This window comes from Euleptes europaea, chromosome 6 (assembly GCF_029931775.1).
Source record: "Euleptes europaea isolate rEulEur1 chromosome 6, rEulEur1.hap1, whole genome shotgun sequence".
Classification (NCBI taxonomy): Eukaryota; Metazoa; Chordata; class Lepidosauria; order Squamata; family Sphaerodactylidae; genus Euleptes; species Euleptes europaea.
This window is the reverse complement of record NC_079317.1, coordinates 78,802,663-78,874,751: the sequence shown is the minus strand read 5'-3', so window position 1 is coordinate 78,874,751 and position 72,089 is coordinate 78,802,663. Positions and strand designations below refer to the sequence as shown.

General features: G+C 42.0%; 1 non-coding gene across 1 annotated transcript; it reads right to left on the bottom strand.

Annotated features, from left to right (window-relative positions):
- Positions 1–24,752: 24,752 nt before the first annotated feature.
- Positions 24,753–24,824, bottom strand: TRNAA-AGC (transfer RNA alanine (anticodon AGC)). The gene has a single exon. It is a non-coding gene; the product is annotated as a tRNA-Ala (tRNA).
- Positions 24,825–72,089: the final 47,265 nt, after the last annotated feature.

The window sequence follows — 72,089 nt, the reverse complement described above, 5'->3', positions numbered from 1 at the left end:
AAGCTCTGCTCACGACCTGAGTTCGATCCCAACGGAAGTCGGTTTCAGGTAGCCGGCTCAAAGTTGACTCAGCCTTCCATCCTTCCGAGGTTGGCAAAATGAGCTTGCTGGGGGTAAAGGGAAGATGACTGGGGAAGGCACTGGCAAACCACCCCGTAAACAAAGTCTGCCTAGGAAATGTCGGGATGTGATGTCACCCTATGGGTCAGGAATGACCCGGTGCTTGCACAAGGGACTAACTTTACCTTTTTTTTTTTTTAACCAAAGTGATTTACAACATTCTTCCCTTCTGCATTTTATCCTCACACACACACTGTTGGGTAGTTTAGCTTCAAAGTGAGTTATTGTGCCAAAGTCACCCAGAAAGCTTCCATGGCAGAGTGGAGATTTGAATCTGGGTCTCCCAGAACCTTGTCTAACACTCAAACTACTACATCACACCTGTCAAGGGAGCAACAGGATGGTTTGATGCAGGACAGCAGCTACCTGTGGCAAGCTCTGTGTAACTGTTTGATGAAACCCCAGGCTAATGAAGAAGTCAGTTGGCTATGTTTTGCCACGGTTTATTTACTTAAAATGTAAGCATTTCTTTATAATTCCATCTCTGAGGAAAAAAGTACTACATGAGCAAGAGGGGTCAATGGCTTGGAAATGCTGCCAGGGTGGTTGTTCTATTTTAAATGCTGGTGGTGCTTCTTCCAGCGTGGTGTAGTGGTTAAGAATGGTGGTTTGGAGTGGTGGAGTCTGATCTGGAGAACTGGGTTTTATTCCCCACTCCTCCACATGAGCGGCGGAGGCTAATCTGATGAACTGGATTTGTTTCCCCACTCCTCCACAGGAAGCAAGCTCGGTGACCTTGGGCAAGTCACATTCTCTCAGCCCACCTACCTCACAGGGTGTCTGTTGTGGGGAGGGGAAGGGAAGGTGATTGTAAGTGGGTTTGATTCTCCTTTAAGTGGCAGAGAAAGTCGGCATATAAAAACCAACTCTTCTTCTTCTTCCTCCTCCTCTTCCTCCTCCTCCTCCTTAATGGGAACATGTCATTTTAGGCCTGGCTTTTGCTACTTGCCTGGTAACAGTTCAGGTACTCAATGCTCAAGCGATTCTCATTCAGGCTAAGACTTTGTATTGGAGATTCCTAAGAACGTTCACTCGAACTGTGTCCATCTGGCAGGAGAACACTCTGACCTTCTCAGTTTGGAGAGATCGTCTACATTTGTTAGACTTTTCAAGGGTTGGGACTTCTTCATGAAAAATGTTTTGTTTATATTGGACGCCAAACACAAAATAATTCAAAATTGGGGGGGAAAATTGGCACCCACTCAAGCAGAAATGTACGATTTATCAGAGCTGGATGAAATGAGCTTGCCTGCCTGCTTGTGAGTGAAAAGTGCAGCTCTCCACAAGCTGGAGCTGCTCAAACCTTTGCTCAGAACTTTGAACAGCATTTGGTGTCGAAAGTCTTACATCTTTTGTCTTCTCCAGGACAGACATGCTGAAAACTGTTTAAAAGAGGGAGGAAGAATGAAAAACAATTCCACATGGAGAAGGGAAAAAACAAGGCTCATAATCACTAGGGTAGTCAACCTCCAGGTATTAGCTGGAGATCTCCAGCCAATAGAGATCAGTTCCCCTGGAGAAAATGGCCGCTTTGGCAATTGGACTCTATGGCATTGAAGTCTCTCCCCTCTCCAAACCCACCCCTCCTCAGGCTCCACCGCTAAAATCTCCAGGTATTTCCCAACCTGGTGCTGGCAACCCTAGTTCTCTGAGAACTCTCTCAGCCCCACCTACCTCACAAGGTGTCCATTGTGGGAAGGGGAAGGGAAGGTGATTATAAGCAGCTTTGAGACTCTTTAAAGGTAGAGAAAAGCAGGGTATAAAAACCAACTCTTCTTCTACTCTTCTTCTTTCTCCACAATGACGATCCAAAGGAGCTCCTCCCCAAAAACCTCCCACCGGTGGTGAAGAGGGACCTGGCAACCCTAATAACCACCCACTGCTATAGAAACTGCAATTTAATCCATGGATTTGCACTGGTGGAACAGCGAAAGAATATAATTCTTTTGAAGGGCTTATTGTGCTTTGAGATGTCAGTCTGTTCTTCAGCTTTGATTATGCAGGCATAATCATGAGACTATACTCTCCTGACACACAAGTTCCTTTGGCCAGGCACCAGGGCAAGAGACCATATTCCTCTCATGAAAAATTCCAGAGAGATACCAATACGGTGTGGTCATAAACAGAGCTACACCCTTGTAAGCCAATTACAGCAAAACGGAGTCTTGTGGCACCTTAAAGACTGATATATTGTAGCCTAAGTTTTTTTATAGACAAGAACCTACTTCCTTGGATGCATGACATTTGCTCTCAGTGACAGAAATATGTACCCATAGAAGCATGGAGGAAGAAAAATAAAAACAGTAGGGTCAAAAGGCCATGAAATGCAAGAAGCACAATCTGTGAATTTTCTTTGCATAGCTGAAGTTTGTATGCGCATGCACACACACACAAGTTGGGAGTTAACCCCATCAAATAATAGAATCAGAACCTGTAGCTTTAAGAAAGAAATGTCTTCAGTGGCTGTTTCCAGGCAACCTCAACAGTATTGCCAGCATTTGTTCCTGTCAGTAAGGGAGAGGGGGCAGGACCGTTTTCAGGATTGTTTTGGCTTTTGAGAGAAGAGTCATTGGGACAAGGCCCAGCAGCAACCACTGGGTAACTTGATACCATGTGACTTCTTGACTCACCTAGGAGTGGCTGCTTGCTACTGTTCAACAGTCCCCCCCCAAGCAAGTGGTGTAGTAGTTAGAATTTCACACTAGGATCTGGAAGACCCAGGTTCAAATCTCCACTCTGCCATGGAAGCCTGCTGGGTGACCTTGGGCCAGTTAACACATTCTGAAACTTACCTTACAAGGTTGTTGTGAGGATAAAATGGAGGGCAAGAAAATGATGTAAGCTGCTTTGTATCCTCATTGTGGAGAAAGAAGAAGAGTTGAAAAAGAGTTGGTTTTTATACCCCGCTTTGAAGCCGGTTCTTTTTAGTTGGAGGGTATATCCCTCTGGACGGGACTTGGTGAGTCCCAACTTTAAAAAAAAACAACCCTTATGCTTGATCCAGAGCAATCCACTGAAATGTTGGTCAGACCAAGCTGGCTTCGATTCCTCACAAAACCAGTCAAAAAAAGATAGAAAAATGGGAGAAAGCACAGAGTCGTACATCTGAGCAAAGGTGAATAAAGTGAATAATTATTCAGCTTTTTCAGGAATTGCCTCTTTGGCTTTGGGGAGATTCCCAGGTTTTGGTGTTCGGTAAAACCAAAACCTGAATATTGCCAAAATGACTAATTTCGTGATATTTTTCCGGTTCGGGTATATTAATGTGTACAACCCTAATGGGTTTGGTAATTGGACTATATGGCATTGAAGTCCCTCCCCTCTCCAAACCCCGCTCTCCTCAGGCTCTGCTCTCAAAATCTCCAGGTATTTCCCAGCCGGGAGCTGACAACCCTAGCCACCCTCCAAAGCAATCTGGAGATGAGCTATAATTCCAGGGGATCCCCAGGTTCCACCTGGAGGCTGGCATCCCTACCACTGGCCCACACCATGAAACTGGGCCATAGTTTTCCCGTGTAGAGGCTGCCAAGGGAGAGAAGGAGGGAAGTTGAAGGGGGTACAAATAAAAGTAGGTTGGCTGGTGAGTGGGAAGATGAGAAGAAAGTAGGGAATGGGAGAGGCTAATGGGGGCTTTCCAGGAAGGGAAAGAAGAAATAGTGGATGAGGGGAAACTGAAACACCCCCGGCAAATCTTTGCAGGTCCCTTGCTTGTAATTAATATATTCTCTCTGTTTGTGTGTGTATATACATATACACTATGAATAGAACTTAATCTTTTTTAATTGATTTTTTTTTTTCATTTTCAGAGAATTGACATCTATCTGTACAGACTCTGGGAAACCTCTGTTCATTGTCAACATACATTATTACCATTAATCAGATCAATATGTGCTATATTTAAAGCAATACATTAAGGGACGTTTCAGTGACATGAGTTTGGTGGCTTAATAAAAATGAAGGATAACACCCCCCCCCCCCAAAGCAGTTTTGGCTCATTCACCTTTAGCAACTTTCAACATTTTTCTTCCTACAGACATATTTTGGTAGGAGTTCTGTGCTGTTTCCTTTTCCTCCAGTTCTATTGAAAATTGAATTATTCAGTTCAGTTAGTAAGTTTTCAGACATCTGTGCATTTAATGGCAACCAATAAAATTTAAAGCCGGGTTTGATGTAGTGATTTTAATTGAAAAGGAGAAAAAAAAATCCGAATGTTTCTAAAGCAAGGTGTACTTAGAGAATGCCTTTGAAATGACCAACGGACAATAAAGATCAGGAATGATGTAGAGGTAAAAGACTGAAATAATGGAGAGACTATATTTTTCAAAAAGAAATATAATGTCAAAAATTCACACAAGTATCTTTAAATAATAATAATAATAATAATAATAATAATAATAATAATAATAATAATAATAATAATAATATGACTAATCATAGCCCAAAGTAGTGTAAAGAAGTTCAGCGAATATGTTTTTTTAGAAAAATGTACACTAGGCTGCACCCTTAAATACACATCTTCACTTGTAAATCTTAATGAAATCTACATTATTGCTATTGCTACTACAACTACAGTGACACATTCAGTGTATACTGTGCTTTATAAAATATAAGTAAAAGACAGGTCTCCGACCATCATGACGAGTTTACTGACTCCAATTAGCAGAGAAAGAATAATTGGTTGAATCCTAAGTACCTGCAGAGATGGGTCATTCAAGCCTTTATCTTCTACCAGCAAATCCCTGAAACTCACTCAAAGGAGATGTCAGTGATCAGGGGAGCCTCGTGGACAAAATGCATTTATTAGAGATGAGAGGAACTAAGGGAAATCAGGTGACATTGCCCCTTCTTAGGGCTGTTGAAAATTTTTTTTGGTAAAATTCGGATTCGGCAAAATTCGGCCCGTTTTTATTCGGGAAAGTCTGAACTCCCCCACTTCAGGTCCATGCAATTCAGCATGAGATCCGGAGTTCAGGGAAAAATTTGGCCGAATAAAGCCATTAAAACACAATCACGCCTTTCCGTTGCTCCAGGGGGGCATTTTTGGGGGTAGAGGTCCGAAACAAAAGGAGTCCCCCCTCCTTAATGTGCATCTCTGACAATGGGGGTTTGCAAGTAGCAGAGCTTGCCGCTCACTCCCAAAGTTCCCAGCCCCGACAAACAGCTGAGCTGCGGGGAGCAAGGGCGGGGCAGGTGCGAAGAAGTTTGCAAACCATGCAAAGCAACAGATTTGCAACCATGCAAACCATGCAAACCATGCAAAGCAACACATTTGCAACCATGCAAAGCAACATGTGACGCCTGGGAGTTTGCAAACCATGGAAAGGGACAGAGGCACGCTAAAGGAGCAGGAGGGGGTGGAATTTCCCCTTTTGCATCGAACTCGGGACCAGGCAAATGCATTCTTTAAGTCACAATTTGAAAACCAGTTTTGAGCAAGCATCAAAATAGACCTAACCGATCTTATGAATGAGGGAAAACCTGAGGACACACAACTGAAGCCCCCCCCCTCAAACCAGGGAGAGAGAGACTCGAGGGGGCACCCCCCCAGGCAGAATGGGTGAAAGCCCCCTTTGGATCCCCCCCCACAGAAACTGCTCCCTACCCACACACACACAGACTCCGCTTCCCCCCCCCACACACACACAGGAGAAAAATTATAGAGAAAAGCCCCAAAACGGGTCTTACTGTGGATGTCTTCTGTTCCATCTTCTTCACGCCTGCCCCGCCCTTGCTCCCCGCAGCTCAGCTGTTAGTCGGGGCTGGGAGCTTTGGGCGTGGGCGGCAAGCTCTGCTAATTGCAAACCCCCATTGTCAGAGATGCACATTAAGGAGGGGGGACCCCTTTTGGGTCCCATATCTCAGCCCCCCTGACCCATTCACAAAACCTGGGGGTTCTTTCAAGAAGGGTCCTCTGAAGCTATGCTGAAAGTTTGGGGGCTCTACCCCCAAAAATGCTTCCCCTGCAGCCACGGAATGGCTCGAATGTGCACACGCACCCCCCCAAGGGGGAACTCTCTCACACAAACAGATACTCTCTCTTTCTCTCCCCGGGCCACACAGCAGCTGGGCTCATGCACTCAATCACCACTGATTGGCCAGAAGAAGACCCAGCTTGGCCACCGATTGGCCGCGGGAGAATGCTGCTTACTAACTGACGGTTATGCTGCTGTGCCGAACCCCAAATTTGATGAATTTATTCGCAGAACACCCTGAACTCGCTGAATTCGGCTCCCCATTTTCCCGCCTTTTTTGAGTTCGGTTCCATCCAAACTAAAAACCGCCGAATCAGGGGAAATTCGGCGGTTTTTCGGTTTGGGACGAACCAAATCGACAGCCGTAACCCTTCTCCTTTCCTCACCTTTCCACCAGTGCAAAAAGTCAGTACAGAAACCTCTCCATTGACAGAAGAGACAACAGAGATCTTTTCTGCCCACTGGAGATACTCCTGATTTTCTTGGGAGTTGATCCACAAGCATTGGAATCAGTTTGGGCAGGGTTCCTCTGCATGTCTGCCTTCCCTGTGCATTTTTACAGTTGTGGAGTCCGTTTCTTTTCTTTTCACATGGCTTAAATAATGAGGATTTTTTAATGCCCCTAAAATATCAATATAATGATTTACTGTTGTAATGATAGTTTAAGACGCAGGTTCTCTGAATTCCCATCTTTCATTTTTTTAAAGTAAGTTTCTAGCCCCTTATTCCTGTACCTCAAGTGTTACCCTCAGCTTCCCCCCAATATATATATATATATATATATATATATATATATATATATATATATATATATATATATATATATATATATATAACACAAATGGCAGTATTATTATTATTATTTAGCATGATGGGTCTCTGGAAAAACTAATTGAGATTGATTAACAAAAAGCAGTAGGGCTCTAGCTTTAAAAATTCTGTCTTGGGATATAGCTGGATAGAAGAAAAAAGCTGGTGATTGAGATTTCCTGAACTTTCTGTGTAGTTTTGACATCCTTTTACTTCAATGAACTGGGTAGAAAGATATACAATTAGAGGGTTACTCCTCCTTTCTTATTCTGGCCTCTGCAGTTGGATATAGTGGCCACCATAGAGCAGGTTTGTGTTGTTTAGTATCACTTACCCTCTTGTACCCCCTTTCTCAAGCAATTCTACTTAAATTATCTAATTATTGTCTTTTAATTGTAAGTGTGTATTTATCCTCCTGTCGCCCTTATCCACATATTTTTAACCTGCTTATAGAACTTCAAGAATTTGGCAAAGCTGGACTTCTGTTGCAAAAAACCATGTTAATTTTCTCTCAGCAGACTTAGTATCTTGATGTACTTATTAATGCTCTATTTAATAACAGTTTCTGCCAATTTACCTGGAACAGATGTTAGGCTAACTAGCCTGTAGTTTCCTGGATCTCCTCTTTTTAAAAACTGGGGTGACATTTGCTATTTTTCCATCATCTGGAGGTTGGTTTTAGCCACAAGTTATAAATATTTGATCAACAATTTCATATTTGAGTTCTTAAAAACACTCAGATGTATGCATTCTGGACCTGGAGACTGATTAGTTCCCAGTGCCAACATCCTTGTTGTTAGAAGTCATTTACTAATCCACATTGTGAATACCTTGGATGGGAGCATACATTATAATCATTGTACCCTGCAAGGAATAACTAAGAGCACTCCCAGTTACCTGCCCTGCAGGTATATTCCTGGGAGCCTTGCTGAAATTAGAGAATTCTCCAAATGGTAGCCTTTCCATCTGCTAGCCTTTAGGGTTGCCAACAGGCTTGGACAAAATGTCCAGCCCCTTTAATGTGAGGAAATGGGCAGCTGAAGCTTTCATGGCATAGACTTAAATAACATCACTCGGCATATTAAGATGCTATTCAAGGGACAAGACTTATTTTTCTCCAGGCAGTTTGCAACCCTACTTACTTGCAAGTATCTTTGAACCAACCCACAACCTTCAATTGAAGGAGATATCTGTAGCAGCTTCTTTGGCTGTTTGCCAGTCAATGGTGATACTTTTCGTGCTTTTACCATTAGATGTAGCTAAGACCAGTAGATGAAAGACAAATGGATTGAATATAAAGAATTCCTTTTAAAAGACAGCACAAACTAATGACATCTGTTTAGTGCCTTTACTAGAGTTGAAACTCTTTTGTATTACTTTAGTAAAAGATCCTAGTCTGGAAGTCAAACACTATTAACTTTAATGAAGTAGCTTTGATGCCTCGGAAGAGACAGCCTGTGCTACACTTCCCGAATAATAAACCACACTGACAGATAAAAACAAACATGGGGAAAATAACGTATACCATTTCAGAGGACCAGGCCAATGACTAGTGTAAGCTGATGTGATCTTTGTTTCTCATGGAAGCCCACCCTTTCTCATGTTGTGGTAACTGGAGGCGGGAAAATGCAGCCCCCCCTCTTATGGCAAGGTTGAAGCAGGTTATTACCAAAAAGCAGGATGATTTTGATAGTTATAGAACCAAACATTTGGAATGCAAATGACACATCAAGTCTATCCTTAACAAACCCACTAGGCATGCTAGGATCACTACTCGAGCCCCGTGTTCCTATCAAACAAGGTGAACCTATGCCATCTGTTCCAGGTGCCCTTTGATTGACTTCGAGGCTATGTCATCTCAGATGTATGCCTAGCTCATCCCAACCCTTTCTCAAGCTCAAACCAGGACTCCTGGACCAAGGCCCTGGAAACAGGGCACTTGTGTTGGTGGCAACCAGCCATACAATATGAGGATAAAATCCCCCCTCCACTATTTCCTCCAATTATAACAGTAATGACAACTGGATACAAACAGAACAGAAAAACACCCCTTCCCCTGGACATACCATTCTTGCTACACATTACAAAGTCCTTGCGTTAATTGAGGAAGAACACAAGGACTTTGCCTCAGATATGCAGTGAGCGTTTTCTGCCTTCCCCACACAACACTGGCTTGTGACAAATGTATGAAGGAAGAAACCATCTTTAGCCTCCCCACCCCCCGCTTCTTTTGCATGGAGCTGCTGTTTTCTCCACAGTGAAAATTACATGCAGCCCTGTAAGTAACATGATTTTAGTGATGGAACCAACAGTGGCTCCAGGGGGAGGCTTGCAAATGTGAAAACAGCAGTGGGGAGATACGGAAAGCTATTTTCTTCCTGCCTGCTTTGGTCACAAGCAGAAAAGAGCTGGAGGAAGGAAAGAAAATGCCCATTGCATGTCTGATGCCAAAGCTTCATGTACTTCCCCGACAAACATGAGGACTTAGTAGATAAGCCCGAAAAACAGCCAACTTCTACTGACACCTGTAATCAGGTGGAGATAGGGTTGCCAGGTCCCTCTTCGCCACCGGCGGGAGGTTTTTGGGTGGAGCCTGAGGAGGGCGGGGTTTGGGGAAGGGAGGGACTTCAATGCCATAGAGTCCAATTGCCACAGCGGCCATTTTCTCCAGGTGAACTGATCTCTATCGGCTGGAGATAAGCTGTAATAGCAGGAGATCTCCAGCTAATACTTGGAGGTTGGCAACCCTAGGTGGAGAGGTAGCAAAGTCTCCTCTTGTTCTCCCCCACCCTTTGGGCCTTGGCTAGGGTTGCCAGGTCCCTCTATACCACCGGCGGGAGGTTTTGGGGGCAGAGCCTAAGGAGGGCAGGGTTTGGGGAGGGGAGGGACTTCAATGCCATAGAGTCCAATTGCCAAAGTGGCCATTTTCTCCAGGTGATCTGATTTCTATCAGTTGGAGATCAGTTGTAATAGCGGGAGATCTCCAGCTATTACCTGGAGGTTGGCGGCCCTAGCCTTTGCAGTCACTTAGAAATGTGAAGGCCTGTGTAATCTTCAACCAACTTCTGACTGCAAGAAGAGTTTCAGGGGAAGTTTTCCCTAGCAAAGTCAGGACAACGAAAAATATCCATAAGCTCAAACTGCTGGGTATACTTTTGAAATGTTAATATGTAAGCTGTCAATTATTTCTAACCTAGAGCCAATGTGGTGTAGTGGTTAAGGTGTAAGACTTTGTGTGTGTGTGTGTGTGTGTGTGTGTAAAGTGCCATCAAGTCGCAGCCGACTTATGGCAACCCCTTTTGGGGTTTTCATGGCAAGAGACTAACAGAGGTGGTTTGCCAGTGCCTTCCTCTGTACAGCAACCCTGGACTTCCTTGGTGGTCTCCCATCCAAATACTAACCAGGGCTGACCCTGCTTAGCTTCTGAGATCTGACGAGATCAGGCTAGCCTGGGCCATCCAGGTCACGGTAGGTGTAAGACTAGGATCTGGGAAACCTAGTTTCAAATCACCACTTTGCCATGGAAACTTGCTGGGTGACCTTGGGCCAGTCACACAATTTCAGCCTTGACCCTGGCAAGTATTTGGATGGGATACCTCCAAGGAATACCAGGGGCATGACCAGAGGCAGGCAATGGCAAATACCTCTGAACGTCTCTTGCCTTGAAAACCCTACGGGGTCACCAAAATGAGCTGGCCAAGGAAAAATTTGAGTTCAGCATTCGCCTTTTGAATGCACAGGGAATGAATTTAAGATAGGAGAATGTTAAAACATGCAGTATTCCTCATGCAATCTAAAAGGGGCAGTGCAGTAAAACTTTACTAGATAGCTCTTCTAGTTGTATAGTTTGGCCTCTTGGCAATTTAATTTCAAGAATTTTAATGTTACAAAATTTCAGAAGAAGTAGAAACTTACAAACGTAGCTAAATTATCTTTTGCCATGAAACCCTTCATTGATTTAGCACATTATGGAAACCACTTCATGAGCTTGGTGATGGAAACTCACCAAAGAGTTTTTTGTTGAGCTGGAGACAAAATTCCCTCATCACTGCCCAACCTTGGAGAAGTCATTCTCAGTTCTGTACACAGTCCAGTGTGCTGACAGACCACGTGGGGAGTATCTGCCTGAGGAATAATTGAAAATGAACCTCTCAGTGAAACAAGCACAGCCATTCTAAAACTTTGTACAGAGTTTCTTTGTAATGACTGAGATGTAAATCTATGCATAACATGCTAGTGGGGAATAAGTAATCCTGTGATCAGGAAGCCGTATCAGAGAAAGCTTCACAGGGCACCCACATTCAAAATAAGTCATGTGCTACTAAATTATACCTCTGACACTTGCCATTTGCAGGACTGAAAACATGTTCTCGCGGAATATCTCTAGGAACGGATTTCCTCTTGTTTGACCCTTATCAGCACTTGAATGTCTTAAAGGAATATTTGTGTCCTCCTTAGATGTAAGATGGGTGTTTTTTTTGTTTTTTTTGCTCTTTGTGTTTTCTTTTCCTTATTTCCAAAGAGATTTATATATGAAGCCAGGATGCCTGCAAGTTCACTTGCCCTGACACAGATTTCACAGGGACTGCTAGCTTTGTATTACGGCGCCATAAAACATACACGCTGGTCACTTGGGAGTCAACAAATGCAAGATCGTTTGAAGTTGGAAATACGCACGACAAACACGCAAGATGAAGCTTTTCCGTTCAGATGAGAAGAAAAAAAAGAAGATGAGAAGAGGAATGGAAATAATCATATACCGAGATTCACAACACTATCTTATGCAAGTGTCTTTTAACCATTTTGTAAGGTTATATCTCAAATATTTATATTTTTACATGCCACCTTATTTGGTACCCTAAGATCTCTGCCCCCCCAAATCTCCCGGTATTTCCCAACCCGGACCTGGCAACCCTATTCGTGGGGGACCCTCTATTTTAACTCAATTGTATGACTGCTGCACTTTGGGTATTTTCAGTTTGTGTCCGTTATGTTGGCCGTAGTCATGGAGCTTTCTAAATTATCCCTCCACCTTATTCCTCCACCTTATTCCTCCATATGTCTTGCTCATCTTGCCTTTATTCGCACTGTGCTTGTGGGCAATCTACTAAACCAAATTGCAGAGAAGTTTGCCCTCTTGTGTTCATTTGTGAAAGCAATTCAGGACTCTGTAGTCTGATTTTTCTTTCCAGTCATAAGCACTATTTCTAGCAAAATTTAAATGCTATCAATGCTGTTAGTGCCTGGGAGCTGCTTCAACAGTTCATGAACCATATACAGAATGCCATTCCTGCTCTGTTTAGCTAGAATCAAGAAAAACTTCAGAGTCTGTTCACGTATTACTTTCCTCATTGCTTTCTGCACTTATAACAATGTTCTGTTTCAGTCAGCACTATAATGTGTGACCAGGAAAACCCAGCTGGTAAAACTCAAAAGCAGCAAAATGTATCTTTCAGATGTAAAAGGTGTCACCTGCTGAGAGCCATAAGCTCCCAACATATTACAGACCAATAATGTTGTGGATGAGGGCAGCCCAAAGTAACATGGGAGAGTCTGGACATGTACAAAATTCCAGGGCGGAGCCCTCTAAAATACAAAAGTGTAGCCCATTTAGAGAGAGGGTGGGCAACATTACCCTCACTTTTGTTTGACTTCCTTATGTTACCATTTAGTCATAATCGAGGAGCCTTTGCCAACCTCACTACGGGACAACTACATCAGGGGGTTTTCTGTATGTTTTTGTTGGTTTGTTTGTCTGTTCTGGTTTATCCCCTGATTTCCATATACATTTTTGTGCCCTTAACTTTCACTTTGGGTTTTTTTTGTCCCCCCCCCCAGTTTTTTTCTGTTTCTTTTGAGAGCACTTTTATCCCTATCTTATTCTGGAAGTTGATTTTTGGTCTCCTTCCCCTCATGCATAATGTTTCTGTTGGTTTTCTTTGTCCTGCCCATTTCCATGCACCTCCAGCCCACATTCGAATGATTAAGCTGTCATCATCATCATCATTATCATCCCACTCCCTTCCACCCCCGCTTTCCTGAAGATATGTGGTTTAATTTTTTTATTTTAAAGGCACTAAAATATTGATATACCAATACACTGCTGTAATGATGGGTCAAACAGGTTCTCTGAATTTCCAGCTTTTGTTTTTTTTTTAAAAAAAGTAAGTCTCTTAATCCCTTCCTTCTCAGAGATATAAAGAAAAAGGCACATCTGCAAGGAAATGCGATACAGACTTGCTTAAAAAAAAAACATTACATTTGGGAATTCAGAGAACTTGCTTGACCAATCAGTACAGCAGTATATCAATATATTAATATTTTAATGCCTTTTAAAAAATCCATGATATTGATATATCGATATAAGTATGCATACAAAATAAAAGAAACTGATTTCACAACTGTAGAAATGCACAGGGAGGGCAGACATGTGGAAGAACCCTGCCTAAGCTGATTCCAATACTTGTGGATTGACTGCCAAGAAAATCAGTAGCAAGTCAAGCTTGTGGAAAAGCCCCAGATGTTTTTTATGAGTTCCTGCAGCCGCACAGCATTTTAACACCTGCAGGGGCTTGGGACTGCAGTGTCTCTGTCCCATATCCCAGCATGAAACCAGACTGAAAAGGGACCATGGCACATGAGTTATCCACAAAAAACTGGAGTTGGTCCGCTACAGTTCTCTCAATCACTTTGCCTAGAAAGTGCAGATTAGAGACTGGGTGATAACTGGCCACATCAGTTTTGTCTATGGATGTTTTTAAAGTAGTGGATGGATAACTTTCACTTTGAGTGACCAAGGGAAGGTGCCATGAGTTGAAGGAAAGAGCCATGAAGTCATAGCTGACTTATGGAAACCCCATAGGGTTTTCAAGCAAGAGATGATCAGAGTTGGCCTGCCATTCCCTGCCTCTGCGTAACAACCCTGGAGTTCCTTGGAGGTCTTCCTTCCAAGAACTAACCAGGACCAACACTGCTTAGCTGCTGAGACCTGATGAGATCAGGCTATCCTGACCCATGCAGGTCAGGGCAATAATTAAATGCCATGAAGTCACAGCCTACTTATTGTGACCCCTCAAGGAGTTTTTAAGGCAACAGATGAGCAGAAATGGTTTACCAATCCCTGCCTCTATGCAGCATCCCCAGACTTCCTTGGTGGTCTCCCATCCACATGCTAACCATGGACAGCCCTCCTTAGCTTCCAAGCTTTGACAAGCTCAGGCTAGTCTGGGCTATTCAGGCTGCACCATGAGTTGGTGAATGATTTATGATGGGCATCAAGGGCTCATTAAAGTAGGTTCTTACATAATTTTAGCAGCCAGTACACAAGAGGTGGCCTTTATTGATCCCAGGATCTTGTCAACATCCATAAAGGCAACTGAGTCAAAATGGTCCATAAGCAGACCAAGATACCTTAAACAACTGGGATGGCCATGAACTAGCTGATGCAATGGTCACAGATAAATAACATTTCTTTTCCACTATGATTGCTGCTTCATAAGTTTTGCAATGGGTGCTGTAGCTCACTCTGCCAGAATCTGTACGAGTTTCCCACCAGCTTCTTTCTGGACAACTTCCACCCCTCTTCAGGTCATAGAGCTCTGCAGTTAAACACGGGGCTATCTTCCACTCCAGGGACAGGAGAGGTTACACTGAGAATGTGTGAGTGGTGCAAGGTCACCCAGCGAGCTTTCATGACAATGGCCAAAAATGCATGGTCCCTTAACCCACTTTATTCCCAGTTTCAGCCAGGATCAAATTGACTCGGGCTGGGGGGAAACTGTACGCATTACCTTGAAAAGCAGGAACAAAACTGTTTGCAAATCCATCCATGTAAACAGAAAGTGCGGGAGACATGCACAGTTCCTGTTTAGCTTGCAACACCCCCGCCCCGGGTGAGTGGTCATTTCCCAGGGCAGGGAAGACCCTCATTGGTCAATTTGAAACAACCAATCACTGGGGGCATGGGGTGTGTGCCAAACTAAACAGGAACTTCATGTCTCCCGTACTTTCTGTTTACATGGATCGATTGGCACAGTTTCGTCCCTGCTTTTCAAGGTAATCCGTATAGTTTCCCCCCCAGCCCAGGTAAATTTGATCCTGGCTGAAACGGGGAATAAAGTGGGTTAAGAGACCATGTGTTTTTGGCCAATGTGAGGGTTTGAACCCAGGATCTCCCAGATCCTGTTCCAACACTTGAACCATTACATGACACTGTATTGTATTGTATTGTACATGACACTGGTTGCTCTTGTACATGACACTGGTCTTTCATTTGAGTTACTGGGGAGTCTCTCAGCCTCCTTATCAGAAATATCTGATATAAGCATTTCACAATAATTACAAAGTTGAAAAGGAATTTTACCATTTTTTCTATATTTTATTGATGGGAATCTATGTAATTAATACAAAAGCATAATTTTAACTGTGCTCATTTAACATGCCACTGTAATGGGAGATGACTTTGCAATTAATAATTTCCCACTGTATTTCAAAGACAGAAAACAATTTATTTGCCTGTTTGTAAAGCTGTGAGAAATCAAAGCCCCCATGTAGTGTCCTTTGTGTGGTCTCTCACACACCCTTAGTTACAATCTCTGGGCAGGCAACATCTGAATTCAGTTATGAATAAGAATGAACTTTAAAAAGCAGATATGAGGTGCATGCCCATGTGTATGTGTGAAAATTCAGTATTTGATTTATGGCCATTTAGATTTTTTTTAACAAAATGATATGTAAATTCCTTTTAGGAATACCTATGGTATCCTTGGATCCTATCACCAGTCTAAGGCTAAACTTGAAGTAATTGTTTCCTTTCTCTTGAACTTCCATGATGTTTAACCTAATAACCAACCTATGGTATACTAGTTATCTAGGTTTTACACATAGAGCTTGGGGAGAGTTGACCAAGAATAGATTCTAACACTTTGGAATGTGGAAACCATTAAGAAATACGTATTTTATAGGTACTGTAGCCAGTATTGCCATGTTTACCAAATGAAGGCTTTGCTCTGTATGTGTACATGCTCTGATATTATTTACCCTAAAATCTTGGCTTGAAAATGTATTCCTGAAACTACCCATGGTTGTTTTTGCCCAACACAAATTGATTTGTTTCACTTAATTTATGTTGGATATATTTATGCCCAATGAGATTGCAAGTGGCTCCAGATGCTGCTGCGGTTTGCACATAATGGGCACATTTGCAAAGCTCATTTTTATTACCTAGCACTTAACCTTGATTTTGGTTTTGTTTTATTTTAGTTTCCATTCCCATTGAGAATGATGCTCCCCCCTCTCTGCTACTGAGAATCTGGTGCATAGCTAGTTAAGTGGCTACTGTCCTCTTTCTCAGCCCTTCTGGTCACCAATCACTACTCTTCAGGAATGCACTTGGAGGCAACTTTGGGGAAAGTTCCCTTCAGGTCTCAGATTGATGATGTAAAGCAACAGACCTTTGCATTTCCTTAGTCCATCACCACCATGCCTGCAACACCTCAGTTCACCAGCGGATTGGCAGATGCATAAAACAGGCCACAAAGCTTGCATTAATTTATTGGCAACACATTTGGATAGCGGACTGTGCAGAAAGACAGTTTCTACAGCCTCTGTTCAGTTCTTTTACGGCATAGAAATAAGCATATAAGATGAAGAAAATGTACATCTTGCACTGAAAATTAAATTACAGCACTGCAAAAGAATAAAGTTGTTATAAAAAATGGCAGCATTTAAGCAAATTTTGAAATAGTGTAGTTTTATTCTGAATCATCATAAATCCTTTATATTTATTTGTTTTTGGCTATTTGGCGGAGTTTGCAGTATCTTCCAAGGCTCAAATGCTTTCCTTTGAAAAACAACAGAGTGCTATGTAAAAAATGGCCCAAATGCTGTAGAAGAGGTATTAAACAGAAAAGGGGGATGGCTTTGCAAACATCACAGTAAAATATTCACATGTTCAAGTGTTACAAGTGCCTATTCCAAGTGTCAATTCCATTTATTCTAGAGGAGTCCCGTTAAGTCTTTCTTCCAGGTTTAGGCAATGGCAGATGACAGCTTTTTCATGTGAAAGTGGCTGCCCCTGAAAGAAACAGAGGAGTATCTTGTTTCAGATTGGCATCAATTATACAGGGCAAAACATTCTGGCATTGACAGATTGTTTTATGGTGGATACATCAGGGTTGTATTTTTTTTTTTTTTAGGTGAAAGGGTAATGGTTGTGCTGTTAATTCTTTATTAATAGCATGGAATGTGAAGGTCAAAAATTAATCCAAAGAAAGTGACATCAACCTCCAGGAAAAAGTAACAGTTAAGATCCAGCTCAGAAAAAATTAACAGAACAAGGATACATTTCATTCTGGTTTTGGAATAGCTCTGATTAGGATTTGAAATATTCTGATTATGTGCATCTGCTAATTATGCCATCAGATAATTACGAGTGCAATTATACTATTTTGGATTTAGGAGAACATTCTATTGTAGCTCCTTGGGCTGCTTCCACACCAAGGATTTCCCACATTTCAGCCACTTGACAAGTCTGTTTTTTGCCCCAGCACCCAATAAAGACACAAGACCACAGCATGGGATTAACTAGTTTATTTAAAACAGCTGATCTATGTCATCAATTAACTATGATAATATTTAATTGAGAGCGGGCTGTGCTAGACAGCATTGGCATGGCTGCTTTTGGTTTTGGCAAACCACCCCGGCTCCAAACTCGGCCAGTGGCTGCAACCAGCCTTGTTTGTCATTGCCTGTACATACTGTGTGAAGTCGTGCCCAGCCCCAGCCCCCTTCCCTGATGCGCCATGAAGCCACTACCAGGTTTGGAAAGATGTTGCAGAGCACCAAAGGAGCTCCTTCACATGCCCCATTGCATTGTAAAGCAAGCGATGGTCTTTTCAGAACACACCTTCCATCACACCTGATGGCTCAGGGTGCTCGCCACTGCTCCCTACCTATCCATAAACAAAAACTGCCTCATGGGGGAGAAAGAACAATAAAGCTTCTCCTTCCAGCTTTCTCTGTGGCAAATCAATCCCTGGTTTACCAGCCAGGAGTGCCTCTTTTCATGTTTTCACATGAAATTGTCCTGTATTTGTGCACAGACCATTAACAGCCCACTCTTTACACACACATTAAAAAATCTGCTTTATTTTAAGCCTGTAAAAAGGATATTTCCTGGGTTGGATACCATCTGCAAGAGTGTCTGAAGTGGAAACATTATAGTCGCAGGACCTCCGGGAAGAGCTGGTCAATTACTAATCAGTTACTCTTTTCATTTGTTGATGAAGTGTAACAATTAGTATAACAGACGAGAATTGCCTGCCTTTTAGACAGAGGGGATGGGATCATCTGAAGGAATGCAAATATGAAGAGGTTGGGTTTTTTTTTTTTAAAGGATTTTAAAGGTATTCTGTTATTCCTATCCAGCCTTACTCCGGCTTACAAAAAAAGAGAAGAGAATCACCCACAACTTAGCCTGCCTTTTAGATAAGGTGGAGGGGATTGTTGGAGGTGTCTGCAAATATGTGTAAAGGTAAAGGTCCCCTGTGCAAGCACCAGGTCATTCCTGACCCATGGGGTGACATTACATCCCGACGTTTACTAGGGTGGTTTGCCAGTGCCTTCCCCAGTCATCTTCCCTTTACCCCCAGCAAGCTGGGTCCTCATTTTACCGACCTAGGAAGGATGGAAGGCTGAGTCAACCTTGAGCCGGCTACCTGAAACAGACTCCCATCGGGATAGAACTCAGGTCACGAGCAGAGCTTGGACTGCAGTACTGCAGCTTACCACTCTGTGCCATGGGGCTCCTATGTGTAGGTTAATAAAAATGTTTTTTAAAGGTAATGCATTATTTCTGTGAAGTTTTGTGTTATCCACACTGTGCAAAAGTTAAAAAAAGTAAAACAGGGTGGGGGGAGAATCCTGAGGGTCACATGAGAACACAACGTGGTGGGGGAGAGCTTCAATGCACATCAGGTATGAAAGGAAAACCATCACTAATAATAGAAAAAATGGATTCCCTTAGACTGTCTGGCATCTCCTTTGCAAGGCCAATTTCACACAGAATCACATCAGCAACCATGCAGGGATTCTAAAAGCTACTAAATTATGCACATGGACTCATAGAAGAAGAAGAAGATACAGTAGCCTTTAAAGACCAAAAATCTAGGGGTATTATATCTAACCAACACACTTTCTAACACACTTGTTTGTTCTGTGCATTTTCCTTGGTTTTCTACAATATTTGTTGTTCAGCTTTGTCTCTATATCCCTCATTCATTTATTTAATTTATTATGATCTAAGATCAGCCAAAATAAGGACACAAGCTAACCACAAATAAAACATATAAGAGCAATAAAAAATCTTAGTTAAATGCTACTTTTAGGGAGTTAATAAAAGGATTGTACCATCTGCTTCCTTACCTCCAGACTACCATCCCTCTGTGGTTGATGAACTCTGACGAAGAATGAGATACTGGATGTTAACCCCCCCCCACACACACACACAACCATATCTGGATGGGAATTTCCCTGAGACCATGGGGGTATGAACAGGATCCTCAAAGAGACCTCATGTAGAAATTCATAGGAGACCACAGCTTGCTTTGTGGTATATCCCTCAGATATTAGTGTATGGGCATAAAACAATGCTTCCTGTTCCCCCCTTTTCCTCAATTGCTATGAAATCTCAGGGTCAGCTTTTTTTTGGTGATGAGAGACTACAGGAGATTTATTGCATTTTTGTAATACTTGTAATATTTGCAAATTTACAAACCAAACAAGGGAAAGTAGGCAAGTACTGAAATCTCTAAAGCACCAATGGTTCTCACAAAAGCAAACATTATTTCCTTGTAGCTTTTCTCCTAACTTTCTTGCCCTAATATTTCCTGTTTGCTGACTATGAATGCTCCCACACCCTGGCTCCTTAGTGCTATGCAGTGAAGTTCTTCCACACTTATCTGGAAACAGTATTATAGTACTCATTATCATTCAGAATTACAGTTCTTATTCCACACAATAAACTATTCCTGCTGTGAACAAGAACAGGCAACCTTCCAATCCCATATAAAGAAAGTGGGTAATGGCTGCGGGTGGGGGGCGGGGAGAGAGATATCCGTAAACAAAAACGGAGAGTAGGGGCAAACGGAGCGAAACTTAGCCCTCCCCCGAACCTTATCTTGCTGCCCTCCAGTGTGGGAAACATTTTTCTCCCAGTTCACTTCTGATATTGGGAGCCTGACTGGGAGAAAAATGCACCAAGTATTGTAGCACAGCCAGGGGAGGTATGGGTAGCTCTATGATTGTGTTCTCCTTGTGTACTTTGCTTTTGTTTAACAATGTAGCTTTCTGCACTTCTTGCTTGAGGATCTTGGGCATGGAGGAAAAGCAGACACCAATCCATGACTCTGTGTGCCACTGGGTAAGTGATCGTTTAGTTGCATTGATGCAGGGAAGATCCCTTGAATGAAGGATTCAGTCTTTGAGAATCCATGAGAGTTTCTTCATATGCAGGAGGGTGCTGAGTTGTTTTCTGTTGCCCCAGAAGGTCGGACCAGAAACAATGGGTTGAAATTAAATCAAAAGAGTTTCCATCTAGACAGTTAGAGCTGTTCCTTGGTGGAACAGGCTTCCTCAGGAGGTGGTAAGCGCTCCTTCTCTGAAGGTTTTTAAGAAGAGGTTAGATGGCCATCTGTCAGCAATGCTGTTTCTATGACCTTAGGCAGATCATGAGAGGGAGGGCATCTTGGCCACCTTCTGGGCATGGAGTAGGGGTCACTGGGTGTGTGTGGGGGAGGTAGTTGTGAAATTCCTGCATTGTGCAGGGGGTTGGACTAGATTACCCTGGTGGTCCCTTCCAACTCTATGATTCTATGATCTATGATCTTCCAATTGGCTGGGAGAAAACAACAACCATAAAGGCAGAAATGTCTTTGCCACTGAAGCCGATACAGAACGGGGAGGGGGGGAGAGGAAGAATCCAAAACCGATAATAAGTACAATAAACTAAACAACTACTAAAGAACTGAAAATGACCTGAATAGATTGGTTTGTGCACATCCCTAGCCACAGCGGGAATCTGGTACATCTCTTGACCCCTGAGTACAGTAGGAATGGGAAACGCTCACAGCTGCACACTGATCATACCCAGAGTTACTCTGTTTCCCACAGTGTCTTGGGTCACGGCTACTGTTGCAATTACTTGACCATTGGGCCGCGCAATGGAAAAACTTACCTTTCCCCCATTTGGTTTTTATATACTTTCCAACTGACTAGATCACTTCTATCCGACAGAGTTGGCACTAGCTCGTTTAAATCACAATAAACGACGTAAACGATGAAGCTCTTTATTGTTTTCAGTGCAGCGGGTTAATATAGCTACACATCTGGAATTTAGGGTTTTGTTTTATTTAAACGGAAGAGCTGAAGTCATTAGACATGTTTGCTGTCTAGTTGGGTGGCCACAATGCTATCCTATGAATACGTAAGTGATATGTATGCTGCTTGTCATTGAACGGGGAGCAATGGTTCTCAGCAGGTGGCTTCAGTAAGCAAAATTGCTCCAGGCAAATGTGACAAATGGTAGAAATATACGTCCACCACACAGAACCACAATTATGATTTAGATCGTTCAGCCTGACACTTTTGCTCTTTGCAAATTATTTTTGAGTGCATCAATGGAAATAAAATTCCCTTTGTCTGGCATTCTAAAGATCAATCTACTAAAATATAGTGCATAATGCTTTATGCTGCAGCTAAGTTTTCCAGCCTAAAATCCAGACTGGCTGATCAGATTGTTAAAATCGTTTTTGAAGCTGTCAGAGAAGCAAGGCCTTTTATTTGTTTTCCCCATAGGAAAGAAAGCATGATTTACTTTTCCAACAGGAGGCCCCAGCAACACAAATTCTGATCAATGAGAATCTACTTAAGCTAACTGTTATTATCTGTAAAAGAGCCTGATGTAGTAATGTAAGAAAAAGTTGTATCATGAAATGAATTCTTCAGATGGGGTGTGCTGATCAAACTATGATGTAGCTCTAGAACTACATGTAGAAGCTTGCACACAAATGCTCAGAAATGGTTCCTTGCAAGTCAGGCACATTCTTTTCATGGGGTGTGACTTTTACCTATGGTGCATTCCTGAGAGGAATGCCTGCGCCAGTCTTTGGAGGCAATACGGCTGCCTCCCGGCATTAAAAATCTGTGCAACCTTCATAGGGTTGCACAAGAGATATACCACCTAAAAGGTGATGTATCTCAGCAAAAATTAAAAGGGGCATTCCCGGCCCGAATGGGCTTTGGAGGCCGCCTAAAGGTGACTCCTCACCCAACCCGGAGCCATAACGCCCCAGGAACACCTCCCAGGACGCCGGCGTTGCCTTTGACAGTGTTCGGATGCTGCCAAAAGGCCCCGTCAGCATCCTGGGGTGGCACTGCCTCTGGGCCTTCCCCCCGTTAGTTGCCCGGATGCCGTCGCAGCGCCTTCCTGGTCTCTTAAGGGCTTTCGCTGTTAGATCTCAGGAATGTGCTGTTAGTTACTTTTATTTCTATACTTCATCATCATAATTAAATTGTGGAGCTCCCTGCCTCAGGATGTGGTGATGGCTGCCAACTTGGAAGGCTTTAAGAGGGGAGTGGACATGTTCATGGAGGAGAGAAGTATTCATGGCTACTAGTTAAAATGGATACTAGTCATGATGCATACCTATTCCCTCCAGGATGAGAGGAGCATACTGAATATATTAGGTGCTGTGGAACACAGGCAGGATGGTGCTGCTGCAGTTATCTTGTTTGTAGGCTTCCTAGAGGCACCTGGTTGGCCACTGTGTGAACAGACTGCTGGACTTGATGGGCCTTAGTCTGATCCAGCAGGGCTTTTCTTATGTTCTTATCATCATCAAAATTTATTTCAATACAAAAATCAGCTCCAGAAGACTAACAAATGATTAAATAAAAATAAAAGTAAACATGTATAATGTGGTGAATATATGACAGTAAACATAAATTGAGAGGGAAACAGAATGATAAAGCCTCCCCTAACAACCAGGCAGAGCTGCTAAGACGTAATCAACCACTGTTGTATCTAGGGTTGCCAGGTCCCTCTTCGCCACTGGTGGGAGATTTTTGGGGCGAAGCCTGAGGAGGGTGAGGTTTAGGGAGGGGAGGGACTTCAGTGCCATAGAGTCCAATTGCCAAAGCGGCCGTTTTCTCCAGGGGAACAGCTCTCTATTGGCTGGAGATCAGTTGTAATAGCAGGAGATCTCCAGCTATGATCTGGAGGTTGGCAACCCTAGTTGTATCCCACAAGTCCTCAGGCAAAATTTAGCAACTGACTATCTCCTGGGAAGAGTTGAAAGGAGGCATAAAATTGTTCAGATCTTCCCATCATGGTTGACAAAGCTGGAGCTATATACTGTTTATATACTTCAATGCAGTGTGCTTTGGACTGATGTGTAAACCATGAAAGAAGTATTCAGACAGCATGAGTAGGCCAGGGGAGCTTGTATTTTACCTTGGAAATACTTCTCTCTGAATTGTGCACTGAGTGGGCCCCAAACAGAGATGCTCTCATGTGTCAGTGGGAGGGATGTACAGTGGTTTCATTTCTTTATGACGGGAAGAAAGTGAGTGTCTGCATCCACCAACAGCACTGGCCATGTATTTGGCAGTGCGCATACAGTGCAGAATGCCACATTTATCATGTTTTGATGCTGGGGATGGGTATTTTTCTTCTCAGAGAAAACATTAGGAATTGGTGCAAAGGAAGATCAGTGCATGAACTTGAGCATTAAGGCTGTTTTTGTGGTCCCTTGCTGGATCATCTATGCTGTTATGTGTACTCAGCACTTCTCTGAAGGGGTAGTGCTACAGGATTTAGTTTCCTTTGGAGTCTTTATAATATTTGTTTTAATTGCAAATATTCAAGTAGAAGCTGTTGGAAGGAAGCGGACTTCAAGAATCAGGGAACCAAACTTCTAATCTTGCAGCAGTTTCCTTAAAGCCACTTTTTCAGTCCATTTAAAGAATTCATCCAGGTTCAAAATAGCTTAAACTTAGGCCTGAAAATAGAAAAACATAACCTGAGTCAGTTAGCACTTGCCCTGTGTATCATTTAAATTAGGCCCTCAACCACTTCATGGATAACACTTAGCAGACCAGAAATCCATAGCCCAGGTGAACATTACATTGTCACTTTGCATGTACGGTAGTCTCCTTTAACTGAGATGCTGGGTGAACCAAATGCTATATAACCAGTGTCACATTTAAATCAGGACTGAAATTCTTTGCTGCCTGCCTCTTTTTATATTTAGACTTCAAAATTAGCTCCAAGTTGTTGCTCTGTCCTTTCCCACTAGCTGGAGATGCCCAAACTCTGATGGGCATTGCATTCCAAAGTCTGAAAAGAGATTTCGATTAAGAAACATTACCAGTCTTTCATTAAAGCTCCTCATTGGTTTTCAAGTCACATTAATGAAGACTGACCAAATTCACAGCAATCCATGATTTGGGACTGAACACAAGTTATTGCAAGGGAAAGCATTTCTCTGTAGACTGTGAAGCAGAATTACAAATCTGTGAATTTTAAATGTAGTACAGTGTTTACTCAAATGCAAGACTAGTCGTCCCTCCCAAGTATTTTGTCAAAAAAGGGGTGGTGGTGTCTTACATGTGCATAAAAATTACAGTTATGACCACTAATTTGTGTGTGAACACATGAACACATGAAGCTGCCTTATATTGAATCAGACCCTTGGTCCTTCAAGGTCAGTATTGTCTACTCAGACTGGCAGGGGCTCTCCAGGGTCTCAGGCTGAGGTCTTTCACTCCACCTACTTGCCTAGTCTCTTTAACTGGAGATGCCAGGGATTAAACCTGGGACCTTCTGCATGCTAAGCAGATGCTCTACCACTGAGCCACGACCCCTCCCCCGAGTGTGTGTGTGTGTGTGTGTGCGCACGTGCGCACTGGAGAGCAAGGAACCCTTTCTCTTGACATTGCTATTGCATGATACATTTTGCAGTAAAAAGTCTTCAACTAATACGAGGACTTGTTAGGCTTCAGGAACTATGTAACAATATTTGACATCAGTCAATGGTAAGCGTGGCTACTACTAGTCAAGTGATTGGATTAATAACCACATTTATGAAATTAGATCATTTGACTACTCTTAGCCGTCTGAACCCTGCTCTGTGGCTCTTCCATACCCATCGTATGTACATGTGGCAACATATTTGTACTGTGAGGAAGAATCCCTGTTAAAATGGATACAACCCCCTCTCCCCCTGCCAACTTGTACAAGCCCCACACCTTCATTTGACGGGCGAGGTAAAGCATTAATGCTGCATACACCATATGTTTTATTTATGATTGCTATGGTTTCATTAAAAATGGCATTACCTGCTGAGGGAGCCCAGTTATGCTTTTAACGGTTTTGATCAGGTTGCTAAACTACACAAGCTATGAATATTTTAAGAGGGAGAAAGAGCAAACCATTTAGCAGACTACATTTGTTCTAGAATCTGGGACCACCTAGAAAAGTAATGCCTGTTAATTCTCTGTGTATAACCAAACTTGCCTGTTAGGAAATGAAATTAAATGCGTGTGGCAATTTCTATAAAGCCAGAAGGATAATTTCATTCAAGCAGTAAATTAGGGTTTCCACATACTTTTCCATTAATGTCAAGAAGAGCAAAAGGATCCTTTAAAAACAGCCCAGCTTTTATTTTAGGGGGTTGGGAAGAGACTCTTTTAGGGGTGTGCATTTTGATCTTTATGTATACATATAAAGATATAAACACCTTTATGCTTTCTGTAAACACCTTTATATATTCCAGATTAGTGATCTTATTTCCACCATGTCTCAAAGTGAAGTTTGCTAGAAAGGTTGGAAGGAAGGTTGTTGTCTGTTATTATCATAGCTAAGAACTGACTTGTTTCTGCCTCTTATTTAAATTCACTGGGACATCAGCACCACTTTCAGAGTGCAATTTTAGCAATTTCCACTTGGTGGAGCTTTATGATTGAATTTTTAATGCTTTATCAAATTTTAAATATTTGCAATTCAAATGAAAGGAGATGCAGAATGAAAATATGTTTGTGAAAATGTAATGAAGATGGGTTTGGATTTATTTAGGACTCCCCCCCCCCTTCGTCCAGTAAATCAAATAATTTGGTCTTTCTAATGGAAAACTATTTTCCTTCAATCGTGATGCAGTTCCTTCGGTACAAGTGAAAAGAAAATCATATTTTTAATTTTTAAGGAGCCCTTTAACAGTGCAATCCTAAGAACCCTTTCCTGGGAATAAGCCCTATTGCATAAGCCTGAGGAAGGATTAAGATGGCATTGTAAACTCAAAGTCTTGGATCCATTTTTTTTGGCACAGAAAGGGGAGGTGCCTTCTAAATTCAACCCAATCCTCCCTGCTGCATCTCCTCGCCAAGTGGATAGTGTTCTGAAGAGCCCCTGAGATTTAGGGGCATCTTTGGGGGAGGGAATCAAAGCCTTCGGTGGGGTGGAACGAAAGCCCACTTCTGTGAAAGGAACTCTTTTTCATGGTTCTTAAGATCCAAGTTATGTACTTTAAAAACAGTACTCTGTCAGTGGTTTTGTGGTGAAAATTATATTTTGCTGATATAATTAATTGGGGGGGCTGGAAAAAAGAGCAGGTTAAGAACCTTTTATTTCTTGCAACCTGCATCTTTCTACTAACAATACACACAGCACTTTTAATGAAAAGTGCTTAACCATGAACTGGAAATGCATTGGTACATCGGTAAATAGTAGGGTTGCCAACCTCCAGGTAATACCAGAAGATCTCCTGCTATTACAACTGATCTCCAGCCGATAGAGATCAGTTCACCTGGAGAAAATGGCCACTTTGGCAATTGGACTCTATGGCATTTAAGTCCCTCCCTTCCCAACCCTTTCCTGGCTCAGGCTCTGCCCCCAAAATCTCCCGCCAATGGGGAAAAGGGACCTCGCAACCCTAGTATACAGCAGTGTTACACCTGCAATCCCAGCATTCCTGTTGGGCCTCGTTATGATCATTTTGCTGCAATCATGCTGTACTGGGGTGTTGTGTATCTTTCAGGCTTATGAAGCGCTTCCTCCATATGAGCAGAAGCCAAGGAACAGTAAGAGTATAGGCCCAGTAACAAAATTCAGGGTTGATACTGTATATATGAACCAGCTGGCTGAGTAATGAAAATGTACACAACAGGGAAAGCAACAGACAACATGAAAAGATAACAGTCCACTAGGTAAAGGTAAAGGTCCCCTGTGCAGGCACCGAGTCATTCCTGACCCATGGGGTGACGTCACATCCCGACGTTAACTAGGCAGACTTTGTTTACAGGGTAGTTTGCCAATGCCTTCCCCAGTCATCTTCCCTCATTTTACTGACCTCATTTTACTCATTTTACTGACCTCATTTTACTCATTTTACTGACCTCGGAAGGATGGAAGGCTGAGTCAACCTTGAGCCGGCTACCTGAAACCTACCCCTGTCGGGATCGAACTCAGGTTGTGATCAGAGCTTGGACTGCAGTACTGCAGCTTACCACTGTGCATAAATGCGTGGGTTTAGAAATATAAAGTCCAGCAATTGATTAGGGAACAAGAGAAAGAAATAAATGTAAAAGTTATCAGGGTAGGAACTCCTTTTGGCAACAGGTAACTTTCGTTCCAGCTGCACACACAGTGTCTTTACGTTTATTTTCAACAATATTTTTCCTTGTGCAAATTTAGCAACATTTGCACCAGGATTGCTTTATCAGGGAGGAGAAGGCAAGGGATAGAAGAGGGAAATGTTAACTCCTTCCTCCCCTGCTACTTTTTAGATAGAAAAAGCAATCCCAAACTGCTTTTAGCCCTACTGGAAAAAACAATACTGACAGCTAAATTTGCAACTGAAAAAAAAACGTTTCAAATAAGCATGGAAGGATATGTAACATATAACTGAGCCATTCATATGCATGTTACTCTTTAACTTCTCCACTGATGAAGAGCTAACAACTTGTAATGTGTTTGGATTTATATTTATGAACAAATATATTATTTTCCTCTACCTGCTGGATTTTTGTTCTTCCACTGAGTAGTAGAAGAGGGGCTCTGAATATTTTTTCTCCAAGTGAAGAAGAAGAAGAGAAGAAGAAGAGTTGGTTTTTATATGCTGACTTTCTATACCACTTAAGGGAGACTCAAACCGGCTTACAATCACCTTCCCATCTCTTATTTCATATTAAAGAAACCATAGCCATGGTATCCTGAGAAGGAACCTGTTGGAAAACTGTTAAGAAATAAAATTGTTGGTATCCTTGGAAAGAACCTTAGGAAGGATTCTTGGATATGGATTCTTTAATATGAAATAAGAGATGGGATATATAAGGTTGGTGAAGTGGAACTGATGAAGAACTGAAACGGCCGTCTTCCTCTTCACTTTTGATCCCCTGCTTTGGGACTGAGTAATACTTACCTGGAATCCACACCTGAAAGAAGAAAAAAACCTAGAATTGGTACCTGTTATACTTTTTTCCTGTCTTTAGGATAGTGAATTTTGGAAACAATGGAATATTGTGACTTTGTGTCTTTATACTTAAAGAAATAGGACTTTTTGTATGTGCTTGTCAATGTTATTGTATAATACAGTCTGTTGTTTAGCTACACTTTGTAAGGTTGATCTGTGTTAGATTTGGAATAACTACCTGGAGGTTGGCAACCCTAGCTCCCTACAGGATCCTACAGGGGATTCTAAAGGGCCCAGTGTAAAGCAAGGTCTCAGAGGATTCAGATTTGGCAAAATACGGCCCGTTTTTATTCAGGAAATGCCGAAGTCCAAACTCCCCCGATTCGGATCCGTGGAATTCGGCACCAAGTTCGGAGTTTGCAAATAAATTCGGCCATTTAAAACCATTAAAAACACATTCACGCCTTTCCTTGGCTCTGGGGGGGCATGTTTGGAGGTAGAGGGGACCCTTCTTGCAAGAACCCCCATGTTTTGTGAAGATTGGGTCAGGGACCCCCGAGAAATGGGGCCTGGAAGGGGTCCCCCCAATCTGCCCACTGCAATAAAGCCATCACAAACACATTCGCGGCTTTCCAGTACGGCTCGGCTCAACCCCAAATAAAGGCGAGCGGGCACCAAATCCCCCCCTCAAGCCAGTACGGCTCAGCTCAAAGCACCTACAAACGACCCGAGGAGGAGGCGGGGCGGTTGGCGAGCAGAGGGAGAGACTCACACTCGCGCACCGCCACACGGGCCAGCTCAACTCCAGACAAGGACTGGCCACTGGCCACGGGGAGAAAAAAGCACAACGCTAACTCCCGCAGAGGAGAGCGGGCACAAACACAAAGCCCCGGCAGAACTGGCAACCCCCCCTTTGGCTTCCCCCCACCCACAGAAACTGCTCCCCCCCACAGAGAATCTGCTCCCCCCCCCACACACACACACACAGGAGAAAAGGTATAGAGGAAAACCCCCAAAATCAAACTGTGTGGATGTCTTCCAGCAGGAGCAGGGATGAGAAGTAAATCCAATCCAGTCCTATTCCAGTAAGCAGGAATCGGGATTCGGGATCTCTCAGAGTCAGGAGCAGCACCACCAAAATGGAAGGAATTCCAGACTAGAGTCGGGGCGGGAGGACGGGAGTTTTTATACTCTTCTAGCAAATTCAAAAGGGAGAATCCCTGTTCTGATTGGCCAGAAGAAGACCCGGCTTGGCCACCATTGGTCGCGGGAGAATGCTGCTAGTTGCTTACTGACTGACGGTTATGCTGCTGATCGGGAGCGCCCGAATTTGCCGAATTTATTCGTTGATCACCCAAACTCACCGAATTTGGCTCATCGTTTCCCCACCTTTTTTTGAATTCGTTTCCATCCAAACTGAAAACCGCCGAATTGGGGAAAATTCGGCTGTTTTTTCGTTTGGATGGAAAAGAATCGACAGCCCTACTCAGAGGTTGCTCGACAGCTTCCTTTGCAGGTTGATGGTGGAATATAGTGTTAGCAGGTTGCAGTGTCTATCTTCCAAGCCATTCCTCCATGGGCTTCTCAGCAGGAGGGTGACATTTCAGCTGTCTGAGCTCATAGAATCCATAATCCCAAATGTTGTGGCCTCTTTTTAACAGAGTATGGATCCCATCCTTTCTTTCCCTCCCTGTCACTGGTCTGTAGTGCACACAGACTAATATTCAGCCTTAGGACAAATAATGAGGAAAGCTGGGTTTTTTGGAAGTGTAAAAGATGGGGCGAGAGAAGTATTGTTGCTCTGTGGAAGAGATTTTTTACGTGTTTGTAGTGCTGAAAAGCTTGCAAAATAATGTGCGTGTATCGAGGGCAACTATGCCTCTATTATTTCACTTCAAACTCTTAAAAATATCGCTCATATCCATTATTAAGGCCAAACTCAACCTTTCATGAAAGATTCATGATCAGGTATCATGTCAGTCCAAGGCAGAGTTACACCCTTCTAAATCCACTGACTTCAATGAATTTAGAAGGGTGTAACTCTGTTTTGGATTGCACTGTTTGTTAAGGTCCCTAATGATCAGTCATGGGAAACTCTTTGTTCCATGCCTACATATTCCTTCTTTCAGTCAAGGTGTTTCATCATTTCAATTGTGCAAAATTAACACAGAATGTGATATCTGATGCAGGATTCAGACTTCTTCAAATAAAACTTCTAGTCCTCATGGTTTAAAATGACCAAACTTCAAAATGTGTACGCCATGTCAATGAAAAATATTGTTAGTGTGTAAGACTGTTTTTGCCTAGGGCTCGTCCTCATGGTCTCCCATTATAACAGAACACCTCTTTCACACTCCTTATTGCCATTCCTCTCTTGCCTTGCATAAAAATAAAGGAAGCACCCCCCCCCCCGCATATACAGACAACTTTATTTATTTCTTTATTTATTTTTTAGACTTATAACCTGCCCCCCCCCCCCCCAGCAAGCTGGCTCAGGGCAGGTAACATCATTTTAAAACACAACAACCAATATAAATATCCATGATAAAACCAACAATAAAATTCTAAAACCTAACATGATGGCGCATCAAATCTAAAACTGTAGGGAACGTACAGGTGGCAACCCTTGGCTTGTGTTGTTCCCACTCAAGGGGGAGAAGTGGGGGGAGGCCAGTAAGATGGTATAGATGATATAAGCTGATATTGGCGGCTGTCCTCAATTGTAGGCCTGGTGGAAAAGCTCTGTTCAAATGTTAATTGAATAAGCTTACATAAAACAAAACATTTTAAAAAAATGTGTTATCAGTGTGGAACAGTATTTGGAAGAGTATTTTGATTATTTTGACCTGGAGTGTGAACATGCCTGGGTATACTGTAATGCACTAATGTGGATTAATTAGACAGGGTCAGAGAATTGGGAATATAATTTGTAAACAAGATTCTTACTGAAGCTGAACTAGCTGGCGCTCAGCTGAGGGAGCTAGAGGCTTAAAGACACTGCAATGTCTTTATGAAACAGGGAAGAAAAAAATCTGTTTTGAGGTAATTCCACTTCCAAGTCATACATTTCTCTATTTCCCTGACCCTTTCCTCATTCTTTATCACCAGGGCAATTTGCATAAAAATAGGATCTATGCCACTTATGAGTTTGTGTGTTCCTGCTGCTTATTCATCCCTTGAAATCTTAATCCTTTGTGGCATTTATATAGTACCTTTCACCCCAAAGCACTTTACGGTAATTACTAATTGATATAAAAGGATCACTTCATCCACCCCTGACATGAAGGCACCTCTGTGATGAAACCAGATGTTTAATCATGTAGAGCGAAAAAAAATACATAGCCGTGTAATACAGAAAATAGCCTGCACAGTTTTTTTAAAAACTGAGTGGGAATCTGCATAGACATCTAAACTTCAATATGGACATCAGCATGGGGAGGGGGCAATTACCAGAATGATAATCACTTAAGAAATAAGTGTGTGAACTATAATAGTGAAAAGTGCACTGTTAAATTTCCTATCTTTAAGACTGGTGCAGCTGTAGAGAGCACTTTCGACCATTCCTTGCATCTCTACAGTCAGCCAAAGTTGTTCACAACTATTAAAGTTCCTTGGTGCATAACATGCCCGATGACTGGGGCATTCTTGAAACCTACTCTCAGATTCTGGAATTCCCAGCTAGGTCCCGAGTAGATGTGTGAGACAGAATGGATTCACTTGACCAGTACCTAGCAGTCCAGGAAGGGACTGGTTCAAGCTGCCCACTGCAGACGCGTAACAATGATTGTCTGTCTATGCCATTATATTTATTTATTTATTTATTTATTTAAAGAAAGAGACTTCAGGCTGTCTTTCTCCCATGAAGGCCTTATGGTTGCTAACTAGGGTTGCCAACCTCCAGGTAATAGCAGAAGATCTCCTGCTATTACAACTGATCTCCAGCCAATAGAGATCTGTTCATCTGGAGAAAATGGCAGCTTTGGCAATTGGACTCTATGGCACTGAAGTCCCTCCCCTCCCCTCCCCAAACCCACCCTCCTCAGGCTCCGCCCCAAAAATCTCCCTCCGTTGGCGAAGAGGGATCTGGCAACCCTACTGCTAACTGCTAACAATGATACCTGAAAACAAAACAAATATCCTCTTAAGATATTTGATTTAAAAAAAATAAAATAGAAAGTTTTATTTCATAATGCATAAGACTGTATATATGGGATGGAATTGTGGTCAAGGAAGGGGTGTCTGTGACGGGTTTATACTGGATCCAAAAAAGAGAACCTGGGCCCTGTTCTCAGCCTAACCCTTAATTGTTTTTGCAAGGTCTTTCTACCAACAGCCTTGATGTTAAACAGATATCGCTTCTATTATTTATTTAAAATAAACACATTTTGTTCATATTTTTACACTGGAGGTGACAGGTTTAAGAAGTACTTTTAGGTTAATTCGGTCTAAGAAAGGTGCTTGAAAGAGAGATCTTTCAATCTGATAAGATCAGATAAGTGAAGCAGAGACTCCACTGAAGAGGTGGAGGGCCAAGGAAGGCAGCATGGAGGTCCTCTCCAATAAATGTGATGATTAACTTAAGAATTCTTTTTGGGACCCAAAGCCCTCAAAAATTTACTTGCAATAATAACCTTTACTTGCAACAATGCTCTTCTGCTTTAAAATGTTACTGTTTTGATAATTTTTTCATATTTTAAAATCTATTACTTTGTCCATGTATTGTTCCAGGGACTTCTTAGTTTATAATGGATATGGTATCCTTGAGTTTGGGGTTGAGCCTTTAGTTACAAAGGCATACTGATCCATCTCTGTAACACAGTTTCTGTGGGCAACAACTGTTGTTTGTTGTTGTTGTTACCTGTCCAGGGTCAGGGCAGCTAACATCATGTAAGTACAAAAAATACAGTATACAGTTAAAACCAATCTAAAACACAACTAGTCATCTTAAAAGGCACCAAACGACTCCATCTTATGGAGGATGTTGTTTCAAGGTGGCTGTGCGGCAATGCCCACTTTTGGTGTTACTCAGTCTGGGATGGGGAGCAGGGCGAGAGGATGGAGAAGGATGAAGAGGGGGAAAGAGGAAGGGAGGGAAAGGGAAGACAGTAACATACCACCACCATATTTGCATACTTAAGTTAGTCCAGTGTTGTGCCATTGGCTAGGTCTGTGGCTAGGTCACATGGGGAATGTGTTCAGCTTCTCAAATATTGCTCATATGGCTGCATGACCCTGGAGTACTTCTTTGGAACACTGGCTTCTATAAATTTCTGATGGTATATAAGGCATTTTATTTTCTATTTTTTAAATATAATATCAGGGACCACAGGGTTTTCCCCCTAGGATTCCTCCATTAAGTTTGATTGTACATGTTAGCTATGAGAATTCTAAGTGGAGTGCATGTATGGCCAATTACTCAGAACCTTTAAAAAAAAAGTAATAGGTAATTTATTTAATGGGAAGTCCTGGACCTTAACCATGCTGAGATGCCACATTACCTGATCTGGAAATTCTGCCTCTTAATCTCAGAGGTTCAGTGTTGTATTTTTCTGGGTCCCACCCCCTCACACAGTGTACTTTACAGCACGTTTAAAGGACTATGTGCATTAGAAAGATGCATACTGCTTTCAAGAACAGTCAATTACATGCTCAGAAGTTAGGGCTGCCAACCTCCAGATAGTAGCTGGAGATCTCCTGCTATTACAACTGATCTCCAGCTGATAGAGATCAATTAACCGGGAGAAAATGGCTGCTTTGGCAATTGGATTCTATGGCATTGAAGTCCCTCCCCTCCCCAAACCCCACCCTCCTCAGGTTCCACCCCGAAAACCTCCCACTGGTGGCGAAGAGGGACCTGGCAACTCTACCAGAAGTACTTTTTCTCACTACTACTTATGGTTGATGAGTAAGTCCTGACATATAAGCAGAGTTTGGGATCAAAATACAGAGGCATTTGGATTTTAAACATTCCCTTAGTACAGTAGCCCATGTTCACAAGTTCCAGTGAATGTATGGGCAATTTATGTACAGTGTACACTTGATTTTTCTTTACACATGCGTTGAGTAATCTCATGTGACATTCAATGCACATACAGCTGAATGTGTGAATGAAAATACACATTTATCCAGGTACTGGTCTCTGGCTTCATTTGTGAAGTGAACACACATTGGCACTTCCTTACAAACATATGTATGTGCATCCACTGTATCATGTCAGAGGGCTAATTAAGCTCATAGGTAGAAAAATCAATCGTACATGAGGCATATTTATAAAATGATCACCACTATATTCTGATGCACAGTTCAGACAAGCTGTTATTTCCAGATTTTGGAATTCCTGTTTGTTTCTTCCAGTGGGACCCTTAGCATATTATTACACATCGTGCCATGTCCCTAGGGAGAGAATGTAATCTTGGTTAACCATTACCAGTTAGGCTTCTTCTTCTTTCCAGCTGCCTGCTAACAAATTAGAAGATAACAACACCTTGGAGTATTCTCTGTAAATTCTCAATATCCTCAAAAGGCAAAAATTCCCCATTCACTCTCTAACAATACAGCTGCTGCTCCTATGAAAGTGGAGTTAATGTATTTTGGGCAATGAGTTCACAACAATATCTAACTATTTTCTGGATCTGTGTGTTGGCATGAGTCTACAAACACAAAAACTGTAATTTTAAGAGGAAATGAAAAGATACACAGAAGAAATTGCTTGCATGCAATTTCATATTTTCACATTTTCTTACTTTCTCTTGTAGAAAGTTATGCACAATAGAAACATCACATCCTGCTCGCTTGATCCTAAATATCTGTGGTGATGTTATATGCCTCAAAGTGTTGCTACAAAGTTCTTTTGGGACAATGTAGCATCATGATGGGGCGGTAGTTGAGAAATCCCAGGATTTCTCTCCTGGTGCATTGGAGTCAGAGCCAGACTCGCATTCAGTAGGGTTGCCCTCAGGTGGGGGCTGGAGATCTCTTGGAATTACAACTGATCTACCTCCTACCTCGTAGCTCTCTTTCTCTCTCTTTCTGCCTCCCCACCCCAGAACTCTCTCTTTCTCTCTGTTTGCCACTCTGTCCCTCCCCCACCCCCACAGCTGCCCTCAGCGGCTCTCTTGGTACAGCTCTGGGCGGACCCACTGAGATTGCCCTCTCCCACAATTGCGTTTCACAACAGCAGTTGCCATGGCTGGACTTCCAGGCTCTATCGCTGGAGCAGCTGCTGCCACAAGGGGACCCCTCAACTGTAAGTGTGTTGTCTGCTCATGCACAGACAATCCAATTTCAAGGGAATTTAAACCTGATTTACTTTTAAAGAACATTTTGGATTTTTCTGCAGACATACGGGGTACCCCAAGTCTGCAGAAACATCTATTTGAGGCAGTTGTGGCCCTCATATGTGGATTTGGGTATCCACAGATGAGGCCACACCTGGGAATTAGATATATGTGATTTTTTTGCTAGAGACAAAACTCCACACAAGATATGGATTGCTGCTTCTGGTGGGTGGCTGTTTTTTTTCTTTCTAGAGACTGGACTTGGTATGGGCAGGGCAGGCAGGCTCTCTTTGTCACCCACTTTTTGTTGCACTGTGTCAGAATTCCAAATGTGCCTACAAGCTCAAAAAGGTTGGGGACACCTTGATTACTGTAGACCCGGTGGCTACTGTGTGGGTAGGAAAATATTGATTGTCCTGCCTACATGGCAGCCATTTTACCCAACCCTTTCCCCACAGCAGTCATGTCCTCCCTCTGCTTCCACAGAGGGCTTTTATTTTATTTTTTAATCGACACTACAATATCAGAATATCTTTGACAGCAAGGCTGTCAAAGATAGGACATTTTGGAGGACTTTCATTCATAGGGTCGCCATGAGTTGGAAGCGACTTGACGGCACTTAACAGTACACACACAGAATATCATTACACTGCTGTAACATTACAATGATATGCATACCAAGTTCTCTGAATTCCCAGCTTTCATTTTAAAAAGTACCGTATATACTCGGGTATAAGCCGACCTGAGTATAAGCTGAGGTGCCTAATTTCACCCCCAAAATGGGAAAAAATTAGGCACCCGCGTATAAGCCGAGGATGGGAAAGGAGGCCCTCCCTCCCCCCGCAGGCTTACCTTACCGGGCCCCGCGGGCCACTCCCAGGCCGCAGAGAAGGTGCGCGGGCAGGAGGCGGCAGTGGTAAGTTCCCCCCCCTCCACCTACTGACCCGCATATAAGCCGAGTTGGGTTTTCTCAGCCCTTTTTTTGGGCTGAAAAACTCGGCTTATAAGTGAGTATATATGGTAAGTGTCTAGCCCCCTTTCTGCTACAAATGAAAAGGAACACTCCATAATGGAAAGGACTAGAGACTTACTTTCTGGAAGAAAAAAGAAGAAGGGGGGATTCAGAGAACCTGGTAAACATATTAGTATAATGTTATAACAGTGGTGTTTTGATGTTATATCTAGTGGTGGTTTTTTAAAAATGCACCTCCCCATTGTCCAGAGGAGGGGAGGTGGCTACTGCTAGGGGACTGGGGCAGGGAAACGATGGGAAATATGCCATATGGAAGCCCTGTTGCTGCTGCCCTTTATCAGCAAGCATGCCCCTGTGTGGAAACCACCTGTGTGTGAAGAAACACTAGTTTAAATTCGAACAGAGACAAAGAGGCAGCAGGCAGACACTGCTGCATCTCTCTAGGCCAAACTACACAAGACTTTTTAGGGTCTGTGAGGTGGGGGAGTAATTTGCACCACTTCGGAGCTGCTTGTGAAGTATTCCATGGATGTGCAGCTCCAAAATGGGGCAAATAATTCCCCTTGGGGCTGTTCTAGCTTGTGAAAATGGTGCTGGAGAGAAGGCAGGAGCCCCTCCTCTGTCTGCACCATGGTCCTGAGCCAAATTGGGCCTCACAAACTCTTAAAACAACAGTCCCCATAGCTGCTGGGTGAATGTAACCTCATACATTAACATTAAGATCAGAAACCAAATCGACCCTTTTCTGATTTTACTTTCTATGCACATCTGGGCTATGGAGATTCATCAGCTTCTTCACACCTTCTGGTAATTAAATAAATTAAATATGTTGCCAGGAAAAAGACTGAGAGATCCAGTAGGTTAACAATTGCATCTCAAGCCATCTGTTGATGACTATATTAGGCACTGCTATTGAACTTGATACTATGAAGTCTTGGTTCCATCAACTGGCAGACTCCACCAAGAACCATTCCAGAAGGATAATAATGTTGAGAGATATATTCTATGCAGGTCACTGGTTGCTCACATAGCAAATAGCCATGACCATTTGTTTTCATTAATGGCAAATGTGTGCATTCTTTTTTCTGGAGAAAGGGGACAAGTGAAAATACAGGAAGAGCTAGTGAGGAGGAACGGGTGCCAGAAAGGGGGACAGGCAAGTAGAGGGTGGTTGAGACAAGCATTGTGTGCCAGCTCTTGTCTGAATCCCTCGTTTTCTCCTCACAAAAATGCCTAAAGGATCATGATGAAAAAGGTGGGGATGCTAAAGGAAGAGCAATCACTGTTACCCTTTCTTCCTCTCTCATTGTTAATTTTCACACTACTCATGTAGCTTGTAGCTCCTTAGCAGCAACTTCTATTTTTTAATCTTGCTCTATAATGTGACATTTTGTTTATACATTTCCTTCATTTATAGCCTGCTTTTCTTGTTCAAACTCAAGATGGATTACAGAATAAAAAACAATCTACTCATACAGCAAAAGACATCCAATAGACTATATACTAGGATTAGAGAATAAGAAAACAATGCACACAACAAATTGTTTTGTAAATGATGCCAGCAGTGGAAGGAGAAGATATAAGACAATGTAGAAAAAGCAGGTAATACTTACAATAATCATTGCTGTGGACTACAATCCTATTTAAAGCTCTATTGGACCACTCCATTCTAATTCAAAAATGTCCTATTTTGCATATTCTGCCTAGGGTTGCCAACCTCAGCTTGGGAAATTCCTGGAGATTTGGGGGTGTTGCCAGGGGAGGGAGCTCAGTAGGGATGTGATGCCATAGAGAAGCGGTGTTGAACTCAATTGTTACGAGGGCCGGATATAGCATAAATGTCACTTGGTCGGGCTGGGCCATGCCTCGAGAGCGGAGGGAGTGGATGCCTCAGCTAGCTTGCAGGCCAGATAAGAGCTCTCAAAGGGGCAGATCTGGCTCACGGGGCTTATGTTTGACACCCCTGCCACAGAGTCTCCAAAACAGCCATTTTCTCCAAGGGACCTGATCTGTGTAATCTGGACTGGAGATCAGTTGTAATTTTGGGAAACATCCAGACATCACCTGGGGGTTGGTAACCCTAGCCCTCTGGTTTGCATAAGGCTCATTAGCAGATGCATGTGTTCATTCCTTGATGCCTCCTGCATCAAGTGATGACTTGCACGTGCAAATAAGTGAGTCATCTACAGATCTAACATTATTAGAGGTTACATATCACCAAAAACATAATGCTTTCCTATGAGTTTAGTTCATATCAGCTGCAGGTCATCGATTGTCCTATACCTAAGCATGCATGCCACCATCTTTGAAGAGCATGTAAATGTCTACATTGGCCAGCCTAACCCTTGAAAAGGAACAGTGGCAGTGGTGGTAATAGAAGTTGAACTCATATACACTGGACAGAACTGACACTAGTGTAACCTTCACACATGTACCCTGCCACTGTATATTTGTAGGGTGATGCTATGAGTGAAACAGCATTTAGAGAGGGGTTTGAATTTAACTGCTTTTTAAAAAAATCATATATACATTCTTGAATTAGGATATAGATTAGCTTTAAACTGGAAAAGTCTCCCTTAAACTGGCTCGTAAAGTCTTTTACAGTTTTCCCACTTTGTACATGTTAATGTAGTTTTAATGTTTTTTAGCGTAATACATACTCTGATATCTTGATGTAATTTTCCAATTTACATTTAATTTAAGGGGGGGTGGAAAGCACGAAATCTGTTTCAAGGGGAAAAATAAAACACTTGTAATTGACTTCAGGAATATCATCCAATCTTCTCTTAAATTGAGATGCCAGAGTGACTACATTGCCTTTTAAATCAGATAACAAAATTATTCCAGGTATAAGAAGATGGTGAAGAGATCTGTGGTAAATAGCCTGTGAATTCAAATGCAGCCTGCATCTCTCTTGAGATTTCTCAGTTCCTACACATTAGACAAATAAATTGGTGGTTCACCTACTGCATCCTGGTAAACAAACATTTTTCAGCACAACTCTCTCTTCTGTCCATAATGTGAGGCTGGTTTCCATCACTGTAAAGAGCTGTGGAACAGTGATAGGTCTTTGAGTTAGAATTCAGAATAATTCTTGGCAGGACACTAATGAAAAAACAACTAATTCTGACAATTTACCATAGTAACTGAAACATTCATGTTATTAATGTCAGCATGATCTAAAACTGAAAGCTCAACCACAGTGGCACACACAGCATTCAGCCATTTTCTCTTCTCTTGGAGGAAATCTAGCAGGAATTCAAACTGTCATTTAAACGTTAGCACTGTTCCATGAAGCTAAAAGCAGAGCAGAGCCAAAAGGGAACAATGCTTTGCGCAGAGGATCAAACCAGACACTTCAAAATCCCTTTCCTGGAATGGAATTTACATATATGTAGGACAAATCTGGAATGCTTTGTTTGGATAAAATGGCTACATTCTCAAGAGGAACTTTGAGGTACAACCTGTCTAGAAATCACACCCTCTTCCACACATGGGGCCCTTCTCCTTCATCCCAGATACTATATCAGGAGAAAGGAATCTTCTAACCTAGTGTTTTTCTTGTTTTGCCAGTTTTATACATGAAGGGAAATTGCCTTTTCTTTTAACATAGCAAAACACTGCTTGCCTAAGTGGTAGAGCTCCAAATATATGTGGAGCCAGTGTGGTGTGGTGGTTAGGAGAGGTGGACTCTAATCTGGAGAATCTGGTTTGATTCCCCACTCCTACACATGTGGTCAGCTGGGTGACTTTGGGCAAGTCACAGTTCTCTGAACTCTCTCAGCCCCACCTACCTCACAAGGTTTCTGTTGTGGGGAGAGGAAGGGAAGGAGACTGTAAGGTGGTTCGATTCTCCGTAAAAGGTAGAGAAAGTCAGCATATAAAAACCAACTCTTCTTCTTCTTCCTCAAAAGACTGTACCATCTGATTCTTCAAAAAGTGTCAGATCAACTTATGCTTTACATGTTACTCCTTTGTAGTCACTGTGCCAGGCCAGGCAGCAGCCATTGTGGTACAAAAAAGCCACCTCATCAAGCAAGAATCCATCTTCTCTATCATGAGCTCTAAGTCTCATTGGCATTTCTAGTCTGGGTTCCATCTTTTCCCTTCACTGATAGTAGGGTTGTCAACTCCAGGTTGGAAAATTCCTAGAGATTTGGGGGGTTGGATTCTGGGTAGGGACATGAGTGGAGTATAATGCCATAAAGTCTACTCTTCAAAGCAGTCATTTTCTCCATGGAAACTGATCTCGGCAGTCTGGCCCCACTTGGAGCTTAGCAACCCTAACTGATGGAGAGGAGCAGTCTCTTGGAAGATTACATTGGCTAGAGTGATTGCTAGTATCTTTGTGAACTATTTACTGTTACAATAGTAGCAGCGTTACCATGGGTGAATTTACACTCTCCTTACCTAGTGACACATGGTAGTTCTGTTTGCCCATATGTTGTGCTTGGTTACCATTAGCAATTAGATTGTTCAAAGTGCTTCACATATATAACCTGCTTGTAATTCTGGCAACAACCTGGTAAGGTAGGTCAATATAATTATTCCCTTTTCTCGGGAGGGGGGGCTGAGACTGAGTAGCTAGCCTAAGGCCACCTCAGAAATCATGTGACAGAGGTGAAATTCAGACCAGTGATTTTAATCTCAGTCTTGTACATGGACTACACCAACTTCAGGTCTAAAGGAGAGGCCCACATATCCTAACAGGAATATGCTGAGGATACATGTGGGAGAGCTGTGATTCTTTGGCAAGCCACAGCTACTAGAAAAAGGGAAAGATGTCCTAAGGCATTGCATTCATCATTACTACTCCATAACCCAGATCCAGAATTGCTAACAGGGTCAGAACAACTGATGACTGCCCACAAGGCTTTTCTTATTCATTGTAACTGAGGAAACATGGAACTGCAAACCATCCCTTGAGCAGGGGTGGGGAGCCTTTTTTCCACCAAGGGCCATTTGGATATTCATAACATCATTCACGGGCCATACAAAATTATCAACTTAAAAATTAGCCAACCAAGCCCCAAGCAGGCAGCTGCCCCAGATGACACCCCCCCTCGTGCGGGCAAGCAGGCAGGAATCCAACCGGTGGCGCACTCACCCACCTGGTGGCACAGGATGGATTGTTGCACCAGCCGGGCATAGCCGTCCAGCCACGCGCTGGAGTTGCTCCTGCTCCGCATAGTTGGGGCCGGATTCTACAGCCGGCTCCTGCTACCTCCGCCTGCAGGGGTGAAATGAGGACACACTGGCTAAGAACTTGCCGCTCCCCCATGCATTCTTGCCCTTCCCCCTTTAACCCCTCCATTGTTGCCACTTCCGCCCTTGTAGTACAGAGGGAATACGTTTCTCCATGGCCCGGGTGGGAAATGGTTAACACAGTTTCTTGGGCGGTCGTAGCAGCTCCATAGCTAACAACTCTTCTGCAAGAGGGGAAAAGGTTCCTTTTCTCAGCAAAACAAACTCACATCCGCCTTGAACAGAGGCTATTCCTGTCTACGGGAGGGGGCAGATCGCCAGTCTTAGATCCTTCTGAGCTAGAGAACTGCCAGGACCCACAAAGGGCCAGACCAAATGATTTCACGGGCTTTAAATGGCCCCCAGGCCTGACGTTCCCCACCTCTGCCTTAGAGATTGCTTTTTATGAACTGTGATGTGGTCCTCTCCACTTGTGGTTTGCAATTAGTTTTTGTTGACTTTCATCCATGTCAACCTATGGCAAGGCTGTCTTGAGCATTTATGCTTGCCAAGTTTAATATTCTTCCATCAGCCATTTCATATGGTAGATATAGGAGAATTCCTCTCAGTGATAGGTGTTGTCCATGTTGGGGTACCTGAACACTTAATTCAGATGTTACTGCACTGTAAGCTTTACTTGAGGCTGAGGAACGTTTGTATCAGACCTTTGTTGTCGAGTGCTCAGAGTTTCTTAGATGAGCAGTTGGTGGTGTATCTTTTATCAGACAGAAATTCTTTTATTATTCAACATGTAGCCAGCTACCTGCTAAGGGTATCAAGGATATGCAAAGTTCTTGTACGCACTCCTAGATAATGTTACTAACAATGTTATTTTAATGCTTCTATAGTCTATTTGGTTTTGGTAATCTTGTTTTACAACTATGGTGTGGTAATTGTCTAATAAAGGTGATGATCATAGAATCATAGAGTTGGAAGGGACCACCAGGGTCATCTAGTCCAACCCCCTGCACAATGCAGGAAATTCCGAACTACCTCCCCCCACACCCCCACACTCCCTGTGACCCATACTTCATGCCCAGAGGATGGCCAAGGTGCCATCCCTCTCATGATCTGCCTAAGGTCATAGAATTAGCATTGCTGACAGATGGCCATCTTGCCTCTTCTTAAAAACCTCCAGGAAAGGAGCACTTACCACCTCTCGAGGAATCCTGTTCCACTGAGGAACTGCTCTAAGTTTGAGAAAATTCTTCCTAATGTCTAGATGGAAACTCTTTTGATGATGACTGTCTTGAGCTTGCTGAACCCCAAGCTGAGCTGAGCCTGGGTTTACTTTTGGTGTGCCACTGAAAATGCTTGAGAAATTATATATGTGTGCCAAAAACTGTTGTGGGTTGAATTCAACATTTGGTTGATGACCACATAACCACTCCTCCATGGGCTGGTGCATCTGAAAGTCAACATGAAATTGCTGAAAAAATGTGGCGGCCATTGGTTGACAGGGTCATGTGCCCTCATCTGAAGATAAGGGAGGTATATCAGCAATTCTTGATCTTGGCAAGTGTTATCCGCTTTTTCGAAGCACTTCAACTCTGACTCACCCCTTCAATGTGTAAACAAATGAGTCTGAAGTGGAGTCATGGGTTGTCTTTCATCTCGTGATAATTGATTGTAGAACAAAGCCCAGTGGTTCCAGAGCTGAGTCCTTACGAGCTCAGCTTATATCCCTGGTGGTTGCTGTGATATCTTCATGGCCCTTATGGAGCTACAAAGAGGTAACAGGGAGACCAATTATGCATTTTATGAGGAGTGTATTCAATTAAGCGTATTCCTCAAATAACCTTAGGCAGAAGTTTTTCCGATGCTGAGTGCACAAATTCAGCATGCCTGTTATGTGCAGCCACGGAGGGACTTATTCTGGTCCTGTGCTGCTGATCCCTACTAATTTAAACTATGGGCATGGGGGGTGGGGGTGGAGGCCAGTAGCATCAATATGGTGGCCAAAACAAACAGCCCAAAATAAAGGCAGCCCATTGTGCTAGCTGATAGTTTCTCTGCCAGGTACTTTCCCACTCCTTCTTTACTGCTGCATCAACCATGGGGGAAGTGACACCTAGAGAGAGAGAGGCATGTAACCCATACCTCACTTTTACTGAGTGAAAATTTTGAGAGAAACCCTGGATTTCCAGAGGAGCTCACTGAAAACAATGGCAAAACACAAACTTAATTGTTTAAATTGCAGTAGAAAAGATTTTAATTTACAGGCAGTTAGCACAACATTATACCGCCATACCCATATTTACCTGAAAGGAAGATGAACCCAAATATAAGACAACTCCCCCCCACACACAAAAAGATACACAAATAAGTGTATTACTGAAAATACTTGTATGTTGTATGCAAATATAAGACGAACCCCTCTTTTTCTTGACAACACACTGGGGATAAAATCTAGCCTTCCTTTCAGGTAAACACAGTAGAGTACCTGAAAGAGGACTGCCTTGTAACCTTTCCCTCCCCCAGATCCGTACTCTGAGATGTGCCAAGGCACACAAGTAGAGTGTAAAGTCAATGGGATTACATTTTCCTAATTATTTTCTGCTTCAAGTTTACATTGCAGGCACAGAATGAGATCACCCGGGACTCGCCTCTCGAACAAATCACTCAGACTTAATCATTGCTCACATAAACAACAACAGCAAAAAGGGGAGGGAGGGGACAGAGAGCAGAGGAGGCTGAGAAAAGACAGAGGAGTGCTTCGTCAATCACAGTTGCAAGGAACAAAAAGCTAGAGGGGGAGAAAAGCTGTTGGACCGCCACCAAATCTCCCTCGCTAGAGACGGGAGCCCATCTGCTGAGCTCTGCAACTTAGCTTTAACTACCATTCAGTTTGCGTCTCTGCAGAGATCAATCTGTAGTGCTGGCAGATGGACCTCTGCTTCCCTGAGTCGCTGTGTTATTTGTTTAATAAATTTAATTAATATCCATACTGCACTGGATTGCTCCCAGGAAAGGGGGTTGTGGCTCTCTCTTTGCCTGATAACTACATGATGAGTGATTTCCCAGAAAAGACCAGATAACAGTGCCCCCCAGGCCACCGAAAAATTAAAAGTGCCATGTGCTTACATTGCTTTGCATGTATTTTTTGCAGTTGCACTAATGTGTTTGTGAAAGCTATTTTAACTTCACAAATGTGTGTGGTGGGGGTGGGGAATCAACATGCTTCAGGTTTCGTATCAGTTACAGAATTAGCAGGGATAAAGAAGCATCAGCTATAATTGCACTTCTTACCATTTTATCTATTTGCCAAAAGGGGAAAAAACTGGATAATGAGAATGCCATCCCAGACAAATACACATTTTTTTACACATTTTGTAAGGCTACCATGATTGTATTTGGCATGTTTAATGTTTAACAAGAAATAATATACATTTTTAAACAGCAATAAATATATCTTTTAGTACAATCTTTCCTGGGAGTAAGTTCCATTGAATAAACCTGAGTAGGATTACCCCCTTACAATGCCATGGTATATTAAAGAGACCAATGCCTCACACAATGTCATTGTTTAAAATTTATAAAAATTCAATAGTTTTTATTTTATTTATTTATTTACTTCTTTATACCCCACTTTTCTCCTCAATTGGGGCTCAAAGTGGCTTACTACATTATCCCGTTCTCATTTTTTCCTCACAACAGCCCTATGAAGCAGGCTAGGTGGAGAGAGCATGACTTGCCCGAGGTCATCCAGCAAGCTTCCACAGGAGAGTGGGGATTTACACCTGGGTCTCCCAGATCCTAGTTTGAACACCGACTACCACACCACAACAGCTCTAGAAAAGGCTAACCCTGATCTAACTGGGGTTACTACCCTGATCTAACCGGGATTACAGGAATTCACAAGGCAATAAGGCAACCTTTGGTGGAGTCTCTTATGCGAACTTGCATCTGAAAAGTGGACCTCTATAATTTTAGATGTTTTTCACATTAGTCCTCTTTGTCTAACATTTTCTCAAGCAGTGGAAGGAGGAATTAAAATTATAGTGATGCCAGTGACTCATATTGCCTACATTAGTCACAATGTAGGGGTGGTGACTCAGTGGTTAAGTGCCTGCTGTGTATGCAGAAGGCCCTCATTTCAGCCCCTGGCATTGCCAGTTCCAGGTTCTCAAGCAGCAGGTGCTGGGAAAGAACTTTCCTCTGTGCTGCTGGCAGGCAGAGCAGACAATGCTGAACAGTTCCTGAGCTAGGCCAGTGGTCCGACCTGGTATAAGCAAGCTTCTTATTAATTAAGCGTGCATGTCTGTCTATTAATTTCAGCGGACTGGTGGCCAATGCCATTGCAACCCAGAACAAGTTGAAATAGTGTTCAATTAAGAAGAGGACTGCCAACACATATTTTTGTATCAGAGTTAGGGTTGTGCAAAAAACCCCAACAATTCAGTAAATAGTGGGTTTGGGTTTATTGGGCCCATTTTTTTTTGTAAACCCGGAATAAGCTGAATACCCATACCGGAAAATTTGGGTTCATTATAGTCTATGGGGATTTTTTTCGAAGCTCCTGTGAGGGCATTTTTGGAGGTAGAGTCACCAAATTAGCAGCATGGCTGCAAGGGACTCTCCTTAGACGGTCACCAAAGTTTGGTGAACTTTGGGACAGGAAGTCCGATTTTATAGGCCTGCAATGGGGTCACCCCCATCCTCCAGGCATTTGCAAGCCAAGGTATCCAGCAGTTGTCAGGTGCAGAAATTTAGTGTTGCTGTGGACTGGCGGAAAGATTCGACTGACAGGCTGGCGCTTCAAAGTTTGGGGGCTCCATTTGTATCTGGGGTGCACAGCATGAGGTCCATGCAAATTAGCTTCCAAACTGAGGGAAAATACTTAAATGCAATAAAAATAAGGCACGGAAAACATTTATTTTGATGGCAAATGACATACTATGAACAGTCCTTTATTATAGTAATCAAAAATCTGATTTCAAGAGATGGTCATGGTGTGGGAAAATGAAGCCTCTACAAGGGACGACCTTCAGTTTGACAGCAGGTTTTCAGGGTATGTGTGATATCGGAGCCAGCCAAAGTCTCGACCATGGGGGCTGTCTCATCCATGTGGGTGAGGGAGTCTGGTGGGGTGAGCAGCTGTTGAAGTTGGTTCTTTTTAGTTGGAGGGTATACCCCTCCAGATGGGACTTGGTGAGCCCTGTCTTTTAAAAAACCCTCATGTTTTATCCAGATTAACCCACTGAATGGTTGGTCAGACCAAGTTGGCTCCGATTACATGATCCCGACCTCAAAAGAGCCTCAACTATGGGGCCCTAACAAAACCAGTAAAAAAAAAAAGATAGAAAAATGGGAGAAAGCTGCAGAGCCATGCATATGAGTAAAGGCAAATAGCTTTTTTGCCTTTTTTTTTTTTTTTTTTTTTGAGAATTGCTGTTTGTTTTTTCGGGAATTGCCTATTCAGCTTCAGGGAGATCCCCAGGTTTTGGCATTAAGTAAAACCGAAACCTGAATATTGCTGAAACAGCTAATTTTGGGTTTATTTTCTGTTCGGGTATATCAATATTCACAACTTTAATCAGAGTATCTGCCTATGATGCTGTGATTGATGTATTTAGTGTTGGGATGTGATAATGCCATTCTAACACTTTAATACTATGATTTTAACTGATAATGGGCTTTTCAGGAATTGGAAATAGTAATATAAAATGGAAAAATGAATATATTATTATTTTGTATATTAATTTGTATATTAATTTTGTATGGTAAATCACACCTGAGGTGATCCAGATACTCTATCATTATTCAGGAATGTTCTATGGGAACTCTTAGCTCCCACTCTTGGCCTAGTTGCTTTTCCTATCAGAAATATCTGTTTCAATGTGTGGAAAATGTGTGCAAACCAATGTGGTGTAACGGTTAAAGTGTCAGGTTAGTACCAGGGAGTCCCAGGTTCACCCCCACACACACATTCTGCCATGAAACACTAGATGACGTTAAGCCACTCAGTCTCTATAAGCCTCTTGGTGGTGGTTGTGAAGACAATATGTGGGAGACCAAGTATGTTGTCCCAAAGTCCTGAGAAAGAGTGGGATAAAGGTTAAATTACTTGAGTAATTCTGTCACTCTGTTTTGCAATTGGTGACTACACCTCTTCCCCCTATTTTTCAAGCTTTATATAAAAATAATTCCTTTACAATATTAACATTTCTATTAGTTCCAGAAATAGCCTCCATCAGAAGGCTTATTGCATTTCTGTCGCAGGGCACGTCTTCATCTCTTGTGACCAACCAAGTTTCCAAGGAGTGGCCAAGGAGACAGGCTGCACATATCTATGCCACCTTAGCCCAAGGAACAGAATAAACAATATATATGTATATATTTTGTCTTGATTGGTTTATTCAGAACATATGTGATTTGCTTTCAAGGGGCTCCACAAAACATATTATATTATATTATATTATATTATATTATATTATATTATATTATATTATATTATATTATATTATATTATATTATAAACTGTTATTGAACAACCTAATCAGAAATCAGAGTAATCAGAAAGTCAAAGTCTGACATTAAAGGATTGATTGGATAAATAGGGAACTCCTCAAAGAAGTTGGATCCTGGGTTCCAAGGAGTTTACCAAGGCATTTGGTTTCACAGTCTTGGGGGGGGGGGGATTATAGAAAAAGCTCACTTTAAGCGTGCTCCAGATTTTGAGCATAGCCAGCAGAATTTTTCTTTTCTGTTCTTTGATTGAAGATTTCCACATCATATCACAATCCAATTCTGATCTCTCTTAGAATAGAATTATAGAGTTGGAAGGGACCACCAGAGTCATCCAGTCCAACCCCCTGTACAATGCAGGAAATTCACAATGAGCTTCCCCCCACACCCCCAGTGACCCCTACTCCATGCCCAGAAGATGGCCAAGATGCCCTCCCTCTCATCATCTGCTTAAGGTCATAGAATCAGCATTGCTGACAGATGGCCATCTAACCTCTTCTTAAAAACCTCCAGGGAAGGAGAGTTTATCACCTCAGTGTGAAAAGAGACTTAATCTTTCCTTGGGAATTGCTGTTCTGGAAACACATGCCCAAAGTTTGCTTCAGCACAGGAAACTATTTGTCCAGTTCTTTCTATTCAGATCGTATTCTCTAACAGCGCATTCCTGAAATGCGCCGGTGGCCCAACTCAAAGGCCTTAGGAGGCTGACAACGGCCTCTGCTGGGCCAGGGGCCCACACCACCATCACCTGGAAGGCGCATGCCGGCGTGAGTGGCCCCAGTGCTGGCATGCAGGCCCAGCTGCCGGTCCTTGGCCACCACTGTGGCAGCGCTGGGCCTGGGCACTGCCGCAGCCTCCCACTGGCCTCTGGCCATCGGCACAGGCCGTGGCAGCGAGCCAGGCAGTGTTCTGGCGCTCCAGGAGGCGTTCCCAGAGCATAACTGCACCCCGGGAGGCTTTCCCGGGGAGGTCCGGCACCAGCCGGGGGGCAGGGCCAATGTTAGTCAGCCTCCTGAGCCGTTTTGGCTTGGGAATGCCCCTTTTTGTTTTTGTCAAGATAAGTCAGCTTATATCTGGCGTATCTCCCGTGCAATCCTAGGAGGGTTGCATGGTTTTTTTGCACCTGGTGGAGGTTTCGGCGGTGCTGAAATCTCCTTAGGAGGCGATGTCGCTAGTTTGCCTCCTAAGCCCGGTGCAGGCATTCCTTTCAGGAATGTGCTGTAAGAATAATCTAATATCTAGGGACTCTTTAATATTAATGTATTTTGTGTACTGCTATGTGGTGCCAGTCATTGTTTTAGTCAGAATGTTATTTTCAGTTACTTTGCATGTTATTTAACCTTAAAAAAACTGTTACTTTGATTTAACAGTTGTTATTGATTCTTAAATTGATTTATAAACCACAAAATTAAACATGCAATAGTTTTTAAAATTCTAAAACTCATGCTATAGACCTCAGTTTGGGAAAGCAAAGGGGCAATGTAGATCATTGTTGCATTATAGAGAAGGTATATAGCAGTTGTTACCTGTGAATTACTGAACAATTCTAATCCACAATCAATCATTTACTTTGTAGTTCTGGTAGGTGATGATAATAATGATTAAAAATGCAATGCATTACTGCAATTTAACTTTTAAAAACACTGGGAAGATCCAACCATAAATCTTTCAGATTGTCATCTAAGGATACAATCCTGAAGGGGGGGGGAATCAGCTTAGGAGCCAGCATGACCCCATGCCAATGTAAGTGCCCACTTATCCTGGGATGAGGGGCACTTATGCTGGCATGAGGGGCATTCCCGCCGGTGGCAGTAAGCCACACCGCTGCACGGAACTTCGCCACTGGCGCTCCTATGCCACCAGAAAATTCCCAGAAGTGGGAGCCCACACCAGCATGGGGGGGCATTCCTGGGGCATTCCAAGGGTCAGAGCTGACAGTCAACTTCCTAACCCCTTTCACCCCGGGAATGCCCGCTCAAGCAGCAGCTTTGCTATGCCACCTTTTCTGGTGGCATAGCCTCGCTGTCTGCTATAGGGGCATTTTCCATATTTAAAATGTTTGTAACAGCTTTTATTATCTATTTGACAGCCAGAAAGCGCTCCCAGCCGTTCCCAGCCGCTCCCAGCTTCTCCCAGCCATTGTGGATCTACCCCCTCCCCCTCAGGAAGGGGTGCCCAGCACGAGATTCATCTTATTTCTATGCTTTCAGATACAGAACACTGCTATTGTTTTTAGCACAGACTTCTGGCTAAATTCTATTTATTACAAGCAATGTTTCAACAGAGAAATGTCTGCTTGAGTTTGATGTCATTGTGATTCATGTATTGTACATTTAAGTATTTTGGCCTTCATGTATGCTTCATTAAAAACCACTTGATTAAATTAAAAGGAAAATGTAGTTGAAATCTATTGATACATTTTCACAAGCTCTGATATTGTTGGTTTTCATAGTGGAGCTCTCTTCAGAAAAGTGGCCTTACATACATTTCCCCAGAAGACTGGAAAGAATAAAACTTAGAGATTTGCTTCCCCACCACACCAACATACCCCACAGATCTTTTTTGAGGGGGAGTGGAGGGAGGAGAAATATCCATCAAAAAGTCAAATTGTGCAAAGAAGACAAGTACATGGGTCTACTGATGCATTGCTCTTTACTTAGCAATTCCCTCACCATTTGACCATGAATCTGTCAAAAACTGCCTACTATGCTTCAAACTCATGCAGTTTCTTTCCTTTTTTTAATAACATGAATATGTCCACATGGGTGGACTATAGCAGGTACATATCATATCTGAACAAATGATGGACATAAATTGCTTTAGGCATGGCTAGCATGCACTAATTTCCCACTATTACCTTTTCTTATGAAACATCCCACCTGGAGCCCATATCTTTTATGATGTCTATTTTAAGTGCAGAACAAGATAAATATTCTGCCCTCAGGGAAGAAAGAGATTGTGGCCATCTGGTGTTCTATAATGTACATTTAAAATAATTAAAATGGAATAATTATTGCAAATCCTACAATTAGTCAATTGTACTAATATTTCATTTAATCTTAGAGCTAAGGATTTAATTTCTTGTTGTTTAATTTTGGTTTTTGTTGGTATGATTGTACATTTCAAGGTTGGTTTGTTGAAGGGTAATTTGTTTGTATAAACTATCCCTATCCCTGATTCTAGTTTGGATCCAGAAAAGCATAAACACACTTCCACTTGAGCTTTCTCGTCTTTTCTTTTCCTACTCTAGCTCTTCAAATGCTCCTGAGGGTCTGGGATCCCCCTTACATGAATATCTTCAGAAGTCCTTTGGACCCAGCCCAATATAACCAAATAACTAATTACATAAAACAATATTATAACATCTAAATTTTCTGCCTTTGTGTAGCTTACAAAATAATTTATGAACCAGTATATAGAAAATCCTTTGAGATATCAACTAGGAAGAGTGAACCACGATCTACAAATATGACCATAAAGTTTTTGTGCCCCCATCTGATGTTGTTAGACTACAGGTTGTGGCAATGTTATTTTACATTTTACTCCAGACAACACAATTGGCTACCTCATATTATTCCCATAACTGTGTGTGTGTCTGCCAGTAATAATAAAGAGTGAACCCAATGAACCCAATGTTCAGTGGAAGACGAGGTTTCCTACTGTAAGCTACCTTGAGCCTATTTGGAAAAAGTCAATCATAACTGTTTTAAATAAATATGAGCTGCCTAAAGAGCTAGAAAATCTTAAAGCAATATTTTGTCCACACAAGGACATTAAATCTGTTAAAATATTAGTTACTTTTAAATTGCTGTCATATATCAGAGAAAACAGGAAAAAATAGACATCTGTAAGAAAAACTTTTAGCAGTGTTCTGAATACTGAAACTTTAAATGGTTAGCAGTATATATTTACTGTATTTCACTTGATTAAATCTGTGACATATGACAGATTGGTTTTTGTTTAGAAATATGCAAGGTATACATAGCAAAATATCTAAAACGATAATGCCCCAGATGACAGCAAGGGTATGAGTCTGTCTGTCCATCTTACTCCTTCCTTACTGCTTCATTGATGCAGACGTATCACCTGGGGGACCTGTCACCTGGTAGTATGTATATAAGAGAAACTCCAAATGCTGCATCCAGTGCAGAGTGGTGGTGACAATGTCAGCCAGTAGACCAATCAGATCCCTCTGTCCTATGCTTTCTTTGCATGTTCGGAATTTGTGACATCAACAGCCAGAATAGACAATTCTCTTCCTCCAAGAAACAGAGCCCAGGATGGAGCTATGTGGATCTTGCTAACAAGGCCGTGGGGAAGAGAGAGAGAGTTAAACTGGTTAAAAAAGAAGGGGTGGAGAGAGACAGGCCTGAAGTAAGGGTGCAGATGAGACATCCAAAAGGATGACGAGCATGAGGAAGCTGAGGGAAAGAAAGGGGGAGAATTTCCAGCTGGGCTGGCAATAAAGGGCTGGTCCTCCCATTCACCCACAACCATCTTTATGGCCATATTTCCACATATTTTCCCAACTCTGTGGGCATGCACTAACATAGCCACAAGAATGGGCTAGAGGAGAATATGAAGTGGAAGACAAAGAGCCTAAGGTAAGTGCCATTATGGGTCATTTAACTGAAAAGGTCCTAATAAGCCTTTAAGGTAGCCTAGAGTTCCCTGGAACACAGTACAGAAACCTCAAAGCTTTGGTTCCTCTTCTCTAGAGCTGACAAACGGTGTGTTAAAATCCTTGCAAGGGCAAACAAATTGATTTGAGTTTTTTAAAGTTTTTTTTAAATTGATTAATATGAGGGATGTTGTTTACAAAGGATTTGTAGTATTTTTTTTCTTGCATTCTTATCTTTCCTATTCTGATCCTTGCAAATATTGAGGAAGGAAACAGGCAATGCAAACAAGTCACAGAGATCTATTTTACCTGTTATTGTAAGTTTTACCGAATGGCCATATCTACAGCTAATTTTACTCACTAACATAATCTCAAAGACTGTATGTGATTGTGTTTTATTAGCCTGAGAAATCCCCCAAATAAAAGGATTGTTTAATACCATACTTAATTTGAATGCTTAAGAGGAATGCAGAGACTTTGTCTGCTATAAGTGTGAAAACATATTACGTGAGAGAAAATAAGGAGGACTTGTTAGAAGAGTTTATTGATTCTAGGAAGTATTAGTGGACGGTACTAAAACAGCAAGCTCATCAATCTACAGCTACATTACGGCCATTTGTGTGATGCTTATTTCATTCTGAACATATGCTTGAGTCATGTAAGCAATAGCTTGCAATATGCTTGGGGACAAAATCTGAGTAATGGCTGCTATGCCGCTGCTATGAGTTCTTTACAGTGGTGAGAATCTCCGAGCCCTTCTTACTCCGGCTTTGCACCTCAAGTGGAAAGAGCTATGCAATGCTCCCATCATTTTGACATCTGTAAGGGGTTAAGTCATTCTTGAACAGTTTATCACCCATCAATTGTAATTAAATATGTTTATATTAAATTATGTGATGTAATTAATGTAAAATCTTTTAGCCGGTGCTGTTGTTAGAACCAGATGCTGAAGCATCAACAGTATTTCAACATGACTGTGCTGCCTTGCCAGCTGTCTAACTGTAATTACTTTAATCTCAGCTTGTTATCTAATTATCACCTTTGTAAAGGGAAAAGTACTCTCTAATGCGTACTGATTGTTTCAGATGATGATGAAGAGCATGAAACAGCTGTCAGATATCTTTGGCCTGTTTATCTAGATTGAAAAAAAGACTGACGGTGAGGCCTGGTTGGCTTTGAACTTCCCTGACAGAAAGCAGGGCAGCTATACAGCCAGATACAGAGCCTTCCCCTCCTCGTTTGCCTTGTGGATTGCAAATTAGGTATCAGTGTAAACATACACACCTTAATCTGTCTTTTAGAAGCAGCACCAGAATTGTACACACCAAGGGGCTATGCAGTTAAGTTAGGGCTGCCAGCCTCCAGGTAGTACAGCTTGATCTATTGTTTGAGTTCAACCTCCAGGTAGTAGCTGGAGATCTCCCACTATTACAACTGATCTCCAGCCTATAGAGCAGGGGTGGGGAACCTTTTTCCTGCCAAGGGCCATTCGCACATTTATAACATCTTTCGGGGGCCATACCAGGTGTAGATCTCCCATGGGGGGGGAGAGGCTAGGGTTGCCAGGTCTCCAGCCAACACCTGGAGGTTGGCAACCCCAGGGGAGGCCCCCCAGAGAAGGCCTGCAGGGCGCCCCCCCTCCCCCCTCCCAGGTGGGAGGGCAGCCAGCGGTGGGCCCCAGAAAATGAGGCGCCAGGGGGGCGCAGCCCACAGCCGATTGGCAAGGGAGGAAGGGAGGAAGGAAAACAGAGAAAGAGGAAAAGGGAGGGAGGGAGAAAGAGAGAGAAAGGGAGAAAGAAATGGAGAGAGGGGAAGAAAGAAAGAAAAGGACGGAGGAAAAGAAAAAAAAGGACAGAGGGAGACAAAGAAAGAGACAGAAAAAGAGGGAGGAAGAGAAGGAGAGAAAGGCGAAAGAGTGACAGAAAAAGAGGAAGAGAGAAAAGCCTCCCTCCCCCCCACACACAGAGAAAGGAGAAAGAGTGACAGAAAAAGAGGATGAGAGAAAAGCCTCCCTCCCCCCCCACACACACCCACGCATGCCGGCCTGCGCGACCGGGCCCCAGCCACCCCACCTCCCCCACCCACACACACAAACCCGGCGGCGCACAGAGCACCAAGCAACCGGGCCCCAGTCTCCGTGCACTCCCCCCCGAGTCCATAAAAGCCCCCCCCAAGCCCAATTGGCTTCCGCATGCATGCTCTGCCGCCGGTAGCCGCAGACCTCTCCCCCCCCCCCGCTGCTCAACAGTCGACAGGCAGCGAGAGGGGCTTACAATGTGCCGCAGTGTTCCTGCACGCCGCAGCTGTAGGGGGCAGCCTTGGGGGAAGAGTCCCTCCCCCTCCCCTCTCGCCGACCAACAACCAACAGTCGGTGAGAGGAGGTCCAAAGGGCGCTATAAGGGCACTGTAAGCCGTGGCCCCAGGAACACCCTTGGGGAGGGCCGCCCTGCGCCCCGCCTCCGCGGCAGGGTTCCCGGAGCTCCCGAGGGCCACAAAAAATGTCCTCGGAGGCCGCATACGGCCCCCAGGCCTGAGGTTCCCCACCCCTGCTATAGAGATCAGTTCACCTGGAGTAAATGGCTGCATTGGCAATTGGACTCTCTGGCATTGAAGGCCCTCCCCTCCCCAAACCCACCCTCCTCAGGCTCCGCCCCAAACAGCTCCAGTTATTTCCCAACCCAGAGCTGGCAACCCTAAATTAAGTACAGTCAACTCTGCAGGAGCAAACGTGATTAAATTATTGCCACAGAGCAGAATAGCTTTTCCTAGCGCTTTCCAAATATGTGCTCAGATATTTTACCATCCCTTGTCTTTTTTTAAAAAATCATTTCATTTATACATTGTGATATCTGTTATACCTATCTATAAGTGGTGGACAAGAGAGTAGGATACGGTTTGGACGAAGCAAGGTGCAAGTGGAAAGGAAAAGCTACTTAGCTACTACCTGGAGGGTGGCAACCCTATTTAAAGAATTTAAGTACAGTGTAGAAACCTCATGTGTAACTAACGTAGGGTTGCTTAATGTCCAGGTACTAGCTGGAGCTCTCCTGCTATTACAACTGATCTCCATAGATGTCCAAACTTTTATATGGACATCAGCATGGGGAAGGGGCAATTACTAGAATGTTAATCACTTAAGAAATAAGTGTGTGAACTGTAATAGTGAAAAGTGCACTGTTAAATTTCCTATCTTTAAGAATGGTGCAGCTGTAGAGAGCTTTTTCTACCATTCCTTGCATCTCTACAGCCAGCCAAAGTTGTTCACAACTATTAAAGTTCCTTAGTGCATAACATGCCTGATGACTGGGGCATTCTTGATACCTACTCTCAGACTCTGGAATTCCCAGCTAGGTCCCGAGTAGATGTGTGAGACAGGATAGATTCACCTTTTTTAAAAAATATTTTTATTATTTTTTATTTTTATTTTATTATTATTATTATTATTTTATTATTATTTTTTCAATAATAAACCAACATTTCATTTAGACATACATCCTCTATATCAATAAAGATAATCATTAACAATTCATAAAATTATTAGATGTATGTCTTCAAAATACAATCAAAAATAATTGACTTCCCCACCATCTTCCTCCCTCTCTAAAATATCTAAGATCTCTGTTGCATCCATGCATTCTAATTCATTTATAAGTCACCCTATTCATATTATACTTCCCCCTTATCCAATATATTTAATATTGATACTAAGGAGAGAGAAAAATAAAAAAATAAGAACATTTTTTAAAAAGTGAGATAAAATCCCATTTCCCTCCGTATATTCATCTCAAAATACATGTGTAAATCTAAAAAGAAAAAAAATAGGATTAAAGGGAAAAAAAACCTTATACAAAAACAATGTTTATAGTATTTTTCCTCTACCCCCCACCTTTCCCATGTTAAAAGTCAAATTAGTATTCTTTCTGCTTTCTCAGCCCTTCTTATTCTTTTTCTTCTGTCGGGAGTTTCTATCACCAATCACTTTTTTGCTTGAAGTGGTCTCCTGTCTGGAACAGTCAATGCCCTGTATTCTGTGGGCTATAAGGTCTTCTACTTGTTTTCCAACAATTTGAGTTGATAGCTCACTGTTTCTTGTCAAAAAAAGTTCCACGTCTTCCAATGAGTTGATAGCATATTTAGTCTGTTTATAGGTAAAGGTAAGACCTTGTGGTAGCAACCAGCTATATTTTATTCCTTTATTTCTGAGTAATTCAGCAAAATCTTTGTATACAGCTCTCTTTTCCATCAGGTGACGTGGGATATCTTTGAGAATTATCAATGGTATATTATCAAAACTCAATTGATTCTCCAATTGAAATTTTATGATAATATTTTTCATCCTGATGTCAAAGAAGGAGATCAGAATTTCTCTGGCTTTTGTTTTCTGTACCCGTGTTGATAAAGGAATTCTATATATCTTGTTTATTGCTCCATTCAATTCTTGTACATTTAAATGGAATATTTCAGCCAGTGATTTGATGATGTCATCTTTGGTAGACCCAAGTCGTTCCGGTAGATTGCGTATGCGTAGATTATGTTCTCTTTGTTGTAGATCCAAAATAGCAAGTTGATCTTTCATTTGCTGTTCCTGGAATTCTATAGCATCAATTTATTGTGCTTGGGATTTCATATCTTTTTTGAGTCTTTTCACATCTTCCGTGATGTTATTAATTGAAAGTTCCATCTTATTCATACTCTCTTTCATTTGTGTAACTTGGTCTTTTATTGCCTTAATCTCATTTATAACATCAGCAAACTGTTGAGTGATAATTAAAGTCATTTGTGTAACTGATTGTTCTTGTTGCTTAGAGACCTGTTCAAACTTCTTCTTTACTAGTCCATTTATTAAATCATTTTGCTCAGCCAACATTTCCTGTATCTTCTGATAGTTTATTTCCATGATTGTCTGTGGCTTTTCTCCTTTTCCCCGACCAGAAATAAATGTAAGCAGGCAGACCGGTTCAGTGAAGTTGTGAAAAGAATCTATCAGCTTTAGTACTGTTGCTAGGCAGGACTGGAAGATACAAGGTTGTGAGCCTTCCATGACTCTCACTCTGATTTTAAAAAGTAGGATCTATTTTGATGTTGCACTGAGTGAGGCACACCGGCACGACCCTCCTCTTTGGTTTCCAAGTCCTAGAGAGGTCTCTTCCTGAGTACGTGCCTGGAGGATTCTTCCAAACGGGGAAAACGAAAGCTAAAAGTACTCCTCCTCCCCTTCACCCTGCAGCTGTCGATTGGAAGCTATCGATGCCACTCAAATCTTCCAGGTTGTTTTTGTTTGCCTGCTAGTTCAGTTTGTATTAATTAAACAGACTTTTTAAACAGATCGTTTAAAAGTCTGGGTGATGGGGTGTAAAGTCTTAGTTGTATTTTAAACAATTCCAGTTGTTCAAATCCGTTATGATAAGCAAAAGGAGTTCAAGTGACTTGTACAATATTTAGTGTAATGTGAAGGGGACCACAGCTTCTGGGTCCTCAAGGTGTTTCGCGGCGATGAAAGTCCTCCTCAGCTGGCAGGACTCCGACCAACTCCTCCTCCTCAGCGAGAGGGGGGGTTGGGAGTCAAACCGCTCTTCTTCGGCAGCAGGGGGTTACCTGCTTAGGATCGGATTAGGCAGCAGGGGGTTACCTGATTAGGATCGGAGACGGGGCTTTTGGAAAGAGCCCCGATTCAAAACGCTTCTCGGTTCCTCCGAGCGAACTCGGAGGACATGGCGCTGGGTCGGCGTCTTCACAGGAAGTCCAGAATAGATTCACTTGACCCGTACCTAGCAATCCAGGAAGGGACTGGTTCAAGCTGCCCACTGCAGGTCCATCACAATGATTGTCTGTCTATGCCATTGTATTTATTTGTTTAAAGAAAGAGACTTCAGGCTGTCTTTCTCCCATGAAGGCCTTATGGCTGCTAACTAGGGTTGCCAACCTTCAGGTATTAGCAGAAGATCTGCTATTACAACTGATCTCCAGCCAATAGAGAGCCGTTCACCTGGAGAAAATGGCCGCTTTGGCAATTGGACTCTATGGCATTGAAGTCCCTCCCCAAACCACATGTACTAGCCACACATACTCCAGTTACAAGCATTTTGGACCTTCGCCTTCAGGCGTGTTGAACTTTGCTCTCCACCCCTGATTGAACTCTCTTTCTGAATTGAGTTTCCGATGCCGTTGAATTTGCTGGTGGGCCATTCTTGTACCTTGAGGTTACTGGCCTCTGCTCTTGCATTTATGCTATTGTACTTCACTGTATATAATTGCCCTTCCAATGTTGTTTCATTGTATATATTGTATTGCTATTGTGTAGTTAGCATGAAATTAATGTCTAACCACATGCAAAAAAACCATGCATTTTGGAATTCTGCCTTATTATTTTTGAGCCCTTGTGCTGCCATTCTCTTAAGCTATCTTAATTCTGGCACAGGTAATTGTTTTGTTGTAACCTTCAGGTAATAGCAGAAGATCTCCTGCTATTACAACTGATCTTCAACCGATAGAGATCAGTTCATCAGGAGAAAATGGCCGCTTTGGCAATTGGACTCTATGGCATTGAAGTTCCTCCCCAAACCCCGCCCTCTTCAGGCTCCACCCCATAAACCTCCCACCAATAGTGAAGAGGACCTGGCAACCCTAAACTAAATAGTTGTTTATTGTTGCCAGAATTGAGAGATTATAGGAGGCTCCTTGAGTCACTTGATTTTTTTTAACAATGCTTAACAAATACAAAATTCTACAGATTGCTTAGACTTTGCACTGGAATAAGGCTCCTCATTGACCATGATGACCTGATGTTCATTGAGCTAAGCTGTTGACTTTTTCTGAAAGCCATATTTGTCCTTCTATTGCTCATTGGAGTTATTTTGCATATTAATATAGAGAGCTTTAACTTAGGGCAAAAACGCATGGTCGCTTTAGCCTCCTTTATTCCCTGTTTCAGCCAGGATTCAGCCAGGATCGAACGCATATTCAGCGAAATGCATGGGTTCGATCCTGTCTGAATCCTGGCTGAAACAGGGAATAAAGGAGGCTAAAGCGACCATACGTTTTCGCCCTTAGTCATGCTGGGAACTGCATTCAAAGCCTTCCTTTGGTGGCTTGTTACATAGCAGTTCTTTGATTGTGAATTACGATCTCACTCTTGTTATTTTTAAGGATATTTTTGATCTTTGATACCTCATATTTTTTTAATAATTTGGCCTCACCTTTTCAAGAACACCAGGCCAAGACCTGGATCCATTGGAATAGCTGTACTTACAGTGGAGGAGGGGACAAAGATTGCTGCTGATTCCCTCCTCCCATTGCAGACCCACATTTTCCCCCTCACTTTTTTTTAGCTGATTCTAGTTGATTCATTGTTAGATATACTTGCTTTTGTATCTCTTTTAAAAACCTAACTGAATAATTGAAATTGATTGAGGGGGGTCAGTGACAGTGGCAAAGAAATTTTACTTCTCGCCTATTATAGCATCAGCTAGTTCATGTTCATCCCAATTGTTCAAGGTAGCTCAACATCTGCTGATGCCAAAATCTGAGCCTCTAATGTCCCAGGAACAGACAATAAGCTGTGATACTTTTGCCAAGTTTTTGCTCATAATATATTGAGAATACACTCTGATTTTGAAGTCAGCTATAACATAGGTACACCAAAGAAAGGCCTAATATACTTCCTGGGCTATTTATGGATCATTTTGACTCAGTTTCCATGATGGATGTGGACAAGATCCTGGGATCTCTGAAGACCACTACTTGTACCCTGGATCCTTGACCATCTTAGCTTCTAAAAACATTGTTTAAAATAAACTTAAAGACACTGTAAGGGGCAGCTGGAATGAAAAATACCCATTGCAAGAAGGAGGTCCTCCCTGATAACTTTTACATTTTTCTTTTTCTCTTGTTCCCTCATAAATTGCTGGACCTTATAGTTCTAAACCCATAAATTTATCTTCTGTACCTGTTGGGTGTTCTTCTTTTCCTATTTTCTGCTGCTCTCCCTGTTGTGTACATTTTCAATGTCAATTATAAGTACACCACAAGAAAAGCCTTATACAATGCCTGGGCTATTTATGGATTTTTGTGATGGATGTGGACAAGATTCTGGGATCTGTTCCCTGGATCCTTGCCCATTCTGGCTGCGAAAATCATGCAAGGACCACATCAACAAACCCTTAATTTCTATTATAAATCAATCACTAACTCAGGGCACTTTTCCTCAGCCACTCAAAGAGGTGGTTATCCATCCGCTACTTAAAAAACCATCCCTACAGAAAAATGACCTGGCAATTATAACTCAGTCTCTAATCTATCTTTTCTGGGCAAAGTGATCGAGAGAGCAGCAATGGACCAACTTCAAGTCTTCTTTGATAATTCATCGGCTCTAGACCCTTTTCAGACTGGCCTTAAACCAGGCTATGGGCTATGGTGATGCAATAGAGGTCCTGAATCTCTGCCTGGCTGCTGTGGTTAACTGGCTAAAAATAAAAAAAAATTGAAATTAAACCCTGAAAAGACAGAGGTAATGCTGGTTGAAAAGCCTGAGGTTTTGATGTAGTTCAACTGACCCTTGTTGACTCAGTTGAAAACCTTGGGGTTATACTGGATCCAGCTTTATCATTGGAGAAGCAATGTAATGCAGCTGCAAGAAAGGCTTTCTAACAAGTCAGCGTAATTTATAAGATGGCCCCTTGCCTTGACTCAGTTGACCTGGCCACCTGGATCCATACCAGAGTTACATTGAGACTAAACGACTGTAATGCACTGCCCATTGGTCTCCCCTCAAAATCAACTTGGAAACTCCAACTGGTCCACAGTGCCATGGCTTGGCTGTTATTGGGAGCTAGATGGAGCATGCATATTACTCCCATTCTGCAGACACTCCACTGGCTGCCCATTTGTTACCGGTCTCAGTTTAAGGTATTGGCTATCACATACAAAGCCCTTTATGGCCTTGGCCCCTTTTATTTGCAGGACCACTTCTCTCCCTATGCGCCGCTATGATCTCATTCAGCAGGGGCTTCTGTGGGTGCCAACCTGCAAATGGGCAAAATTAACAGCTGCCCATACATGTGATTTTTCTGTTGTGGCTACCACCATTGGAATGGCTTGCCAGAGGAGGTCAGGAAAGCTCCTACCCTCCTGTTTTTTCACAAACTACGAAAAAACAGATTATTTAAGAAGGCTTTTCTGCATAGGTAATAGGGGAAGGAGCCCCGTGGCTCAGAGTGTTAAACTGCAGTACTGCAGTCCAAGATCTGCTCACAACCTGAGTTTGATCCCAATGGAAGTCAGTTTCAGGTAGCCGGCTCAAGGTTGACTCAGCCTTCCATCCTTCCTAGGTTGGTAAAATGAGTACCCAGCTTGCTGGAGGTAAAGGGAAGATGACTGGGGAAGGCACTGCTACAAACCACCCGTAAACAAAGGCTGCCTAGTAAACGTCGGGATGTGATGTCACCCCATGGGTCAGGAATGACCCGGTGCTTGCACAGGGGACTACCTTTACCTTAATTACCTTAATTACCTGTTATTAATTACCTTAATAGGGTTGCAATGTCCAAAATGGTTCTCAGACTTACTTGGATAAATGATTAGGGACTGTGGCCTGTACTGCTGTATATAGCTTGTTGTAAGTTGGATGCTATTATGTATTTTTAAGTAATTTTTGTACCGCAATGTGTCATGGAAATACTTATGCAATGCTTCAGTTCTTTCTGGTGGGTTCCAGATTTCTAAAATCCTAATGCATTGGTTAGTAAATGTCACATTTAGTTATTTGTACTGACTGACTATGTGTAATGTACCTTGAATTCTGTGAGAAAGGCAGACTATAAATAACAAAAATAAATTAATTAATTAACTCAACCATATATCTACTAATCATAAGTCCAAAAATAAGCTATAAAACCATTAAATAAAATAATTTTATTTATTTTATTTGAATTTTTAAATATGAAATATCTCAATTTCTTTTGTCTGGTGTATCCAGAAGCAATGGGAAGGCATGATTTCTGTGACTGGTAAGTGTGCTAAATATGTCAAACCTTTTCAAAACTCCTTGAATAGCAACTGAGTGGTCATGATGCACTAGTAACCTTTTCTTCTTCAGAAAAAAAAAGATTGAATATTAGTACTCTATAGTACATATATTGGACCTCTCCCCAACCATTCAAATTGTGCCTTTCTTTTAACAACTATGTTTTTTTTTACAGTTTTCATATTATAATGGGAAATTAGATTAAGAACAGCCCACTAGAAAATGTTGACACTACTGTGTTCTGCATACACACAAGTGTTCATTCGTATTATGCCTTCATCACATATGGGTGTTTTTAATAAGTTAGTAAACTGAATGATGGTAATGACTCCTTTGCAGACTTGTCATGGCCTATTTAGGAGAGTCTTTCGTTTATGGTTCACTGGCCTGATCAACTATAGAAGAGATTAGATTGTAATGGGACACTGCACCTCACTTATAGGAACAGTAGAAGGTATTTATTATTTTTAGGGTATTTTATTTAGAATACTCTCATTTTTAGAATATGTTACTGTAATTAATTTAGTCAGTCTCGTTTTTAGGTTAAAATGAGGACATAGCAACTCTTTGTTGCTCTAAGAATTCACCAAATTGGTATGATTTTTACCATGCATTTTGGGGAATCTCTAGGTTATCATGACATCAATTCTGGGTACAATGTTACCCTCCCCTCATTTTTGCTCCCACTGGAGTGAAATAGGGCAGCTGACAATCCTACGGAAATCATAGAAAGTAATCTCTTACAACAAGAGACCACATGAGTTTAATTAATCTATCTATCTCTTTATTTATTTATTTATTTATAAAAAACCTCTATTTATAAAAAACCTCTAAAGCTGAATGGGCAATTCTGGAAAAAGCCGAATAATTATTTGGCATTTTTGGGTCCTGGGAGGCATTCTTCGAGGTAGAGCCCCCAAATTCACAGCATAGCTTGAAGGGACTCTCCTTGCATGAACCCCAAAGTTTGGTGAAGATTGGGTCAGGGGGTCCTATTTTATGGGGTTTGGATGGGGTCACCCCTCCTCCATAGAGAATCATTGCAAACTTTGCATGCCATAGAGTCCAATTGCCAAAGCGGCCATTTTCTCCAGGGGAACTGATCTCTGTTACCTGGAGATCAGTTGTAATAGTGGGAAATCTCCAGCCACCACCTGGAGGTTGGCAGTCTTACTGGAGGGGCATTCCTCATATGCTCAGAAACAGTACTTCACATGTTCCGCAAGGACTGGAACAGGTTATAGGGTAGAGTTGCCAGGTCCCTCTTTGACATTGGTGGGAGGTTTTGGGGGGCAGAGCCTGAGGAGGGTGGGGTTTGGGGAGGGGAGGGACTTCAATGCCATAAAGTCTAGTTGCCGAAGCGGCCATTTTCTCCAGGTGAACTGATCTCTATCAGCTGGAGATCAGGTGAAATAGCTAGTACCTGGAGGTTGGCAACCCTATTATGGGGTCAGGTCTTTGTGCATTCTGGCTGGAAACACACCTTTCCAGGAACATTGATCTAAATTCATCTGAAAAATTGTCATTTCTTTTTCTTAATCAAGTATCTCTAGGGAATTGGGACCTCATTTAAAGTTTCTACCAACAGCACATGGATCAGTGCAATATACAGTACAGCAGGGTTTGAGACTCAGACTGTCAGTTTAATACATTGTGTGAAAATTGGGGCCAAAGGTCACCAGTCTCCCGATACACAAATCTCCCTCTGAGAATCTAATTTCATTCAGACTATCAGTTAGATTAGAAATGCCCTAATTATCCCACTGAAATTAAATTACTTTATGTAAGGGTGATATAATGAACAACCATAAAGAAGCTATACAACCAATCATCCTATTAGTCACAGCAAGACGAGACTATAACTAAATGGCCTTGGTTGATTATTGCTGGTTGGTCTCTGCCACATAAAAGTGAAGAAGGGAGGGTAGAAAACACCCAAGAAAGATTTGTTCTAATTTCCCCTTTTGCATTTTTATTGAAAGCATGCAATTTAATCCTGCATGCTTGTACTTAGGAAAACAGGTCATGAGGCTGGTTGTGGCAAAGAGATAATGCTGGTGTCCTACAGCTGATTGAGACAGATATCCCAAACAGGCCAGTAAAGTTCTCTTATGAATATATTTCTGGTGCAGTATATAATATTGTGATGTTTAAACTTTAACCTTGATAACTTATATGAATCTGTAGAATTACAAGTGATTCAGATGCTGCAAATAAAATAAATTCAAATACAATAAACCCTTAATTCTATGGATTAAAATGTAACTTCATTTTTTTTTTGCACTTTCAATTCTCATGTCAATATCCATTGTTAGTTTTCACACATAAAAATGGTGATGCCACTCTACCTTTAAAATAATTCTTCTTTTGATCATTTTATCCTTTTGATAAGGATACAGCATAATGGCTTTTTTCATTATTTGGCTCACGAAAATCTGCCATGCAAGCAAGAACAGTTTCTTCCTCTTTAAATGATCTAGGTAACTATGATATTATATGGACTCTATGGCATTGAAGTTCCTCCCCTCTCCAATCCTCGCCCTCCTCAGGCTCCACCCCAAAAATCTCCAGGTATTTCCCAAACCAGAGCTACAAACCCTATGTGGACTCTACGCCACACGGTATGACAGGTTGCCATGAATCAAATGTTCTTGCCCACACTGCCCTCAGGCACCAGTAGATCCTTTTGCATCACCAGAGTCTCTGACTGTCAGACTCTATGACTCCGTTGCATCTCAGGAATAATAAACTTCACTCCAGGCGTTTGCAGAGAGTTTGAAAACTTTATTCAGAATGCAACTAGTACAGAAGCCTAAGGACTTAAAGGTTAGAATGAGATAATACATTTAGAGGTCAGTTTTATAGGATGCACACACTAGAAATATTTACACGTAAAAGCTTTGAAATGCAAAACATCAGAGGTTTCTCAACATCAAGAGATAGAGGATTCCGGTGAAATCACACCTTGAGATCAGAGCGGAATTACAATAGGGAAGTTACTTTGAAATGGGGATCTATAGTGCCTCTGGCTATCGCACCTTTCTCCCCAACTGAAGGGACTTTCCCACAGGAAGAAAAGGTGGGGGGGAAATCACTGAACTTGCTATCCAGGGCTCGACTGCATGCCCTTGCTGACACGGACAGCAGACAAGTGGCAAATATCTCCCAACTTCTCTTCCTCACTGCAGCTCACCTGTGTCCCATGACATTTTGTCTACAAGAACTGTGCAACTCTCAGCATTTTCTTTATGGAACATATACTCTGGTTTCTCTTTAGATTGTATCAATCTTTCACCTTTTACTAAGGATTTCTGTGGAGGATCTTTCAGATAGTTGCTGGGCAATGGGGCAGGCAGGAAGAGACACAGCCCTTTCCTTTGCTCTGTCACTTCATATTCCTTTTACAATACTCAGTCTATACCGGAGCTTCTAATTTTTGTTTGAAATTTTTTGTAAATACCAACATGGCCGTACTAATGGAGACTGCTGTGCCAATGCTTTCTGAGGCTTTGAGGCTTAGTATAATGTAATTTTCAAAAACACAGTTGAAGGGCACTGTGTTGAAAATACTATCGGCTGCATATATTTGGCTTCTAAGTCCTGCTGAAAACATTTGGTTGGAGGTCCTTTTGGTATGTTTAAGGTGCAAACAGAATGAGCAAATCACTCAACTGTTCATTAGTCTGGACCATTCATTAGTCTGGACAGTTCTACATGATGGTACCATGATGATATGTTCAAATTCTCTCCAGAACTTTCTGTTTTCTAATGAGGCATATTGTTTGTACTTTTGGAGGATAATGACAGGATCAGTGCACCTGGGCAGCCTTGTTGCAGTGTGCTAAAGGCGTGCAAGGATGTGCAAAATTAAATGGATGACTGAGAAACAGCTGGGTAGCTGAGTTTTGGAACACATGCAATGAATTGTTCCTTAATGTATTACAGTTCACGTTTTGGAAACGAAAGTCCCAGCCCCAGACAATTCACTGCCAACATTTATTTGCATTGATTGGTTTAGAAGCCTTAAAACAGCTTCGGTATTAATTCTTGTTGCCTGTGAGATATGCACAAACTGGCAATCATTTTCTGGTTTAAAATACAACTGGCACTTAATGTTACCATTCTTAAGGAAGGAAGGAAGGAAGGAAGGAAGGAAGGAAGGAAGGAAGGAAGGAAGGAAGGAAGGAAGGAAGGAAGGAAGGAAGGAAGGAAGGAAGATAATCGATAGGCCAGGCACATACCTAATTTATTTGTCTGCTACTACTGGTAGTTTAGAAGTCCAAAAGTCAACAGCAGGGTTCTTTTGTGAAGGCTCAATAGCTCAAGGCTTAAAGTAGCTGTGATGCTAATCATGTATCCAGCACCAAAAATGGCAGCTGAGTGTTTAAGTCTTCCATTTTCCCTCTAGAACTATCTAGTTTGTACTTCCTATGTCATGATGTTCACATTCCCCATCACTGGCTCCTACTAACACAATAAAGGGGGAAGTTGCATTTTGCGATGGCACAACATAGGTCAGTACTAGTAGATACAATGGAAGTGGAGCTGGATGGGAAACTGCCATTTTCTCTATGGGTAGTGTGACTACATAGCAACAGAATTTAACTACATAGAAAGAAGTTAGGGTGCGACTTTTGATGTTCTAGGTTATACTTTAGGAAATTAAGTTAATCAACACAGCTTTATGGACTCATTTGACGATTTAAAAACCCTCGGTGCAAAACTCTTCAACAATCTTCCTTATGTCTCTCAGTTTCCTAACTCCCCAACGTGACTTGACTTACTTCAGGGAACTTTAATCATTAAACCCTTAAACCCAGTATTGATAACAAGTGAGATTTTTCCTCTGGAAGGCAGAGGAAAATGTTTCATTTTCTGTTTAAAATTATAACCAAATGTATCATGTGTGTCATCCATACTTATCTTCCTCTCCGAAATCCATTATATTTCCATATATTTCAGCTGCTCTGACCGTTGACCTTCTTCGGTGCCAACAATATTCTGGGATCACTGCCCAAAGTTACAGCCCAAAATAGAACAAGCGTTGGCCAGGTCAGATAAAGAGCAAACACTGAGAAGAAAGCCCAAAATCATTAGAAACGATATCAGAATTTTTCAAATGAACAGAAAGATTTCTTTACCAGGCCAGAGACCTGAATTTTGGTTCTGATGGCCTCTGGACCTATAGATTTGTTACATGCATCAGGCTTGCTAGAGTCCATAGGTCTAACACATTTCCTGCTAGAGGTTTTCCACCATGATCCACTACAATGAACAAAGCTGTTTCAGTGCCAAAACCAGGCCAAAAGCCATACAAAAAAGCTGGGATACCATCCAAGAAAGCCTGGGTTTGACAGGCTGCTACACATTTGGTCAGCTTGTCCAACTTCTGGTCTAAAGTTGTTTAGATCAGAAGCATTAAAAGAAAGGGTTGTGTTTTTTTTAGGAATAGTCATGCAATAGATTCCTTAAATGCCTCAAGAATCATCCTCCTTCCCAAAGGAGGTATTTATATCCTCTGCCAATATTTAATCAGTCCTTCTTTGGTTGTTTATAGCATCTACAAAGAGTAACAGTGATGTATGCAGCTGTTGGTCTTATTTCTCCAATGAACTTGCCTGAATCATTAGGTTGCACAAGCTGAAAACTATCTATTATATTTGAAGATGCACTAGGCATGAGTCTAGGCAAAACTTCAATTGTATCTAAGGGAATACATGTGAACAAAGTAATCACAGCAAGTCACCAAGTTCTCAACCACATCTTCCCAAGAATCAAACAGTGATAGCCCCCTAGCTACTCAACTCCACTAGATTACATTGAGCAGATACTGTGGTGATGTAGAAGTAATGTTTCTTCAGTGTTATCATTGAGGAAGTACAACAAGAAGCATGGACAAAACAAGAGAAGCATTCAAAAAGTACCTGAACAGTAGAGAGAATATACTACAACTCCTTCTACAGTTCATATGCACACCCTATACCACTGTTTTCATTAATAAATTTGTTCACCTGCTGCTGCCTTGCCAACAAATAAAAAAAGTATTACATGGTTTTTATTTTGGGATTTAGCTTCCAGGATGCTTTACAACAAAATAAATGAAAAACAATTCACAATTAAAATAATTCAAGATTGGTGAATGGAGATTAGCAGAAGAGGGAGAACTGGATAAGATTTTCTGAGCTCTTATCAACCTGTATAGTTGCTATATTTTTCAAGCTGAAGATGGTAGCCTGGTTTCTTTGATGTCGTTTGTTTCTTTTTGCAAGATGAAGGCACTGGAAGAATCTAGCACTTGGTAGAGTGGAGAAGTTGGACTTGGCTCCCAAGTTTTGGTAGGCCACTTGCTGGTAGCCACTGACACTGGTGTTAGGGTTGTTTATTTGAAAAACAAATAAGGAAAAACGTGTATCTTTGATTACTTTTTTATAAAATGTTTTTTAAACAAATAAATAAGATTTTGGAAAGTATGGTTGAGGTATCTATTGATGAAGTTTGCTGTTGATACCAAACTATTCAGAATGTAGAAAACCAAGCTGGATAGTGAAGATCTATAAAAGGATCTCTCTAAATTGGGTGAGTGGGCAGCAATATAGCAGTTGAAGTTCAACATTGGTAGGTGTAAGGTGATGCATATCGGTCCATATCAACCCACTTAATGGTTGTACAGACTAAATTGTCTCTAATTACATCAAAGCTTCTTAAACTGTGGATCGCAACCTCATATGGGGTTGTGTAACTGAATGTGGGGGTTGCGAAAAATTTGATTTATTATCATGAAATGTTTGATTTGTATACCTATTTTATATACCTATATACCCAAGGTCATGTAAAAATTTCTTGGGTGAAAAGGGGTCACGAGTGGAAAAAAGTTTAAGAAGCCCTGGATTACATGGCCCTAACTATGGGGCCCTAACAAAATCAGTTAAAAAAAGAGAAAAATGGGAGAAAGCACAGAACCATGCATCTGAGCAAAGGCAAATAGCCAAACCCAAAAAAGCCAAATATTTATTCAGCTTTTTCGGGAATCACCTATTCGGCTTCAGGGAGATCACCAGGTTTTGGCATTCAGTAAATCTGAAACCCGAATATTGCTGAAATAAGTAATATTGGGTTAATTTTCGGTTCAGGTTTATTGATATGCACAACCCTACTCTCTATAGTGGCGGTGGGTGGAGTGTCTACAAGGTTTTCCTTTTATCAGGTTTGAAGGATGAAGCCTAGGAGTTGCACTCAGAATGGTCACATTGTGTGGACACTCCCAGTTAATTGGTGGGCTTCCTGTGTTTCATATGGGGACAATTCCCATGTGGTTACAGCCTTGGGTGGTTGTCTGATTTTTTAGTGTTTTTAGTAGCCTAATTGACTTTTTAATTATTGTATTTAAGTAAGTTTGCATATTACCAAACTGTGAGTACAGATACTCCTTTGAGATATTGACAGAAGTGTAAAACACCTTACAGTGTAATAATTTTTTAAAAAAAACTATCATTCATTCTTAGAAGGAAAGATCACCTTGAGTTTTTCTCCTAACACACCAAATAAATTATCAAAGATCAGTTCCAAATGTGTTCTTTTTAAAATGTTCATAGTTCTATTTCAACTAATATTATTTTCTTTTATTTAGTATTAACATTTGCTGCCTATTAGTCCTTTGAGAAAAGCTCAATATCCTGGCAAAGTCTCACAGGAGTCTCAGCCCTCATCATGATTAAAAAGCAGAAAATTAGAATATTAGTTGTTGTTTTTTTAATGCTCAGACTTTCCACAGTAAGAAAAAGTACTTTGGGTGTGTGAGGAAAAAAAACCCTGGTATAAGCTCAGCTTTAAGTGACTGTTGCTGGTTATAGAAGCTTGGACTTAGCCAGCTTTGCCAACTTCTAGTCTTTAGCTGGCTTGAGAGTCCAATGCAGCATCACAGGACATGAGGCTGCATTAAAACTAGATGGATAATTTTGTAGCAGTTACAGTCCTTCATAGGATTGGATGGAAACTCTGGTTAATACTCCAGTCATCTCTTCCTTAGAATACTACAAGTTCCTGTGATTTTTGGCCTCTGTTGATGTTCCTCTACTCCCTTTATCCAGCATTTCTGCCATAAAAACCATTAACCTCTGCCATTGTGATAACCATGTGATAACCCTCCTTAACCCCCTACACTGGCTTCTTGTCTGCTCCCAGATCCAGCTAACTCCCCATGCTTATCTTCAAAGGCATTAATTGCTTTGGCAGCCCCACCTTTCCACTCTTGGTCCTTATTCCATTCAGTTGTTGGCAGAGAAGCATTTTTATTCTTTTCTTTTATGTTTTTCCTTAGACCATATCATTTTACAGGATCTCAGATGTTTTGAGCATGCATGGTGAAGTGGTTGAGAAGAGTGGACACTAATCTGGAGAACCGGGTTTGATTCCCCACTCCTCCACATGAGCAGTGGACTCTAATCTTATGAACAGGGTTAGTTTTCCCACTCCTACACATGACGCCTGCTGAGTGACCTTGGACTATCACAGCTGTCTCCTAACTCTCTCCGCCTCACCTACCTCACAAGGTGTCTGTTGTGGGGTGAGGAAGGGAAGGAGATTGTAAGTCGGTTTGATTCTCCTTAAAAGGTAGAAAAAATCATCATATAAAAAACAACTCTTCTTCTTCTTGGTTAACTTAAGCTTCAAAAACTAGAGGTACTCTTCAGATAAGAACCAGCTCAAATATTCTGATAACAAGCTGAGGAACCTGTTGGTGAAATCTGGGATCTTGTAATTATTGTCTCAGGTCCATGTATACAATAAAGATAGTCCTGACCAGGAATCAGCCACTCCTTCCAGCTTTGCATATATTATTTCTGCCCCTGATGTTCTAAATTTGGTTTTTCTGACTATATAAGATGGAAACAATCTCCTCACTTTAATCTGCCATTCTTGCTCTTCCACTTAGCTGAGAGAAGCAAAGGATGTAGAAACCAATATTATTTCATACTGGGTTTCTGAGGTGGATATGATGGGGAGAACATGGCCCAGCATAAAGAAAAGCCCTGCTGTGGAAAATGGAAAATACATAGTGTAGAGCATGCCTCATCAAACCTGCCAAGTTTAATCTGCCATTACAGTGGGTGAGCTGGCTA